General features: G+C 47.2%; 1 protein-coding gene and 2 long non-coding RNA genes across 5 annotated transcripts; 1 reads left to right on the top strand and 2 right to left on the bottom strand.

Moving 5' to 3' along the window:
* Positions 1 to 1,771: 1,771 nt before the first annotated feature.
* On the bottom strand, positions 1,772 to 9,584 carry LOC132344850 (uncharacterized). Of its 2 annotated transcripts, none has more exons than XR_009493879.1 (7): positions 9,452 to 9,584; positions 7,820 to 8,014; positions 7,180 to 7,333; positions 4,874 to 4,950; positions 4,105 to 4,179; positions 3,714 to 4,019; positions 1,772 to 2,004 (listed from the first exon to the last, which is right to left on the bottom strand). It is a non-coding gene; the product is annotated as an uncharacterized lncRNA (long non-coding RNA). The 2 variants fall into 2 exon arrangements; XR_009493878.1 differs by lacking the exon at positions 1,772 to 2,004 and adding an exon at positions 2,014 to 3,361.
* Positions 9,585 to 18,325: 8,741 nt separating this feature from the next.
* On the top strand, positions 18,326 to 19,418 carry LOC132344851 (uncharacterized). Its single transcript, XR_009493880.1, has 2 exons — positions 18,326 to 18,561; positions 18,942 to 19,418. It is a non-coding gene; the product is annotated as an uncharacterized lncRNA (long non-coding RNA).
* Positions 19,419 to 28,536: 9,118 nt separating this feature from the next.
* Positions 28,537 to 51,930, bottom strand: TENT5C (terminal nucleotidyltransferase 5C). 2 transcript variants are annotated; one of them, XM_024990005.2, is made up of 2 exons: positions 51,827 to 51,930; positions 28,537 to 34,078 (listed from the first exon to the last, which is right to left on the bottom strand). In XM_024990005.2, the coding sequence occupies exon 2, from the start codon at positions 34,050 to 34,052 to the stop codon at positions 32,877 to 32,879; it is 1,176 nt and encodes a 391-aa protein (XP_024845773.1). In that variant the 5' UTR covers positions 34,053 to 34,078; positions 51,827 to 51,930; the 3' UTR covers positions 28,537 to 32,876. The 2 variants fall into 2 exon arrangements, with proteins under 2 accessions (XP_024845773.1, XP_024845774.1); XM_024990006.2 differs by having other exon boundaries at positions 50,921 to 51,930.
* Between the last annotated feature and the right edge of the window lie 19,536 nt (positions 51,931 to 71,466).

Genomic DNA, 71,466 nt, shown 5'->3' on the forward strand with positions numbered 1-71,466 from the left:
AGAACAATCACACAGGGGAGAGACTGAGAGACGCGCAAGGCTACAGCTCTGCTGGTGGCCTGCCTGCCAAACACAAGCGCAGGGAGGAGAGCTCACTGCCTCCTTTTGTTTAGAGAATGAACCTCAGTTCCTTTTAAGGAGGACAAGGAAATCCAGCCTCCCTGCAAATGATCATTCACAAAGTCGAGTGCATGATAGGAAATCACTGGACGTGTGAAGAGACAGAAAAATGCAACACTGTGAACAAAAGGAAAAGTGGTGAATGGTTCCCAGTGGACATTTTCAAATGGGGGGAAAGGGCATCATTGTATATTTCAGAAGGACCACTCAGGTAGCACTGAGAAAGGACTAGCCCAGTGCATCCTGTGAGCAGAATGTCCTAATGGCTCTGAAGGATGATGATGAAGATACAGACGAGGCCCTGCCTATCTGTGAGTTTTGTGTTTGCATTACAATGACGAAATGTCAGAGCTGAAAACATCTTAGATGGCATTCTATCTACCCCTCACATTACATATAGGGGAAGCAGGACTCAGAGAGGTTAAGTGATTTCCCTAAGATCCCACAGCCTTTTCAAAGATGAACCTGGATTAGAACCCACACCCCATAATTTTCCCATATCACATGGCCTCCCTATGACTACCTTGTGCTAAAACAGGCTCTCCGAGATGAGTCATGTGTGTTCTCCAAGTGACAAGTCCCAGCCATAGACAGCACCAAGTGTCATTTCTTCTTTCTTCTCCCACACAGAATAGGCAGGTTTCCCTTAAGCTATCACATAGAGACCTAAAGTCACCATAAACCTAATATGGTGACACTAATGCCAGTTACTACTTTCAGTACATAGTTGAGATCTGAGGCTTCCGATACTAGAATTTCTAGAAATGGATGTGCTCAAAGTTCACATTAGAGGCAGGGACTGTGGCTTTGACTCACGATGGTGCCCTGTTCACGGAATCCAGGGGAAAGGAGCATACATTCCATGACCTCAGCTTGCGCTTGCAAATGACATTGTTGGAAACACGCAGCAGCAAGTGAAGGATGGCAGTGGATGGATCATGGCCCCTTCCTGATCCTGAGCACAGACACGAGGCATCCACGGCGGCACTACAGATCTTTGCCTTCCCAAGACAGCTGCCCGTCACCCAACTGCTCTAGTCCAATCTCTCAGGAAGTGCTTTCCAAGTGCTTAACAAGTCTGACAGTAAAATGGGCTCCCTCCTGCAGAAGTAAATGCCTTCCTTGTCCCTAGGGCTGGTCAAGCCTGGGCTACACAGTCCAACTGGGTCTTACCATCCTTCCCTGAGGGTTTGGACTGGGAACTTGGTGCTGGGACTTGGTGCTGGTGTGCTAAGAGAACCAGAGCAGCTCTGTTGGGAGTTGGTCATGACCTCTAAGGCTCCTTCCTACTCTACAATGGACAGAATTCTCCTACTGGTTACAGAAGGAAAGAGGCTATCTTTTACCAAGGACCCTCTGGGTCGTGTAGGTGGCATTGGTTTTATGCACATCTAATTTAGTCCTAAGGGCTTCCCTGGTGGGTCATCTGTAAAGAATTCACCCACCAATGCAGGAGACGTGGGTTTGATCCCCAGGTCAGGAAGATCCCCTGGAGGAGGGCATGGCAACCCTCTCCAGCATTGTTGCCTGGAAAAAAATCCCATGGAGAGAGGAACCTGACAGGCTACAGTCCACAGGGCTGCAAAAGAGTTGGACACCACTTAGTGACTAAACAACAACAAATTTAATTCTAAACACAATGCACAAAGAAGACATCCTCATACCCACTGTTTTCATTAGTCAGGAAACCTAGGCTCCAGAGATCTAGTCTTTGCCCAAGCTCATGCAGCTCATCACCCACATCCTGAAGGCGGTGTCCTGTCTGCCCCGTCACACTGCCTCCAAAACTACAACTCCAGACACACACCTGGGGAAGCTTTCGGGTTCCTGTGAGTCTGTAATTGAGTGTTCTCGTGACATGCACTCAATGTAATGGGAGGAGGTCTGGAAAAACAAAAATATGTTCATGAGATGTAGCGGCTGACACTTGGGTATTTCTGATCCACATGTTGTGGGGTATTCAAATCTTTACAAACCAACCTGAAAAAAAGTTGAGGGGGGTATGTGTGGTTGTGGTTGTGTGTGTGTCCACTCAGACATGGACCATCAGCACGTGTGTGAACAGTTTGGGAAGCATGTTTCCACAGGTGAACAGTTCATTTATTTCATTTCTCAAAGCACAGAAAATGAAACCAAACCAAAAAAGCACCTGCTTTTGTTTACAAGATGGTCTTCAAAGATCTATGTGATTTGCAATTTTAACTTTTTTTCCCTTTGGGGTTTTGAATCATTTATTAAATAGTTAAAAGTTACATGAAGTGGCATATTCTCAGTTCTTAGAAACCAGTCTCAAGAAAACACACATCACGACTTAGCCAAGGGAGTAGTAATTAAACTCTTGCTGGTCAGGTTCTCTGGAAATTCTTATCTAGGGTTTGCATGCATGTGTTGAGGCCAGGAAAATCAGACCAGCCCAGCAGGCTTAGTGAGGGCCTGGTAGAAGGGAGGGGAGGAGAGACAGGCTGGTAGATTTCAAGCCAGAAGACCTGCATTCTTTATCTGCTTTCTTCTGGAACTGCAAGAACCCAGCAGGACCCAGGGGCAAGCAGCTTATTTTTAGAAAGTGCTTCAAGTCCTCCGCCAGCATATGCAGGCATGAAGAGAAGAGCTTTCTGGCCCAATCAAGAGGCTGCCAGCATCCCCAGAGGGAAGAGAGTGGGAAGGGGCCCCCTGGTCAGGACTGGCAGCCTGGGGCCTCTGGCTGAGGATGCTCTCCTGCTACTGCTCGGCCAATGGTAAGCAGGCTTTGAACCTGGAGCAGAATTCCAACTCCCCCAGCAGGGAGGTGTCCTGGTGGAGAGGGCGCCTTAGTTCTGACCTCCCCCACCCATTCCAGGGCACACAGAACATCCTCAGCCTGCAGCACACTGCTCAGCCCATGGTGGACACCCAATAGGCAATCATTCCTTTTGACCTGCAGAGCCATCAGAGGAAGCGTGGATATCCTAGCCACTTAAGAGGAGAGAAGTTCTAAGTGGATTGCGTTTCGTTCAACCTTTAATGAAGACGCACAGCACATATGGGTCCAGGGAGCAGAGAGACACAACCGAGCTGTGGAGATGGTGAGGCGGTGATCCACCCATGACAGTCGTCAGTAACTCAGCACAGCCCTTTTCCTGCGGAACTAGAAGCAGCCTACGGGCCCTCTCAGCAAAGCCACTACATTGGATGAGGACTGGCTCTCAAGAGGGGACCTATCTGCTATCCTGATAGTGGTGTGTGCTCTGGCCCAGCTTCTGTGCTAAGTTTGGAAAACAAGGCATGAATGAAAGCTCCTGAACTCTAGAAACACATAACTGGGGGAAAAACAAACACCTGGGGGGCTGAGGGGCCCCTTCCTGCCTGCCTCCCTGACTTGGGCCACCTGCTGCCTGGTGTTGAAAATGAGATGCTTTTCAGCTCAGGAAACCAAGCATGCAGAACCATAGGAGACACTGGGGGTCTACCGCAGAGTCCCCCATCCCCCATGAGGCAAGCTCCCTTTCTCCTCATATCAGGACCCCAAGTCTCTCCTCTGGGGACCCTGTCACTCTGGGCTGCAGGCTGTGCCCCTTCCCCACCCCAGGCGGGCCCCCCTTTGCCTCAGTGCCCACCTTCTCCTGCCCTCATACTAGAAGCGACCAGGTTGCAGCGGACTTCCTGAAAGCCGCTGGATGTGAGAGTGCTTGGGAAACCCGCACCGAGCTGCTCCAGGGACTGCCTTTGAGCCATTCTTTGCGTTGGTAAAGCTCGGCTTCCCCGGAGGCTATGGTGTGCTGGAACGCTGTGCCCTCAGCAGTCTCTTCAGTTCCTCCAGTGTGCATTTCAGGGCCCAGGGGCCATGTGCACACAGCCAGCAGCCTGGGGAGACCCTTGTCCAGGGCATCCTCACAGGGGATCCTACATGAGCAGCAGGGAACCTGGAGCATGTGTACAAGGAGGAGACAGTGTTGTAATATCTTCATTTATGCTGTGCTCAGCACAGCCCCAGGCACTTTTTATTACCTTTGTCATCATCCTCAAACATGCAGGAAGCCCCTGCCTGGGGCACATGGCTTATGTTATGTGGCAGCTGCAGTCCTGTGGGAGAGGTTATTCACATAAAGTGACAAATGCCATCCAACAGCTTCTGTGCTCAGAGCTGGATCAATAGGACAGACACGCACAAGCCCACCCAAGTTCTGGTAAGCATATCAACAAAAATAAAGTCAGAATCTGAATCAAATTCAGGAGGAGAAGGGGGTGACAGAGAATGTGATGGTTGGATAGCATCATCAACTCCATGGATATGAGTTAGAGCAAACTCCAGGAGATAGTGAAGGACAGGGAAGCCTGGCGTGCTGCAGTCTACGGGGTCACAAAGAGTCAGACAGGACTGGGAGACTGAACAACTTAATCAAGTATCAGTTTAAGTATCAAATATATCATATCATACTTAATCAAGTATCATATATCGACAGTTGGTATTGCTTTCAGATTCCTTAAAAAGCTAAGTTGATTCCTTTGGACCCCAGGAGCAAAGAATTACTAGGCAAAGTTTTTCAACTTCTTTTTTTGTAAAAAGGCAGTAAATCATTTTATATTTTAAATAATGATTACTTTACAAATATCAAGTTTTTAAGCATTTGCCTTAAAAATAACATTCTATCTATCAGAGTCTGTGATCTGGACTTTTTTTTTTTTTTTAATAATGGGAGAGATTTAGCTCAGGGATTAAACTAAGAAACCGATGGAAATTTGGCATCTGGTTGTGTCCACATCTTTGTCAACTCACCGACTCACACAGAACATCAGCTGCATCCCCCTCTTTCTCCCAGTACAGAGACTGTGCCATTTGGATCATGGAATGGGCTGAAAAACAGTCAGGTCCATCTGCTTGTGGAAAACTCACATGTTCCTGCTGTCTAAAAGAATCATATCCCCGCAGAGGGTCAACTCAGCCACACACATATTCTCTACAAAGGGCCTCAGAAGCGTGTCCCTTGACATGTCTTTCCCTGTGTCGATTTCACCCTAAGTAACCCCTCCTCTCACTTGGGTAATTCCCAGCCATGCTTCAGGTCTCAGGTTAAATGTTGCTTCTTCCGGGAAGTCTTCCTTGGCTCTTGATTAAGTCGCATTTCTACTTTACACATCTGACCATCATTCCTTACATTGGGAGCCTCCAGTTCTATCAGCTATATGTCCTAGAAAGGCAGGGACTTATCCACCTGTCTTGCCCAGGTTCAGCTCTGCATGAATACCACACGGCAGTTATGTTCAAAAAATATTCCATGAGTGAGGAAATGAATGAATGAGTGAGTGAGCAACAGACATTGAGGCCTGGGTACTCTCATTACTTTTCAGGCATGAGGCTCTCCATAGCCAGATACTTGGGGGCTCTTTTCAGGCAAACATATTTTATCTCTATATCGAGCAGAAAGAAATGTGAATCTGCCACAACACCCAGCCCCAGCACTCTTGAGGGCAAACTCCAGCCTACAGAATAGACTTATATGATCTTTGTCCATCCATTCACATGCTGTCTGTAGCTCCTTCCACCCCATGTTGGCAGAGTCAAGTTGCTGCAACAGTGTAGGCAATGACCTGACTGTTCACTATCCAGACCTCTGCAGAAAGTGTGCCAAGCCTTGATCTAGGACCACAGAGCAGATGAGGATCAGAAGAGGACGCAGGGACAAGCAGAACTGGAGAAACGGGCAGCACAGGGGTGAAGGAAGGCCCGGGGACATAGAGACCTCCTCCAGAGAGAGGGTGAAGGTGCAGTGGGGGCAGTGAGGGTGGGAGACTGTCAGGTGAGATGGTCAGAGCCTAGGAGGAGCCTCCAAAACCCTACATGTGCTGCGAAGAGCATGAGCTTTGCTGTAAGACCACTGGGCTGGAACCTGACGTCATCGTGGTTTACTACTGACTGATCTTAAGCAGGTCACCTCACCATCTGGATCTTTGATTTCACCTTTCAAAGAGAAACTGCTTACATCACAAGGTTTTGGTTAGAATTCGATGAAATAAGACTGATCAAGTGATTCTGAGGGTTAATACAGTGCTGAGTTTTCCCAGACCCAGGTTGGAATACAACCCTGCCTCTTTCTAACTGTGGGTCCCTAGGGAACAGTCTGCCCCCGTGTGCCTGCTTCCGCATCCCTTAGAGGAGGAGGTCACAGGTCCCAGCAGGGCACTGCTGTCAGGACAGATCGCCAGCCCACACAGATGAGCGCCTAGCACCGAACCCAGCACCAGGGGCCGGCTTCACTCTTAGCACTGAACCGTCTGGTGCAGACCTCAGTCCCTGGTGGGTGCTCAGAACTGTGATCCCCTCGCAGCCTTCCTCCTGCTGGTTGGCAGGACCTGGTGCCAGGGATTCACGGCTCACCCTACTCAAAACTTTCTGTGTGACTATGGGCAGCCAAGGGGCCTCTCTGAATGGCTAGAACTTGTCTTATTCAATGAAGGTGTTGGTCCAGGTTCTTTCTAAAATCTCCTGGTGGTTAAAAAAAAAAAATCTCTTGCAAACCTTGGATGAAACATCCAGCTTCCCCAACTTCTCCCTCAGGGATTTTGATGCTGGTTGTCTGGCCTGGGACCCAAGTTGGAATCTGTCATTGAAACAAATCCTTCAGGTGATCCTTGACATCAAGGTGGTTTGGGAAACACTGGGATCAATAAGGTTTCCCTGCACACTCCAGTCCCACAGCCCATGCATGTGTGTGTAGGGTGGGGAGGGGGTGGCGAGGTATGTCCTTGGTTAATGAAACTGTTAACTGAGCATTACGTTTCAAAAAGACTTCAGATTTTGGGTTGTCAGCTTTTGAGAATTAGTCACCACAGGATCACTTTGATGCCCGGGTAGCCAGTATTGCAGAAGAGACCTGTTTGTTTCTGTTCTCTGACTCATGGCTGATTTCTTCCAAGGACCTCTGCCCTCTCCCAGAAGAGTGCTGAGCCGAGACCTGCAGCTGGAGTATCCTGTCAGCCATTGCAGGCTTCATTTCCTAGAGTTTCTAGAAAACTCACCATCTTTCCAGCCCCTCAGCACAGAAGGCCGCATTTAAGGGAGGCAACCCACTCCACTATTCTTACCTGAGAAATCCCAGGGACAGAGGAGCCTGGTGGGCTACAGTCCACGGGGTCGCCTACAGTTGGATATGACTGGGGGACTGAGCACGCAGGCACCCCATAGCCCGGAAGGGAAGCCCCCAGCGGCGAAAGCCCAGTATCAAAGGCAGGAGGCAGACTGGTGGGGGCGGCAGAGAGCAAGAATTTGTAATTAGGGCTTGTTGGGGGGAGGGGGGGAGGCTATCTGAACCCACACCTGCCCATCACAGCTGCAAGCCTGGGGGCAAGTCTCTTTGCATGTCTACAGCTTCGTCATCTATAAACACTCCTGCACAAAACTGCCATGGGGTTAAAGGGAGCCTGTTTAGAGCTCCTGGGTGAGCCCATTGAGGTGTCATGTGCCTGTACCATCTACACACGTCACCACTCTCGGGTCCTCTTGAAAGCTGCACCTGCATGCCACCAAGTTTCTAGTGGCTAGACCTGGTTTTTCTTAGCCCCTTAGACTGTGGAGATGCAAATAGCTGTGCACCTGGAGAGTCATTTAGGTTATGTGCCCCTCCTAGCCCTGTTTCTGACCTCAAAGCAAAGGCATTGAATGTACAACCTTGTCTTTTGAGGCAGGACAGTCCCAAAGGGTGAGGGTAGATAAGCCATCACTTACCTGAAGAGTGGATGGGGAGAGACAGCTGGGTGATGGGTGGGTGGGAGGAGAGTTCCAAGCAGGGAAGACTCCTCATAGACAGGCCCTGAGGTTTGAAGGAACTTTACATGTTCAAGGATGTGAGAAGTACTCATTGGGGATGGAGAGATAAAAAGAAGCTGCCCACACGAGTGATCTCCAGGGAGAGCATTGGAGCTGGGGAACAAGATATTTTTATTTTATTTGTTTTTATTTAAGAAATATTTATTTATTTCACTGCACTGAGTCTCAGCTGTGACACTTGAGATCTTTGGTTACAGCATGTAAACTCTTAGCTATGACATGTGGGATCTAGTTCCCTGACCAGGGATCAAACCTGGGTCCCCAGACTTCCCTGGTGATTCAGTAGGAATCTGCCTGCCAATGCAGTGGACCTGGGTTCGATCCACTGGTGTGGGAAGATCCCACATGCCAGCTAAGCCCACGTGCCGCAACTACTGAACCCATACTCTAGAGTCCAGGCTTTGCAACAAGGGAAGCCATCACAATGAGAAAATCGAGCGCTGCAATGAAGACCCCGCACAGCCAAAAAAACACCTGCCCCCATTGGGAGTGCACAGTGTTAGCCACAGGACCACCAGGGAAGTCCCACAAGATAAAGATGATCTGGGGGGAACAGACTGACAGGAGCAGGGAGCAGAAACAGAGAGTTAGGTTCTGAGCCCCTTCTCAACGTGCTGTTACTTGCAGCAGTTCATTTAAGTCTCGTGACATCCTTATGAGGTGGCTGCTATGACCCCTGTTACTCTGGGCCTGGGCAGCCATGAAGGAATGGGGCTCAGAGAGGCTGTGGCTTGCCAAGAGGCCACCCAGCTGGTGAGCTGTGGAGTCAGCTCTCTGAGCCCAGGCTCTTGCCTCCTCAAGCCTTACTGCCTTTTCTGTAAATAAAACATCTGCACTTAGTGGTCCTCACCTCCCATTTACTCCTTAGCCCCCTACAATAGTGCTTTGTGCCCCTTTGGTCTCTGCATCTGCCTCTGCAGTCACAGGGATGTGCCATGTCTATGCTCTAATCCATGCCAACCTCTGATGCCGCCAACCAGCACCCGCTACTCTCCTTGGCTCCTGGGACATCACACTCTCCTGGTTCTCCACCTGCCCCTCAACAGCCCTAAGTCCAGCTCCCTGCAGGGAACTGAATTCTACCAACGAGGTGAGCTTGAAGGTGGATTCTTCCCCAGTCAAGCCCCAGATGAGACCCCAGGCCTGGCCACCTTGACTGGACTGTAGCCTTGTTAGACACCCTGAAGCCGAGGACTCAACTAAACTGTGCTCAGATTACTGACCCTTAGAAACTGTGAGATAATAATGTATTTGTCTTAAGGTGCTAACTTTGCACTAATTTATCCAATGGCAATAGGAAATGAAGACATTTAGACTCTTCAACTCTTTAAACAAATGGAGGTGAGCTCTTTCTGCTGTAAGCAGGATATACCCCTAACAGAAGTGTCCCAGCCCCGTGGGACCAGCTCATCTCACTGGCTTCTCCCACACATCTTCCTGTATACCTACTTTTCTATCATTCCTTGAGCCTATGCTTTCTCTGCCTAGAATATCTGTCCCTTTTCTTGAGCTGTGCCCTCACATTTATACCTGGACTATCTGAAACGACACCTCTTCCATGAAACCCTCTGAGATTGACCCCTGCTGGGGGATTTCACCACTATCTATTCCCTCCACCCATGTCCTGTGACTGTCTGAGCTGAGATCTCACCCACCACTCAGTGTCCTCTGACTCTTCTTATTGTATACCCAGAGCCTATGATGTCATAGGGATGCAATAATGTGTGTTGAATGTATGCAGAATCCAGCCCAGCATACCTCCTCCACCACGAATACCACTGCCAGCAGGGGAGTCTGTAACCACCTTGAGTAGAAGACAAGGCCTGGCTTTCACCATAGCAGCCCACTCGAGGAGTGTTATCATATGATTTTTATGTAAGTGGGGAGAACTACCTTCACAGCAGAGCAGATCTGGGCGAATGAAGGGCCCTTTTGTTGTGCTTGGAGCCAGGATGGTTCAGGATGCGTAATCTGACTCCCAGTAGAGCAGAAGGTAGGGGCGGGGAGCAGTGGCAAGCACTGGAGCCCAAGGGGACCACAGAGGTGACGCAGACCACAGGAAACTCCAGTTGGGGAAAAGCCAAGGACAAAATATCTGATGTTCATTCTGCAGTTGTCAGCATTGCTCTTAGGGTAGCAAGATTTAGAAAAAAATATTTGGGGCATGTTTATCTGAAATAAAGATTTAACTGGATGTTTTGGATACTGTTTGGATATATACTTGCTGTGATATAAATACCCGTTCCTATAAATTTTCAGTCAAGTCTACAATAAATACTGTGCCTTGTATGATTACATGTTATTTGTGCATATAATTAAGTAAAAATCTTTCCCTGAAACTTTTGTTATGAATATATCTCACAGACATACTAGGTTGCAAGGTAAAACGTATTTCTGAGTTGTGATCCAATTAGCTTGAAGGTCACCAATTTATCAAATGAACACCACAGATCATAACATGGAACATGAAAACTGGAACAGTATTCTTTTTCTTATCATCACCCAGAATGTCAGGCCACAGACGCTCAGTAAATGCATACCGCTTGAAGGAATGAAGCTAGGGGGTAAGAGAGAGGAGGAAAATAACACATGTCAGAGCACTGATTTGGCGATACTGAGAGCATGTATGGCCTTATCTCTGAGATTTCTGGGCACTGGGGAAGCAGAAGTCAGGCTGCAGAAGTAAATGGAGATGAGACAATGCCGGCAGAGACTGAGAGGCACTTGTCTTGCTTTGCATTGAAAACACGAACATTCAATATGTGCCCAGAAGTGATGACACAACAGCTGCTGCTGCTGCTACTAAGTCACTTCAGTCGTGTCCGACTCTGTGCGACCCCATAGATGAGGGCCCACCAGGCTCCCCCGTCCCTGGGATTCTCCAGGCAAGAGCACTGGAGTGGGTTGCCATTTCCTTCTCCAATGCATGAAAGTGAAAAGTGAAAGTGAAGTCGCTCAGTCGTGTCCAACTCTTAGCAACCCCAGGGACTGCAGTCCACCAGGCTCCTCCATCCATGGGATTTTCCAGGCAAGAGTACTGGAGTGGGATACCATTGCCTTCTACTGCTACAAGAGAGGCACACTCTATTACTATGCTGTCCAATAGAAGAACAACTAGTCACATGTGGCTATTTAAATGAAAATTAATTTTAAAATGCAGCTCCTTAATCACGGCTGCTGGGCTTCCCAGGTAGCACTAGTGGTAAATGATCTGCCTGCCAATGCGTGAGATGCAGGTTTGATTCTCTGAGCTGGAAGATCTCGTGGAGTAGGAAATGGCAACCCACTCCAGTATCCTTGCCTGAAAAATTCCACAGAGGAGCCTGGTGGGCTACAGTCAGTCCATGGGGTCCCAAAGAGACATGACTAAGCGACTGAGCGCACGTGCGCGGGCACACACACGCACACAATCACAGCCGCTAGGTGGCTGCTGCACTGTGTCTAATGAAGTGTTAAATGGCTACCACATTGCACAGAGCAGGTAGAGAACATATCCATCATTGCATAAAGGTCTATTGGACAGTGCTGCTCTAGAAAAACATTTGAATTCCTCATGTCCACGCTGGCTTCAATAAAATAAGCCTAAGTTAAACCAGTGCACACTCCGAAAAAAACTCCTCCTACCTGAGACATTCTCCAGAACCTGCAGAAAAACTGTTGGGATTCCATTACAATTTATACACAGTGAAATCACATCAGGTCTCAGTGAGCGAGAGTTAACTCTGGGAGAGTTCAGTGGGGACCTCACAGATGCTGCTGGGCCTCAGATGCGGTCTGGGGGCAGTCTGGGCATTCCACGTCTTCGTGAAGTTCTCTCACCAAATCCAGAAAGGATCCGTGATGACTAGAAGCAGCTCACAATCTTCTGGACGAAATGAGCAGGGAAAAGGAAGGCTGGGTGTATTGATGGAAGGCATGAGCGTCTTGCTCGACAGAACAGGTTGGAGCATTCAGGCTGGGGTAGACAGAAAACGGTGAGTAAAAGGCAGTCATCACAGCCAAAGTCCAGTTCTACAAAATTCAAGTGACAGAGAACCAACAAATTCTGTCTGTGATTTCCATGTGTAAATTTCATGAATTTCATATGGCAAGTTAATAACAAAAAGAAATGTGATGGAAGACGAGATGTTATTATCCATCAGAGCTGTCCACTGAGGCTCTGTTATTAGGGATCCTCCTGACTTGCTGAAGTGAGAAAGTCACTTCTAAAAATTTTCAAAATAAAATTTCCAGTGATATGGGAAAATCTCTCTCTGTTTTTGAAATCACCGTGTTCCAAAAGATATTTTCCCTCCTCTGCTCAATGTATTGGAGAAGGAAATGGCAACCCACTCCAGTGTTCTTGCCTGGAAATCCCGGGGACGGGGGAGCCTGGTGGGCTGCCGTCTATGGGGTCGCACAGAGTCGAACACGACTGAAGCGACTTAGCAGCAGCAGCAGCTCAATGTAAAGGTGGCTTTTCATCATAAAAAATTGTTTACTTTTGTGATTTATGACACCCGGCATTATATTCATCTTATCTCTTCCGCAATAAGATAGGAATTTGGAGGTGGCTCTCAAACCATCTCTGAACCATAGTCTGTGATGAGGCTGATAAAAGGTAAGTAACTTGTCCAAAACATGAAAACGACATGTTCAAAATCCCCTGCAAAGAAAAACATTCTATTCAATAATATAGTTGGATCGTACAAACATTCTGTTGAATGAGAGAGCATGTTCTAAAAGAATGAAATTTTAAATTCATTTCTATCAAGTTCAAAAGCAGGCAAAACTAAACAATGGCACCCAGAGGTACATAAAGAGGTGATAAAACTATAAGGAAAAGGGGGAAAAAACTGTTACAAAGGTCAGGAGAGCAGCGCCCGTGAGGAGGAAGAATGATATAATTCCGGGTTCTTGTGGGACTTCTGAGGGACCAGCAAGGTTTTATTGGTTAAACTGGGTGGTAGTTATAACAAATAAGAAAAAGTGAAGTGCACATCTCCTCGTCTCATTGGTTAAAAAAATTACTTTTTAATAGTACAGATGAACCAATTTGCAATGCAGAAATAGAGACACAGACAGAGAACAAATGTACGGACACCAAGCGGGGGAAAGGGAGACGGATAAGCTGGGAGATTGGGATTGAAATATACACACTGCTGTTATAAAACATAACTAGTGAGAACCTGTAGTATAGCACCAGTGGGAAAAAAAGAAGGTGCAGTCTGTCTGTAGGATATATTAAGTTAAGCTTAAAAAAGCATTCCAACATATAGTAGATGCAGACAAATACTGTTTGACTCCACTTATTCGAGATTCCTAGACTAGTCAAACTCATAGAGTCAGAAAGTACACTGGTAGATGCCAGGGGCCATGGGAGTGGCAGGGTGGGGAGGGGGAATGGGGAGCTAGAGTTTGATGGGGACCGTTTCAGTTGAGGCAGATGGGAAAATTTGGGACATGGATGATGGTGAGAGTTGTACAACGAGGTGAAACGTACTTAGTGCCACTGAGCTGTACCATTAAATATGGTTAAAATAGGATGTTTTATATTATGTGACTTCTACCACCATTAAAAGAAAAAAATGCTAAAAAATTACTTTTTAAAAAGTTCATTCATTTGGATACACCTGTCCAGAATCAGTGGGAATTCCTGGGTGGAGCAGGCCATTTTTCTGAGAATTGAACCTTTCAAATATGGGGTGGGTGGCACGTGGGCTTTCATGGGGCTCTGCTTCTTCTGGCAGTGCCTCAGTTCCTCTTCCTCTACAGGGGTTTCGAAGTGCAGTCCTTGGGGAGCTCTGCAGGGGTGAGTCAGAGCTCCTGAAGGAGTAATCAGCACCCAAGTGAGGCTCCAAGTCCCAGACCAGCTGCAGCCTCGCTGCCTGCCTTCCAACTGCTTTACATATACTGGGAACTCACAAGGGACTTCAGTTTTAATATGACTTTTGATGCTAAAAGAAAAATGTAGGAGATCTCTGGGGTATCAGTTCTCCCTTCAGTAACAGACATACTATTAAGAAATACTAAAATTATTATTTTTTTAATTCTCTTTTCCAGATTATTCACGAAGAAAACTTCCTTCAGGCTTCCCTCTGGACCCTGGACCCTGAAGCCGCAGGCCCTGCTCCCTGACTCCCAACCTCCCCCACTTCCAACTGCACTCTTGCCGACTTCCGGGCTGAGGAAAGGGCTGCTTCCTTGGAGTTGTTCTTGTTCAGTTGTGAACTTGTGTCTGACTCTCTGAGATCCCATGGACTGTAGCACGCCAGACTCTTCCGTCCTTCAGTTATCTCCTGGAGCTTGCTCAGATTCATGTCCATTGAGCCGGTGATGCCATCCAACCATCTCATCCTCTGTTGCCCCCTTCCCCTTCTGCCTTCAATCTTTCCCAGCATCAGGGTCTTCTCCAGTGAGTCAGCTTCCTTGGGGACTGTGGGCCAATTTCAGCAATGCTGGCTCATCCAGTCTTCTTTAGGAAAGGTGGGGTCCTCAGAGGTGGAACTCCAGTCCACCCCAGTCCACATGAGGCAGGGTGCATAACTAGGCCACAGGAGAAAGGAACTGGGGACCAGTTGCAGCCACTACACTCTAGATTTTGCAGGGCTAAGCCATGTGCTGCTAGGCCTGAGGTCACTGCCTAGACTTGTCTTGTCGCTGGGGCTCTGGGACTTTCCAGGTGGTGCAAATGGTAAAGAATCCACCTGCCAATGCAGGAAGGGACTCTAGGAGCCTCTGGCATAAGACCTCTGGCCTCCCCTCTGACCTTCTGGCTTCTAGAGCTGCTGATATAGGAGTCCTTCACCATGCAAGCTGCCCAATCCCAGTTAGAGTGAGCTGAGCACAGTGAGAACCAGTCATATGACTGCCTGGGAAGCCAGAATGCAAGGGACTGTGCTCAGAAAGGCTGCCCAGTAGGATGGCAACTTAGGCTGGAAGCTTGCTGGGCAGCCGCACCAACCCAGCCACTTGCCATTCAGAGAACAAGCTCCCTCCAGAGCAACTCGCCCATTGTGGCTCTGAGACTACATTCAAAGTCATGAACGGGATGTGTTATGTAACCAAAGGCAACAGTTCATCTTGGCCTCACTCCAGAACTTCGTTATTAAAAAGAGCTAGGACAATTTACTGAGTTATTACTATATTTCAGTCATTCTATTAAGGGTTTTATGTACATTTCTGGGTCAATCCAAATCAGTCCTCTCTAAATGTTAAATATTTTCCCCCATTTTAATAATATGGAAACTAGTCCATGGAGAAGCTTGATAACTGTCAAGATTACCCAGGCAACCAGGTGAAGCCATGTCTGAATGGCCCCATCCAACCCACCCAAGTGTCAACAGCCATTACCCTGCTGCATGCAAAGGGCGAGCCCATGGTTGCCGCCATCCATAGGTTTCGATATCCCCACCACCACATCACTATGGTGACATGCTTCCTCTACCATGCTGTTTCCAGTTCCCCTCTCCTTCCAGTGCCCATTATAGCTGCCTGACCTTCACTTTCTGGGGACATTCCCATGTCTTGTTTCTCTACAGGGCCCCATGCAGAGCAAATGTGGCCAATGCAGGGTCCTCACTGAGCCCCCAAGGAGCCTAATTTGGGGGACCCCAGGTCAATTCTCAAACTTCTAGACCTGCCATATGTGTGTCTACATGCATGGCTACAGTCCAATATTATATTTTGGACTATAAAGAAAGCTGAGCATGGAAGGATTGATCCCTTTTAATTGTGTTGTTGGAGAAGACTCTTGAGAGTCCCTTGGATTGCAAGGAGATCAAACCTGTCAATCCTAATGGAAATCAGTCCTGAATATTTATTGGAAGGACTGATGCTAAAGCTGAATCTCCAACACTTTGGCCACCTCATGCAAAGAACTGACTGATTGGAAAAGACCCTGATGCTGGGAAAGATTGAAGGCAGGAAGAGAAGGGGACGACAGAGGATGAGATGGTTGGATGGCATCACCAACTTGATTGACATGAGTCTGAGCAAGCTCCGAGAGTTTGTGATGGACAGGGAGGCCTGGCGTGCTACAGTCCATGGAGTCACAAAGAGTCAGACATGACTGAGCGACTGAACTGAACTGACAATCCAATATTAGATGACTTGGTGGTATTGTTGAGTTACCAAGAAAGATAAAATTGCCCTTGGTGATTTGTGAGCCTCAGACAAATACTGGATCTCCTGTGTCTGTTCCCTTAAATGGTGGCAACACTTGTACAGACCTCACAGGGTTGTTGTGAGAATTATATTAATACAAGCAAAGTGCTTAAAACTGTGCCCAACTCATCATGTTAGGATTATTACTATCATTGGTATTGTCAACTTACTGCTCTTATTAAGGCAGAAAAGTACCTAGTGAATTTTAGAAATAATTCTATCAGGAAGGTAAAACTTTTGAAGGGCTGATACTCAACGGCTAATCTCTGGGTATGTGAGACCCCAGCTGGTCCCGCACTCCTATCGCCTAGGGGCAGGATAACTCAGAGGCGTGGCCCCATAAGGCCACTGGAGGTGAGAGATAAAGGACCAGGGAGTCCTGGGGTTAGTTTGATCTTTCTCAAATTGCCAAAGTAAGATTCCCTAAACAGCAATGCCCCTCCATCCAGTGTCTTAAAGAGATTGAATAGCAACCACTTAGAGGAAACTTTCTATTTATTTATCTTTAAATTTTTATTTATTTGTATTTATTTTATTTATTTGTATTTATTTTTAAATTTTGGCTGTGCTGGGTCTTCACTGCAGTGCAGAGGCTCAGTAGTTACAGTTCAAGGGTTTGTTTCTAGCTGCAGCACACAGGCTTAGATGCTCCATGGCACATGGGATCTCAGTCCCTGGACTGGGGATTGAACCCATGTCCCCTGCATCAGAAGGTGAATTCCTAACCACTGGACCACCAGGGAAGTCCCTAGAGTAAGCTCTTCGATCAGAAAAGCAGTATTGTTGTAATGATCTTGCTCTCTGATGGTTTCATTGCTTCCCACCCACATCCTTTTGCTACAGTTTCCAAAGACAGATACCAGACTTCTGGCCTTTGGGTGAAATCAAGCACAGCCTCAACTGCTGATTCTCTGGCTCCCACCATGGCAGGTCCCATTGGAAGAGGTGGGTGGATGACATGGGCTTCCTGGCTGGCTCCATCAAAACTGAATCCAACCTCAAGCTCAAGAGTTGTACTCAGTGAACATTATTTCTATCCTGACCACACTGTTATGGATTCTCTGCCTATGCTGAACATGGCAGGAATAAAGATTTGTTTTTTACTAATAGTTGGTCCAATTCAAAATGAATCTTCAGACCGCCACTTTCAGCTGTTCTTACCCTCTTGCCTGAAACCAGACAAAATATGTGAGAGACACTGGGTGTCAGGCAGTGAAGGGAAGTGATTCCAAAGAGATGAGAAACCAAGGAACTGAGCCTGAGAGGGTGTCATGGGCTTTTGGGGGGTATGTTGGGTAAGGGAGAGAAGACAGCTGATTTGGAGAGAATAGAGATGAATGAGAACATTCCAGGGAGTAAAATACAATGACTGATGAACATAAACAAGTATGCCACATGCCCATGGGTTTATAGAACAAATTCTATAAAGCTATTTTTGGTGATGCTCCCATTTGTAAAGGGCTCTGTGATTGTTCTGGGCCCACGTTCACGTCGACACCCACACCCACCACACCACTACAGAGCCTCGCTGGGGCTCTCCCCGCCTCCGATCTCACCTTTGCCCCTCCCTCCACTGCACAGTGACCACAGTGATCTTTGGCAAATCTGATGCTGTCCTTCACTGGCTCAAACGCTTTCAATGGTTTCCTGCAGCTTCCTTGGTCCCCAGAGCACACATAAACTCATTCCATAAGACCTAGCTCCGAGGTTGAGTTATTCCCAGTCATTCCTTCCAATGAACCCTACCACTGTACCCCTCCATTTTAGTATGATCCACAGTGTGACTCTTGTGTGCCTTTTTTTAATCATTAAAAAAAAGTTTTAATTTTTTTTGACATGGACCATTTAAAAAATCTTTATAATGTGTTACAGTATTGCTTCTGTGTTATATTTTGGTTTTTTGCCTGTGGGATCTTAGCTCCTCAACCAGGGATCTAACCCCATACCGTCTGGATTGGAAGGTGAAGTCTTAACCACTGGACAAGCAGGGAAGTCCCTCTTGTGTGTTTTATATAGTATTTCTCAGAAGCCCACCAGCTCCTTCCAGGCTGCTTCTCGTCTGCCCTTGGATCTCCAGGGCCCAGAACGGAGCCTGGCATGGAGTAAGCACTCCTAGAGCACCTACTGAAGAGAGTTGACCGTCATGAGAAGGCTGAGGTCCAAGAAAGGCCCCCAGGGCACTCCCATGTGTGACATGGCCAAGGGCCCTACCGTAGGTCAGGCCTCCTCTGAGCACCCAAGTCCTTCACAGCTGTTCTGAGTCACAAAGGTCACCATGACACCAGGCTCAGCTTAGACCTGTGGGCTAAGGCCTCTACAGATGGGCTGATCCAACACCTGCATTTTGCAGGTGAAGAAACTGTGGCCTAGCAAGGGCCGGTGCCTGGTCTGAAGCCACATGGCCTCACACGCCAGACTAGGATGCAGTCTCCTGGGCTCCAGGCCAGTGTCCTGCCAGTTTTTGCACCAGGTTTGATGGGACCAGTGGGAAACTGGTGAGTATTTTCCACATAAAGAGAGAGCTTCACCTCCCCCATCTTCCCTTATCTCCAGCAGTAGAAGGCTAAGGAGAGGAAAAATGGGAGGAGACTTGGAAGGTGGCAATGGTGGAGAAACTAGAGCTTTCTAGAGGTACCAAGGCATTAGTGTAGGCTCTTCAAACAGGCTGACTTAATTGGAACAGGGCTTCCCACTGAAGTAGTGGTCAGTCGTATCCGACTCTTTGTGACCCCATGAACTGTATAGCCCACCAGGCTCCTCTGTCCATGGAATTTTCCAGGTGAGAATACTAGAGCAGGTCGCCACTTCCTACTCCAGGGGATCTTCCCAACCTGGGGCATCAAACGACTGCCTTTTGAATCTCCTTCATTGGCAGGAGTGCCACCTGGGAGATGCACGCCACCAGGGACCGTGAGGTTGCTGTAGGTGATGGGTCCTGACACCAGAAAGCAGCAGACCATATCTCACATGCACATCAAGGTCTTTGCTGGAAACTCTCAGCTCAGTGGATGTAGAAATCAAAAGAGAAGATCCTGGGTAGAGAGCAGCAGGAAATCTGTCCCTGGATTCTATGGTCTGGACTCAGGAAGGGTCAAAGGGTCAAGGAGGTGACCCTGGAGTAGTGGTGACAATCACTGTGAGTCCTACCAGTGAAGGCCAAGCCCAGGAGCCAGCCCCTAGTTGCTGGAGCACAGGACTGGCCAGCCAGGGATGTGGGCTGGAGCCCCAAGGACTAGTTGACCTTGGGGAGCACCAGGAGCCAATGTTTGTCCTATAGTTATAATCCTTGCTCTTTCTATATTTACTTTCCTCTGTTCTTCTTTAAAATGTAGTAAAGTGTTGTTTTAAAACATCCAGATTATCTCAGCTGGCTCTGGGAAACCAAGGGTGTTGGTGGTGCCTATGCAGGGACGGGGGTGGGGTGTAGCTCCAGAGAGAAGGCTCTAGAGGGGCAGGAAGAGCTGCTGGCCACTTTCCAGGCCCACTGGAACATCCTCCTCACAGAGTTAGGCCTCAAGACTGGGGATTTTACCATGGGAAGTGAAAACCTTTTACCACCACCCTCTGAGCGGACTTCCAATTCTTAGACTCAGTTTTATCCTACAAATCACAAATCCTCTTGATGTGATTACCATTCAGTACACAGTTCCTCCCCAGGAAGAATTTCTTTAAAAAAAAAAAAAAATCTAAAGTTAAAACGCAATGTATTAACAATAGTCAACTAAAACCACAAAGACAAAACCATGTTTCTGCATCTGATCTGGAAGTCTAAGAAAATGACAGGCAGGTTGATCTCTCTTATTGAATATGGGTGGGCAACTGTTTAAAATTCAAACTAATTCTGAGTGTGTGTGGATGTCTAGCTTATTGGTTTGATGTTTCTGGTTACTCTTTCTCTTGCTGAGAACTGTGACATGTGATCCCATGAACGAGTGTTTTCTGTGCCCTGGAAGGTCATCGTAGGAGACTGGGACCCCATTTCCAGCTCTTAAGGACCCTCTGGCCATCCCTGTTCTTGTGGTACATCTCCTCCTCAACCCTGAGGGTGTGCGTGCATGTTAAGTCACTTCGTCATGTCCGACTCTCTGCGACCCTATGGACTGTAGCCTGCCAGACTCCTTTGTCCATGGGATTCTCCAGGTAAGAGAAATAGGTTGTCATGCCCTCCTCCAGGGGATCTTCGGACCCAGGGATTGAACCCACATCTCTTATGTCACTTGCATTGGCAGGTGGGTTCTTTACCACTAGTGCCACCTGGGAAGCCCAATCCTTAGAGCTGTGGTGTCCAAATGCCAAGTGATGAGAATTATCTGAGGTTGGTGTGACCCCAGACCCACTGAATCAGAATCTTGGGGTGGGATCTGGGGAGCCCAATTTTTAACTAGCACTCCAGGTGATTTTACCATGCAATCTGAGGACCAAAATGAAGGCTGAAGAATTGCCCTGTTTACTGAAGAATCACCCTGTTTAAACACACAGTAGATGTGCCTACATACACAAGCTATCACTTATTAACTATCTGTTTACTGCTAGGGTCTTTACTAACTTTAGCTCCTTTACACAAACCATAGCAGAGAAGCACCCCCCTTTCTACAGCCAAGGAAACCAAAAGGTTAAATAACTGACCAAAGGACATGAAGTTGGGAAACAGTGCAAAGTCCATCCAGCTCTTCGGCCCCCACCCACTTCTCATTCTCACTGCCTGTTCCCTCTTGAATGGGAAAGACAGGCACCCAGGAGGAACTGAGCGTGCGGGCTGCTGCACGTCGTCATCTGCTCCACTTTCTCCTTCCCCAGGTGGTGGAGCTTTGCCCACCACTTAGTGAAGCCCAGCGTCTTTCAGATATTCTCTTCATGTCTTTGAGCCCTCTTGGCTGATTCTTGACAGGGCTGAGCCTGTCTCTCATCATGGCCCCTCCATCACTCTGTCCCTTGAACACCTGAATGGCTGTAGTCACACTGATGTTATTAGTGCCCTCCCATCCCCTTCTGGACTCATCAGTTTTCCCGTTTGAAACCTCCATCCTTCTTGAGGGTTTGCTAGGTCAGGCCATCACTTCTCTGAACCTCTGACAACCCATGTGCCTGCTGCAGAAGTATGGGCTGAGCTTCTGGGGCAGGGCAGCCTGAGCCAGATGGGACAGACCCTGCCAGACACCCAACTGAGGTCACAGTTAGCTGCACTTTCAAACAACAGCCCCAGGGACCCCAGAGAGAAGTGGTCTCTGGAGTCTGAGAGTCAGCCCCAGGATGCCAGAATAAAGGGCTTGTTTTAGCCTCAGGGCAGCATTTTGGGATTCTGGGGGGGTTATGGGCAGGAAGGGTACATTTGACTCAACACTGAGGGGTACAACTTGAAAGTCTCAAGCACAGTGTCTCAAGTCCTCTGACAGAAATTATAAGGAGTAGAACCAGCCTATCTAATAGGAGTTTCAATATTTGAGGGCTCTATGCAGAACCCAGGCTTCCTTGGTGGATTAGCGGTAAAGAATTGGTCCGTCGTCGGCCAATGCAGGGGACGCAAGTTCGATCCCTGGGTCAGGAAGATCCCCTGGAGAAGGAAACGGCAACCCACTCCAGTATTCATGCCTGGGAAATCCCATGGACAGAGTGGCCTGGCAGGCAACAGTCCATGGGGACACAAAAGAGTCGGATACAACTTAGCGATGAAACAACAACAAAAGAACCACCAAGGGAGAGAGTCCAGCCTCTCGGGGAACACAGGAGAAGCTGTGATCCTCATGGGGAGTAGGAGGTATGGTGGAAGCTGGGCCAAGAAGTCCACCTGGGGTCAGAGGGCAGTGATGTCTATGTGGCTAGACCGCCCCCCCCCATTCAAGTTCAGAGTCATGGTGACAGCAACTGACGCTGGCAGGTGCCATGGGTCATCACAATGAGACCCTGAACAGGGAGCTCACAAGGAGGCTGTGACGTATGGGTGACAGGACTGGTGGTCTGCATTTCCATCTGGTTGAGGGACATGGTTGGAAGGGGGGCAAGAAAGAAGAGTTTTTCTCCTGTGCAGCAACCTGTCATCTAGAATAAGAGCTGCCAAACTATAGCCAGGGGCCACATCTGTCTTGCTATCTGTTTGCTTATAATAACTGGCAAATAAGAATGGATTTTTGCATTTTAAATGGTTGGGGTAAAAAAAAAAGTGGTATTTCACGACACATGAAAATTATACAAGTTCAAATTTCAGTGTTTGGAAATAAAGTTTTACGGGAACACTGTCATACCTGTTTATCTACAGGTTATCTCCAGCTGTTTTTGTGATTTAAAAAAAAAAATCAGAGAGGAATAATTGTGACCGAGACTGGCCCACATAAACCTAAATGATTGCTAACTGGTGCTTTACAGAAAATGATTGCTGACCCTTATGCTAGAAAAATCCTTGTAACATCCCCCAAAAGTTATTTATCCAATTGGTTTCCACGATGGTGGGATCAAAAACTCCCCCAAGCCAATCCCACGTGGCTGGGCAGAGTGTCCCCTCCACCTGGCTGCTGAGGCTGCTAGAAGCCACTGAATGCTCTCTGAGTCGAAGAGGCCCTTGTCTGGCAGAGAAAATGTAATAGTGTGTGAGGGAGAGGAAATCTCCGGCCGCGAAAGCCCTGGCTCCCTCCAGCTCCATTTGTGCCACTTTCCTGGGCTGCTAGGTCCCTGGGGGAGCAGCCCTGATGGGGGATGAGGGGGCTGGCTCTGGGGCTCAGGCAGGAGGAACATCTGAAACAGCAGCTTTGGAGAGAGGAAACGCCCCTGCCATGCAAAGTCCTCTTTGTTCATCATCACCATTATTAGAAATGTGCACATCCCAGCAAAACCAGTGGGTCACACAGTTACAAAAGAGCCTGCCACACTGGAGCAGGAGGGTTCTGGGCTTTTTCAGCATATAGGTTCTAATTCCCGGTACAGGGAAGTTGTTCAGTGAAAGAACAGAATGACTTCATTATACAGTGAGTTCACCGTGGTTGTCCAGAACAGTATCTTTCATTCTCTGCTGACCCTCTGCCCAAGGGCGGGGGAAGGAGGTCTGAAGTTCCAGGGAACTGTGTGAGTTGGCAACCCCTTGGAAATGGGGCTCATTGGTTGTACAGCAGGAATTATGATGATATTGCAACCCATGGGCCAATGGGCAACAATGGGGCGGTCTGCCAGGACACAGCACTGGCTGGCACCCCAGCTTCAGCCTAGCAGCTGGGCACGGTCCACATCATCTTGGCTCCAGGTGTGAAACTGTTCAGCCCAGGTTGAGCAACCCCTAAGCAGTGATGTGGGCTGCGACACATCACTTAACATCTCTGAGCCTTGGTTCCTCATCAGCTAAGTGGGAGGTGGGAGGAAGAGGCATAGACTACCCTCACTTACCTGGCAGAGCTATCATAGCATTATCGATAGTACAGGTGACACCCTTAACTGACCTTGTAGATTTCAATAAATTGTAGCTAGTGTTACCATTAACTTCCTGATGTCCAGCAGAACCAGGGAATCTGCAGCACACGTGTTAATGCCTTCACACAGTCTCTCTCAGTGCCCCAAGCAGACTGTAAGCTCCTGGAAGGCAGAGGATATCAAGGAATAGATATCATCTAGGAACATCTGGTATTGGGCTTGGGGTTTTAAATCAGATGCTTGCTTTTCTAATTCTCAGCAACCCCAAAGCGTGTACCACCATCATCGACATCATCCTGAGGAAAGCTGGGCTGGGAGCCATGTATGAGAGTGCACAAGGAGCCGGGGAGGCATACTGAGTTTGGAACTCTGGCCTTTCTCCTCACCTGGGGTCCCTTGCACCCTGCTAGGTATGGGGCTGGCACTCCGGCAAGAGGCTGGTAGCACAGAGCACACAGCCTCTGATTTGACATTTCCTGAAATAGAGGCTGTGGCCAAGCAGGAGCCAAACTTCTAAAGTCAAAGGCAAGGGAAGAATCCTTTTCCTTTGAGTAGTATCCGCAGTAGGATGGAAAATGAGCCCACTGGAGAGCTGCCTGTAGGACTGAGCTGTAGAGACGGGGGCTTCTCTCCCACCCCACGCTGATCATGTAAAGGCCAAAGAAACTGATCCCTCACCTTGGGGGAGAGATAAAAGGCACAAGGACAATCAGGTACATGGAGTCAGCCTAACAGAAGGGAAGAAGGGAACCTGAAATAGCAGGGGTAGCAGAGGAGTAAGAGTCTGCCAGGAGGCTGCTTCCCCCAGCCTCCAGCTGACCCAAGCCAATGTCAAGATTCTTTCTGAAAAAATCTTTGCCTAGCTGGTGTTTATTCAAGGATAAGATGACCCAACTACCACTATATTTAGTGCATGAAAATCCACAGGTGTGTGACTCCAGGAACTGCTTCAGGTTTTGCTATTAGTTTTCTGAGTCCCCTCCCCTGTGGGTTTCTTGTGCCGTAGCTGTGGGTGAGCTGATTTCCTGACTCCTGTACACTCTGCCTGCACTCCCTCACCCCCTTCTTTGGCTTGGGGGTAGTTTAAATACTCCTCTATCGCGTAACTTCTTCTTTAAGGGAAAAAGGATGCTGTTTCCATTTTAATTGTGATATTAAACTGTATGCCAACCCCAATCCAGTAGAGGCACCTTATTTCAGCTTAGTCAGTTGGCTTTATTTTTGTTTTAAACTGATCAGTTTAGTCAGTCTCTTCGGCCTCCATTTAATAACATTTACTAACCACAGACTCAGGAGGTGTGCTCTTTGCTTTCCAAATGCTCCTGTTGGAAGTTGGGGTATTTGTTTTCCTCACCTCCTCCACATGCTACCCTGTAAAATACAGGTTGAAGGCCAAACAGCATATCATAGAAGAGCTAAAAGCTTGAGTCCCGAAGTTATTCACCCTATAGCCCTGTCCTGGCTCTTTCAGCTGTACCATGGTCTGGTTTCCTCTGTGAACAGAATCGTCCCCTCTGAGTTGTCGTGAGAGTCAGTGCAAACACTTAGCACAGGACACAGAGCTCAGTGACATTCCTGGAACATGGTAGCAAGCCTGCAGTAGGTCCCCCCACTGTCTGTCACCTGATTCACAAAGGGATGGTTGTCTGAGAAAAGCTGCTGGCCTGTCCAAGGAATACCTTTCCTGTACAAGTGGAAGCAGATCTATTACCAGGCAACTCAACACCTCCTTGGCCCTTAAGAGGGGCTGGCATAACAACTAATATTGTTAGGTGATCTGTGGTTTACAGAGTGCCTTTGGGGGCTTAAGAGGGGGAAGAACAGGGCCTTGGAGTCAGGCTATTGTGTAAAGGCTCTGCCTTGGGAGTGCTGGGAACTTCTGGTCCTTGTCTGAAATGTGGGAATACTGTTCCCTGTCACCAGGTCGCTGAGGTCCACAAGCTGACATGCATGTAATATAATATGGTAAACACTAAAGCCTTGGTCAAATGTGAGCAACAGTCATTCCATTTTTTCATGGCTTTAGCTTCCAACAGACCCCTTGAGCAAAAACTCAAGACACTACGCATATCAAACAGATGCAAATTGTTTAGGAGACTCACTGTTCTGTTGTCTGTCTCCATCTCTGCCTGTCTCTCACACACACACACACACACACACACACACACACACACAGTACAGCTTCAGAGCCCTCCTTCCCAGGTAAGGCGTCTGAAAGAAGGCAGGTGACACTTGCTTCTCATGCTTTCCCCTGGGACCCCTTGGAAGACACTTCCTACAGGAAAAGGCAGCCTGAGTGGTGACTCTGATGAAACAGACCTGTGACGCAGCCGTGGCCAGAATAGGTGAGCCAGCTTGCTCCTAGCCAGGTGCGGAATCACCTTCCCAGGCATGAAACCTAGCCTCCCACCATGGCCCAGCTTCTGTGGCTTTCTGGTGGCCCTCACAGCCATCTGCTCAAGAGAGGGATGCCGATCAAGCAGCTAAGAGACATGTGGTTCATCTGCCCGGCCAGCACATTCTTCCAGACAGCATTCACCCTCGGGAGGGGGACACAGCCCTGGGAGGCAGGAAGCCAGCACTGTGGGCCCAGCTCTGGCGCTGTCACTCAGGGCAGGAAGTCACTTGACCAATTCCCCCTTAGCTTTTGGGAGGTGGGGGACCACTCACCTTGGTGCTTTCCACCTCTTTACTAAGTCCCACCTTGACTTGCTTCTCGGCATCCTGTGCACAAGGAGGGGCAGGCCTTTTGAGAGGATGAAGGTTTAATAGAGGGCGTGTCACAGTTGCCTGTGCTTCTCCCTGAGGCACAGGATAAACCCTCTCAGGTGTTGTTAATGCTCTTAGCATCTTCCAGCAAATGCTAATCCTCAATTTCAAGTAAGTGACTCTTCCAGCCAAGTCACTCCTTGGAAGGAGTGAAGGAGGAAAACTGCCCACTAATTTCAAGTGTGCTCCTGGAGATCCTGGGTGGCCATGGGAGCAGTCTTCCAATGCTGAGGAATTACCCTCAGAGGTGATTCAGGAGTTCTACTAAAACACCATAGGGGAAAAAGTCTGTGGGGGATATTAGGTGGGTGGGGAGTTAGGAAGAAAATAGCAGAGTGTGAAGTTTGCAGCCGGTAAGTATTGACCTTGTTTAGGTCGAGAGCTTGTGGTCAACGGAGTTATAGCATTCAGGAGATAACTACTCATTCCAGAGAACTGAGCACCACCACTGTCCACATCAGTTGCTGTGTGTGTAAATATTGGTCTGGACGATGCCTGGACTCAAATGTCTCCTGGCATGAGAATGAGGCATGATAACACATCCATGTTGGTATCCAGGATTCAGCCTCCTGGTTGCTAGTGGCCCAAGTTCAACTCCTCTAGGGGCAAAAAAAAAAAAAAAGCGAAGTTCAACATTTGCACAGGTTCAATCTCTGCCAGTTGTGTGGGAGGAAGGCCGGAGGAAACGAAACAAGCAGGTGTTCACAATTCAGGTGAAGAACTAATGTAACCCAGTAAGTAAGCGAGTAGAAACAGAAGCGGGGGAAGGTGGCCTGGGAAGCCAGGAAGGTTCGAAAGCTCAGCTGAATTCAGGGGCTCTGGGACCAGAGGGAGGCCTGCTCAGCAGAGGAGGTACTGATACAAGGCTGAAGCTGGCTTGTATACAAGGTGAGGGACTCTCCCATCCTGGCACAGCAGAACCTTAAGCAGGTTTTAATGTCTGGGAGGAGCAAAGGCAAGTCTGTTTTAGAAACAGCCCTCGGATGAGTCAAGAAAAATGGAGGGGAGACCAATGACCTGACTCATGAAATAAACCAGGCGAGAGGTGGAGGCAGTGCCAAACATTTCAGAAGGAACACTCAGTGCAAACGAGGAGGAAAAGGATCCTGGTGCTGGCTGGTAAGCAAACAGAAGAGTGTAAAATTGCTCTTTGACGGATCCTGATGCCTGTGGCCAAGGAGGGAGCAGAGGGAAAGTCACTCTAAGCCTCACGAGCAGTTCGAGGCCCAGACCAAGTCCAGCCAGGGTGCATTGGTAGCTAGAATGGAGGTAGTCTTCAGTTCAGTTCAGTTCAATCGCTCAGTCGTGTCCGACTCTTTGCGACCCCATGAATAGCAGCACGCCAGGCCTCCCTGTCCATCACCAACTCCTGGAGTTCACTCAGACTCAAGTCCATCGAGTCAGTGATACCATCCAGCCATCTCATCCTCTGTCGTCCCCTTCTCCTCCTGCCCCCAATCCCTCCCAGCATCAGAGTCTTTTCCAATGAGTCAACTCTTCGCATGAGGTGGCCAAAGTACTGGAGTTTCAGCTTTAGTCCTTCCAAAGAATTCCCAGGGCTTATCTCCTTCAGAATGGACTTGTTGGATCTCCTTGCAGTCCAAGGGACTCTCAAGAGTCTTCTCCAACTAAGACGCCACTGATTCAGTGTTGACAGCGCCGAGATGAAGGGGAGGGTGAGGAGGCAACAGGGATGGTGCAGCTGGGAGTCAGGGCTTCCGAGAAAGGGTCATTAGATAAACAAGCCAAAGCAGTGATCTGGGAGGACCACACATAATGGACTCCAGAGAATTCTCATCCTCCGACTGGAAGGTTTAAGAAGGAGCAGCAAGAGGCAGGTTGAAGAGAAGGGGATGAAGGATTTTACACAAAGACAACCACTCATGTTATCACTCCATCACTTCTACACTTTTCAAATGTGAAGAAACCATGATAGCACTGGTATCTAGTACAGCTGAGGTTGATTTGGTTCTTACTGAAACAGGTCTGGGGCCAAAGTCAAACTCCAGACAACCGAGCCTTTAGCACTGAATCAAACAAGATGCCATTGAAGGTGGATTTCACCACCTGTTAGCTGTAATAGAGATGCTGTGATCGATAACAAAGCTTAGTTGAAATCCAAATATTGAAGGAGCTACAGCCCCCAAACGTAACCACACATCCCTTCCCCTAGAGAAAGCATCATCTTTCAGACAAGTATCCAAGGCTGATCATGTTGATAAGCACTCACCACCATGCTACATACTTCCTGAAACGTAAAATAAGTTCACCATCCAGGAGACACAAAGAAATGAGCAGAGCTGACATGGTCTTTTTAAATAAATCTTTATTTCTCAAACTCAAAGCTTTATTTCATCAAGTTCTAACACATTTTGCGTTGACAAGTGATTTCACCTGCATCCCATGAGAAGGTCAGTGGCCATTACACCAAAGAGGAAACCTCACACAACCTCGGAAATTAATATTGGAAAGGCTATGCAAGTACAGAATAACAAAAAGCTTTCAATTTAGTCTAATTTGTATCTTTTCATCTATAGTAATTTGGAAATTAATGGATAAAGACTTAATTTTCCTAAAGCAGCAATTTTTTTAAATTCACTAAAAAAAAAAAAAAAGACCAGATGGCTTGAGTTTTAAAACGCCCAGAGATCCATATTATTTAACGACTTCCTCTTTAGTGGATGGTCTTCTCACCTTCGTATGCAAACACACTTGACGATTTACACCAACTCCCACTAGCCCAGGCAAAACTCTAAGCAATTTCTTTTGCTTCCACTTAAAACTATTTTTTAAGTGATAGTAAACAAGATTTAGAACTTGACCTCACAAAAAAGCATTTTCTTTCCTGATCCTCACCTTGGAAGTCTCCACAAATAATCCTGAAAGGTTGCCTGGTCTTTTAAAATATATCCCCTGCTATACACCCCTCCCTCGGTGCTCTGAATGGAACTGGCCGAACCAGAGTATGTTCCAAAGTCAGCTGTGACATTCTGGTCTCTGCCAGATGAAAAATTCAAATCCAGCCTTGGCAACTAGAAGCTCTTTCACCTCACAGAGTCCACACCAATGGTTCTTCCCCAGTGTGGAGCCCAAGTCACATACCCAGGAAGCAACTTCCCTGGGGAGCATCAGGGTCTCTGCTCACAACTACATTTGTTCTCTGGAAGAGGAAGTTTGAGCTCAGAATCCAGCTGCATCCTAAAACAAGGCACCGGGACCAGAAAGTTAACTAAAAAGGAGGTGTTCCTCAAGTTAGGAAGTCGCTTTTGAGTGGCACTATTTCCCAAAGTTCACAAGGCAGTACTAGTTCTAATCTACTGTGAAGGCAATGGGCCAGTGCCAGCAGAGAGGGTGAAGGACAAGAAGATCTGGGCTTTTAGCAATTTGATTACTAATGCATCACCACAAAACACAGGTTAACACACAGCTCTCCTGTGACTCTAATCCCCAGGGGGTAAAAAAAAGTCAAACTGGGGGAAAGAAACAAAAACAAACCTTGAATGCCAAACCACATCTGTTACCACATATTAGGAACCTAGCATCTTACCTACCCACCTCTCTCCATCTGCCAGGTCCCAGCTGTGAGCCATGCCACCTCCCACATGCAGTCAGCAGGAACCCTGATCTGAAGGTGTCAGTGATGTAGTTTGGTTTCAGAGCTGAAATTATGGAGTGAGGAATAGCGTCTCACTGCCAAGGGAAGATTTAAAGGTGAGATGAAGCTCAAGGCCAGGAATTTGATGTGTCCTGTTCTGCCAACACAAGGGGGGATAGGTACTGCTTTAATCCTGCGGCTGCTCAACCTGACTCCAAGAAGCAGGCTGGGCTAACAAGCTGCATGCCTGCAGAAAGCATCAGAAAACTGCTCGGAGCCCTGAAGCAAACGTGAGGCTGCTTGTGTTTATATTAGAACTTGCTCTTGAACTCTGGTGCCCTTGGCCACTGCCAAGTTTCACGTTACTCAGTACACAAAGAAGAGGAACCACTGGACTCAGTACAGGTTCTGAGTACCTGGTGCTTGTGTGAGCAGCACAAAAGGCAGGTTCCAGCTAGAATTTCCAGACACTTGAAATTCAAGGTTACCTGGTTTATCCTGAGGCAGGCCAGAGGCTCCTAGAGCAGGTAGAGACACCGCTAACCCAGGAGGTGTTTGTGAGTGCAGCTTCGGAGAGTGCATTTTTTTACCCTGGTGGTTCTAGAACACAGGTCTACTCTCCAACTTCAAAATGGCTGGGCTGACCAAGAACTTCAGGTGAAGGGCCATCCTGCAGCAGTGGTAAAGAACTCAGGGGCTTGAGATTTCTAGCAACTTCTGTGCCTCCCTTCATCCTAAAAGGATTAGTACCAGACAGGGAAAAAAAAAAAAAAGGAAGTAGAAAGAACTCCAAGGTCAAACTGGAAATTTAATTACTTGATGCAGTTCTGACCCCGTCTTCATCTGGACCCTGGTTACCCTGATCCATGAGCCTTCTTCCAGTAGAAGCAATACTGACTTCTGTGAGCAAGTGCTTATGTTGGCGGCTTCATCATATTTCAAAGCTTTGGTTAAACAGATCTGTTATCTTTGTGTAAACATGTTGCCATCTGACCACAATGGCAGCCTTTTAAGGTTGTGGATGATCACATAGTTTTTAAAGCTGGGGTTCACTCTTCACTGCCCTTTTTAATACTGAAGCACCCCAGGGCCCCCTCCATGCAGAACCAGTCTTGACTCAAAGCCAGCAGAGTCAACTGTAACTATCAGCTCACAGGTAACAGGAGCTAGTTACACTAAGAAGTGGCTTCTATTCGCCTTGTCCACAACAGGGATACCAACTAAGCCCTGGGTTTCAGTCACACTTGATCTGCTTTCTAGAGGACCAAGACATCACATTCCAGAACAACAAGAACAAAAAAACCCTGAAAATATAATCTTTAGAAAAAGGTAAACCACTCCTTTTCTACTAAACATTATTGTAACTTCATTGCTTCAAGCAAGGAGAAAACAATCACTCAGGGCTTGGGATTCTTATGGCCACAGGAAAACATCAAAATCAGGAGTATGGATTTGATTAAATCACTTAAGAAACCAAGCTGGCTGGCACTATGGCGTTTCTCTGCCCTTGATACCCTAAAGTGATGCTTTCTAAGAGATCCCACAAAAAGTCTCAAAACACAAAGTCCCTTATCTAAACCTACTGGGAAAGCAACAGTGGCCTAGAACTCTCCCATTTACTAAGCTTGCTTCAGACTAGAGAATAACACTGTTTTCCTTCTAAAGTGCGAGTATAAACAAGTACAGTCAATCTACCAGCGTAAGGAAGATTCTTTTTCATTCTCTCAATTCTTCCCAAATACACCAGAAATAATCCTCTCGAGGTGCCTTGGGGGCTCGCACGCACACAAGGCCCCACCAGTGGAAGGAGTGTCCACCTCCCATGCAGCACAGGGACAGCAGGTGCGAATCTAAAGCAATTTCAAACCAGGTTCTGAGTACCTGGTGCTTGTGTGAGCAGCACAGTCCACACACGTGCGGAACGCTCCACAGGTCACTCGGATCTACTGACGTTCCTGTGTTCACCTGCTGTCCAAAAAGCCTGGAGAAGGAAACCACTATTTTTTGAAAAGAAAACAAAAACAAAAATCAGCCAGAGTACTCCAGAAAAAAACAGCCAGTCATACTTGGAATGTGACCAGAATGGGTTTCCAATTAAAACATGGGAAGCCCCTCATGTCAGTTACTGCAATGACTCTAGACTCGGCACCATCCTTCGTCTTGGGAAGAGCAAAACAAAAGTGATGAGCTGATAAGCAGGGGCAAGTGTCATTCAACAAGAATTCCTTACTTAAGAAAAGAAAGATTGAACATTCACGTTTCCTATTTACAATCACCCCCCCCACCACCACCACCACAATTCTACTTAACGTTATGTTGCATATTTTATTTTGTTTTTCAAGTTACATTTCAAGAAAAGGTCATTTTTTTTTTCTCTCAGCAATACCTCACAATTCCTTGAGATAGCATAGCATCTAAACCATAAACCATATCCAACCAGATCATAAATTCTCCAGCTATCGGCTTTGGTTTATTGAGACAAATCCTCAGCTCTGCTGACAGAGAATAAACATAAGCAATTTAGCCCCTTGAACAAAAAATTAAGCCACAAGAGCACCCTCATGTTTATCAGTTTTTCTGCCTGACTAAAACAGATACAAGAAAATAAGACCATCTGCACGACTTTCATGTTAAGTGCTGAGAATTCCGAGTGAGGGCTGACATCTCCTCCCCTAGGCTCCAGTGAGGAACCCAGCAACTGAGGCTCCTCCTGCACTGCCCACGTGCTTCCCAATCTCAACAACTGCCCGGAGCTCAGACGTTCAGGATGTGGCGTGTTAGTGTCTGTTTTGGAAAGATGTGGAGAGGTCATACTTCCTTTAGCATTTTCCAAAGTGGCACTGGAATAGCAGGTCCCTTGGCTCATGATACACTGGAGACCCATTCCAATGGGCACACAAAGAAGAAAAAAAAAAAAAAAAAGCCGAATCAGAGCTGAGTTCTGCTTTAAAAGCCAAACACCTACATCTAGAAGGAGGCTCCCCTACCTGAGCCTTGCCCTGCCCGGGGTGGGGGTGGGGGGTTCCCCCCTGTGGAAACCCTCAGGTCTCAAGGTTAGTTACAGGGCAGCCAGGTGGGGTAGGGCTGGCTGTAGGTGAGTGGGGGGTGGGCCGCGTAGTAGTTGCTGAAGTTGCCGTCGCTGACGTAGGGAGCAGGCTGGTAGTAGCACGTGACGGTGCTGGCGTTGGGGATGATGTTCTGCTCGGCCAGCACGCGCAGGGCCAGCAGGGAGATGAGGTTCAAGGTCTGCCTGCGCTCATGGCCCATGAGGCACACGGTGCTCTCGTTGACCACCCTGCGCAGGGTCATGAGGTAGTCGTACTTGCTCCTCTCCTCCTCGGCGAAGTGGTTCTGCAGGTAGGTCTCCAGCTTCCTCTGCTGCTCAAGGATGTCGGGGAAATCGATGAAGAACCGGGAGCACATGTAGCGCTCCAGAGTCTTGATCTCATCCTGGTCGGTGGGCCGGAAGTCCCGCACCAGGAGGTTGCTGTACTTGAGCAGCCCCCCGCCCCGGATCTCCTCGGGGTTTTTGGTGGCGATGAGTCTGTTCTGCAGGTGGTCCAGGGCTTCCTCGAAGTCCCCATACACGCTCTCCCCAATGACCGTGGGGTGCAGATGCTCGGACAGGGGATGGCCAGAGCAGTCGTAGAAGAAAAGCAGGGAGTCCAGAATGATCTGGAACGAGTCCACGCTGAACTCAAACTGGCGCCGGATGGAGTCAACGAACTTGAGCTCCACGTTGCGCCCGTTCTTGTTGGAGAGGGAGATGAGGCTCCAGCGGTCAGCGTCTGTGCACACCTTCACCAGCTTCTGGACGTACGCCTCCTTCAGGGTCGTGGGGCTGATCTTGAGCTTATTCACGCCCTCCGGCAGGAAGTTCAGGAGAGAGCACAGCACCACATCCCTGACCAGCTGAAACTCGGCCTCTGTGGGAAGAGCCACGTGAAAGATGAGGTCCAGGTCTTTGCAACCCAACCCATTGTCTTTGACCAGGACGTGGCCGGCCGCAGAGCCGTTCAGCCGGATATCCTGCACTTTGATGCCTGCCTCCTCCAGCCGGCCACGGACAGTCTGCACGATGTCCTTGAGTGTGATCTCCAAGGTGGGGAAGTTGCCTCGGCCATGGATGGGCACCACCTCAGTCAGGACCTCGTGCAGACGGCTCACCTGGTCCCAGGTGAGCACACTGAAGGACACGCAGTCCCTGGTACTGCTGCTCTCCTCGGCCATCTTGGGGGATGTTGTTGCCAGGGAAACTGAAAGGGAGGGGGGAGAAACAGAGTTAGGGTTCACTTCTCTGTGTCAAAGCAGCTCTGGGGACTCAGAAACGAGGCTGGTCTCTCTCTGAACATCCTCCTTACTGCCAAGTGGTACCTGCTGTCGGGTGCTATGGTGAGGATTAAATGAGTTAAACACGTCTAGAACAGTGTCCGCGTGGAGTGAGGTCAAAATACACATCAGCTTACCCTGTACCAATCCGACAACTTGAGCATTTTGTTTTCTATGCGGTGTGTTTGTTTTGCCCATTTTGTCTTCATGAAGGTAGGGTGGGGGTAGAATTTGTGTGTGAGGGCAAGCAGACAAACTTACTAAACCAAATAACCAAAACACAGCATCATTCAACAGAGGGTCTATAGGTTTTGCTAATTTTGCCTCTCCTGTTTTTGGCTCCCTATCTACATCCTGAGCTGGCTGACACACAGGCCACAATGCCAACACAGAACACAGGAGCCACAAAAGAAGATTTCTTCCTTCCATGAATAGATGGATTCTCAACTTTAGGCTTAGTCCTGCTAGAATCAAGTATGCTGGTACCCTCTTCACCTTCAGGACCCGTCAGCCCTGTAACAAACACTCCTGTCATCCAGGGCTGGGCCAAGAAATTGTCTGAAAGACAAGATTCCTGAGTAAGAAAGGGTTAGGTCACCTAAGTACTGGAACTGCTGACCCAGCAAGGAGGCCCCACCCAGGATGTGGGAAACCTCCTCAGGGAAGTGTGATTTTTCAACTCTATTTTGAAAAAGAATCCCTTCAACCTACCCAAGGAAAACAAAGTTAGCACTCAGTACTAGGAGAAAAAGGTTTCCCAGGTGGCTCAGTGGTAAAGAATCCATCCACCGGCCAATGCAGGAGCCACAGGAGACGCAGGTTCAATTCCTGGGTGGGGAAGATCCCCTGGAGAAAGAAATGGCAACACACTCCAGTATTCTTGCCTAGGCAATCGCATGGACAGAAGAGCCTGGAAGGCTTCAGTCCATGGGGTTGCAGAGTTGGACACAGCAGAGCAAGTATGCACTAGGAGAAAAGCATGCTTCTCCAACATCGCCTGCTAGAGCCACAAAGTTACCCTGGCAACTTGCAACTAAGTTATACTGTTCAGAAAGCAAAACAACAGATCCCTGGAAATTCTGATGTGGAATGACAAAAACAGATATATTAGAAAGTCCAGGTGCCGTGGCTCCACATGGGTCACGCATTAGCTAGATGGATGGAAGAGACTGAGGTGCTGTCCTCAGACTTCGCAGCAAACAGAGAGGTCTGCCACCCGCTTCACTTCTCTGACTTGCTACATACACAAAATCCATCCCAAGGACCTGCAGCTTCACTCACTGGAAGCTGCTGCCTTTGCAAGCACACCCAGGACGCGTAGTCCTGGGCTTCCAACTTGGGTTTTCGGTCCTGTGCTGGTGGTGCCCGGGGCCCTTGCCTTATCTGCAGAGCTCAGACTGATGGCACGGCTGTCGGTCTGTGTTGGGGGCACTAATGGACATACCAAGACAAGCAGCTTTCCAGGAGCTGGCCAGCAAGAAGGAGAGTGAGAACATGACATCTCAGTATGAGAAAGAAAATGTAATATGAAGGCAGAAGAAAGAAGTGTCAGTTGACTGGGGCAAACAGGAAAGTCACAGGAAAGCTCATTTATGGGGCAGGGATATGAGCCAGCAGAAAGGCCACAAGAGAGCTCCACTGCAGTAGAAGGCAGCAGGCAGTCAAGAACCTGGTGAGTTGTCCAATCTGGCCATCATGCGCCTCTCTCCTCAAGTCAGATCACAGGCTCCCTTTCGTAGGGAGGTTAGGGGACTGAACTTCCTGGTTGGCAGTGGGAAGGTGGATGATCATGTGATCAGAGTAGAGTCCAGGAAGACCGGTGGAGGATGGGTGCCCTTCTGCTTATTGCTGAAGCATACTTGTCAAGGGGAAGATGAAACTTTCCCTGCAAACCTGTTTGGACACTGTTAGAAAGCCCTGGGCTATCTAGATTATGCTATCAATACCAACTGAAATTTGTGATGAAATATTTGACATTTACTGTGGCTGGCCTTTGGCTTCAAGTCAAATTTGGGACAGTAGAGATCTCTCTTTAACATGCTCTTATGTACACTTGGTTCTTTGTGGCCCCTTTAATGATGATGGGCAGAGCATGAAGTACACTTGTGCCAACTGTGCAGGACACCACACAATTAAGTCCAAATGACTATAGAAAATCATGGCTCCAGCTCTGCTTCGACACCCTGCTAAATTATGATTTGGTGACACAGATTTCTGCCAGGTACGCTGACTTACCTATAAACACACAACTTGCTTTACACTGTGTATCAGATCTTAGTGTGTTTCCAAGGTTCGTATTTCTGATATGGGCATGAGAAGTCACAGCAACACAGGAGCTGAGATTCAATCAGTACTTGGAAAAGGAGGAACAATTAATTTTAAGAAAACCTCCAGGAAGAAACTCAATAATGCTGTAGAGGTGAATAGGTGTAGGAATCACTTTTGTCCTCACTTTTAAGGACTTGTTTAAAAAAAAAAAAAAGTCATCTAGAGTTAAAGTCAGGACTGTTCCACCTCCAGAACAGTGACTCTTAACATTAGAACTAGGACATCTTAGACCTGGGAGAATATGAGGAAAGCTATCACTTGTTCTTGGTTGGCGGGGCGGGGGGCAGGGGGTGGGGAGCAGTGGGAAGGTGCGGGAGTACATATGCATGAAAATGTTCATATATTTTTAAATCTCTGAACTTGCCATAGATTCAAAGTTAGAATCTATTTTAGACTGAAATTTTGTAAGGTTCTAATGGGAGGAGGGGCAGAACAGTCAAAAAAGTTATGAAAAAATGGAAAGAGGTCTACTAGCCTGGTAGGAGATATGAAGCCACAAAAATTGAAACAGCATAGTACTGCCACACAAAGATGGACAAATTTATAAAACAGAATTTTTAAAAATCAGAAGGAAAATCTAGTACATAAGGGGATTTACCGTATAATAAAGAAGGCATTCAAAATAGAAAAGGGAAAATTGAGACATTTGGATAGTTATTTAGATTTAAAAAATAAGATGCCTCTTTGCTTGTGTCAATCTAAGATCCAGAAGATGAATCAAAGACTTCATCTTCTAGTGTAAAAAAGATGAAGCCCTAAGAGTACTAGAAAAAACATGAAATTTATGTAAATTTACACAGAATAGGTATTCCTTTCTAAATCACACAGCAGTCACAAAAATTGATGCATTTGCCTATATAAAAATTAAAATATCTATAGGTGAAAACACTATAAAGAAGTGAGAAGACAAAAGTAGGAAAATACTCATAATATTAGACAAAGTACTCACTTCCTTAACAAATAAGGAGCTCTCATGCATCAGAAATACTAGAACCTCAAGATAAAAGAAAGGGCAGAGGATATAACAGTGGCTCAGACACCTATAACATATTCAACCTTACCTTAAGGGATGGGCAAATTTAGACTTCATGTATCAGTTTTATCTATCAGACTAGCAAAGACCAATAAGCAGACACTTTTGGTACACTGCCCATGGGTTCCCTCTGAGGAAAAATGTGGGACTCTCAATTTTAAGTGGACCTGTTCTTTGGCATGCAATTCTACTTCTGGGAAGTCTACCCTGGATTTTATTCTATGAGTATACTTGCAAGTATGCACAAGGATATTCACTGAAGCATTATTTATAAAGCTACAAATACTCATCAGTAAAGAAGGTTAAATGACTTGATGCATCTATACAACAGGATACAAATGCATGCAGTTGTCCCTAAGAATGGTGGTAGCTCTATCTGTATGAATATGAAATGCTTATGAAGATTAATAAAAAATCAAGTCTGAAACTGTGTGTGTAAAGGCACAAGTCTATGCTTATACAATCAAAAATCCCTGAAAGGATACATAAGCTCAGCTTACATCAAATACCACTTCCAGGCTAGGGTACAAAGAAAACTTGTTTTATTTCTTTTGAATTTGGAACTTACATATATATTAATTGAAAAAAGTTAAAATCTTATGAGCCATGTTCCAAAATCTCTCCCCTATGAAACTTCTAATCTGCTACCTTGTTTATTCTCTTTAATTCCTTTCCTTGAAGCCCATCCCACTATCCCCATACCCATGTATCAACACCAAATGCACTTAGAAGCTTCCCCCACTTTCAGCCTAAAAACTGATCTCTAGACAGGCAGGATGAGGAGGAGGGACAGTTCTGATCTGGAAGGGCTATTATGCAATTTTCTACTTATGTGTTGTCTAAAAGAAGACGTCCATTGTGGGTCTTTTACAAAAAAAAAAAAAACTCGTCTAGTGTCATTCTATTTAACATACAAAAATGTCTTCTGTAGTTTCACAAGAATTACTATTTCCCATTTCAGATGTACTATAGCTATGTCTATACACATAGCTATAGTGAGAGAGCTGTATGTCTATAGCTATATGTGAGTTGGACCATAAAGAAGGCTGAGTGTTAAAGAATTGATGCTTTCAAATTGTGGTGCTGGAGAAGACTCAAGAATCTTTTGGAATGCAAGGAGATCAATCCAGTCAGTCTTAAAGGAAATCAACCTTAAATGCTGAAGCTGAAGCTCCAACACTTTGGCCACATGGTGCAAAGAGCCGACTCTGGAAAAGACTCTGACGTTGGGAAAGATTGAGAGAAAGAGGAGAAGAGGGCAACAGAGGATGAGATCATTAGATAGCATCAACTGACTCAGTGGACATGAATTTGAGCAAACTCCAGGAGAGAGTGAAGGACAGGGAAGCCTGGCGTGCTGCAGTCCATAGAGTCAAAGAGTTGGACACAACTGAGCGATGGAACAACAACAGCAGCTATCCTCATGGTGCTGCTGATTATTGCTTGCAGTTGCAAGAACCTTAATAAATGCAATAAACACTTTTTCAGGAACCCAAGATGCCTATGGTTGGCATCTTCCATGTCAACAACTTCTGACACATATATGAATAATGGAGTTAATTCTCAGAAAAAAAAACAGTCTATATAAAAGCACAGTGTGGGACATATGCTAAGTCCATGGTATAGTTGGTGTTTTGTTTTGTTTTTTTTTTGCTAGCCTTGAATTGGTCTATACACATTTGTCCATTTAGTTACTCTTTAGATTCAGTCGTGAAGCCTGAGGTTTTCTCTGTTTGTTGCAGATAGAAACATCATTTTAAAAATAGCTTTTATTTATTTAATTATTTGGCCATGCTGCTTGTTATGCAGGATCTTAGTTCCCCCACCAGGAACTGAACCCATGCCCCCTGCAGTGGAAACAGAGTCTTAACTACTAGAACGCTAGGAAAGTCCCCATGGTATAGTTTTTAATTCTCTCGATTTACCATGACTTAGATCTGGAGAAGCTCTTGAAGCTATTGAAAGCTCAAATTTAGGTTGTGTTTGTATTTGTGGTTTAGCTTATGAGAAGTGTCCCAAATAAGTTAACGATGACTATTAGAAATAAATCCTTCGTTTTCCCTCATCCCGCCAAACAATTTCAAATACCAAAGCACATTTACAAGTTACTTAGACAAACGTGGGATTACTAGAATAAATCTAAGTCATAGGCCCCAGTGCTTAGATTACACACCAGAACTTTGTGTCACAGTAGTTTTTAACTACTAGAGATCAACACTGATATAATCCCCATATAAGAGAATTACTTGAAACAGTCTCAACTCATGAAAGGCCCTGGTTAAAGGCAAATTCTAATTAGCAGAATTAACAAAATAGTAAACAGAACACAAAATAATTTGAAGCCTGGTAAATTCAAACTAAAGTACTTTTTACTGTCTTCTTACTGTCTTTACTGTCTTTTTACTGCCCTTTTACTGCCTGAGAAGCAGATTCATTGAATTTGCTCAATAGAAATTGGGAAAGCTGGCAACCATGATATCTCATTGATTTTAAGGCACCTTTTCAGGCACAAATGAGGATGAGCAGTGGCCTGCTCAGTTTAAGCTACTTAATCTTCTAAAGTTTGTCTCATGATGAACAACTATCTTAGGTACCCTTAAATTCCCTTTTCTTTTAGCATCTGGCTGAAGCAGCAGGATAAAATACACACATGAGTGGAAAACAGCTTTACAGAGACGGCAGCACAAGGTAAGAGGAAAAGATGAACTAAAGCCCGAAGATGAGACCAAGCTCCCTGAGGACAAGAGGATGTCTAACTTATCTTTGTTTCCCACTGCCTGGCACACTCAAGGCAGTTGGATCTGAAAACCACTCTGAGCCTTCACTGAAAAGAAAAAAAAAAAAAAGCTATTTCCAGTCCCGGTGGTTCAGAGGATAAAGCATTTGCCTGCAATGTGGGAAACCCGGGTTCGATCCCTGGGTCGGGAAGATCCCCTGGAGAAGGAAATGGCAACCCACTCCAGTACTCTTGCCTGGAGAATCCAATGGACGGAGGAGCCTGGTGGGCTATAGTCCATGGAGTCGCCAAGAGTTGGACACGACTGAGCAACTTCACTTTCACTTTCAGTCCTGCTCCCTAGTTTATCTAGACCCCAGAAACAGGAGTGACAGAGACTATGAAAGCATGATGGGACTTAGGGCAAGCAGAAGGACAGGCAAGTGGTCAGGTTGGAGACAAATGCTAAGAGCACTCGTAATACTTTCAAGCCTTATGGTCGAGGGCTAGTGTCAAATCAGCACTGATTCCTCTGTGCGCCCGGCATTACAGGAAGAAGTACCCAGAGTCCTAGCACATGTGGAGAGGTCCATCTGTGAAGTTAAAGAATGGTGTGTATTTAAGTCTAGGTCCCGACATTTGTCATGGACGTCCCAGAAGGTTCTGTGGAAAAACTGCAGTGTGAATCAGGGTGCTCTCGGCTGTGGCAGCCTCTCCATCCAGCCCACAGGCAACTGAGCGGCGCCTCTGCCCTGGACCCCGCTGTGGGCTCAGAACACAAAGACACTCAAACACTGTTCAGCATTCCTTTGACGACAACATGCCCTCATACTGTTAACCAGGTGTTAACTCAATGGTCTGGATCTTCCTCATGACCCTTTCCAGCTCAGGGTCAGAGACTCAGCCGTGGACAGTGGACCAAGCCTGCTGTCAAAGTCCAGGGGAGGTGTGTGTATATGGAACAAAGACCCTCACCACCCCTGGTTCCTGGCCCTGGGGGGAACCTTGTGCCCGTGGCTGCCATGTTCCACATGAACTCTTCTCCTCTGTGGACAACCGAGGGCACTTTAAGCAAAAAGGAACTATTTCCTTGCTTATAAAATCCTAGAGAATTTAAATAGAAGTGAAAGTAGATAGCAACACACATCATAACATCCCATCCCACCTCTTCCCTCATCTAGCTGAGTGAATGGAAACCACAGCTCTGGGCCTATTTCTTTTTTCCTATAAAATGAAGGTGTACAGGTGTGCGGACAAGCAGACAGAAGAGCACTTAGTACAAGCCACTCCATGTCCAAGGCCATCAATCCGTACAAGCACTCTACATGAAAGTAAAAGTCATTCAGTCGTGTCTGACTCTGCATGGACCCCATGGACTGTAGCCCACCAGGCTCCTCTGTCCGGGGAATTCTCCAGACAAAAATACAGGAGTGGATTGTCATTTCTTCTTCCAGGGGATCTTCCTGACACAGGGATCCAACACCAGTCTCCTGCATTGCAGGCAGGCAGATTCTTTACCGTCTGAGCCACCGGGGAAGCCCACACAAAGGATAAGGATCAGGAAAGATCAAGTGAATTGACCCCAGGTCCTCAACTCTGGAGCTAATGTTCTGACTCTCAGAACTGGTGGCAAATTCCAGGCAGGTTGAGTTCTGCCAGTAGTGAGTGGCAGGTGGGGAGAGGGCAGTAAGCTCATGCTACACACCCACATGTACACTGGGATGACCAGTTCTTGCTGCTACCAAAGTGATCTTTTCTGAAACATAAATTTTATTGGTCTTATCCAAATAAGGGAGAAAGCTGCCTTCTGCTAACTATTTAACCATGACACCTTGTCTTCCCATCACTCCTCATCACCACCATTTACACTAAAGACAGCAAAGCTTCAGTCAACCAGCCTTCACTGCCAGGTTGAGCGCAGACTCCAGCTGAGCAAAAGATGTGAATCAGGATTCGGTGGCTTAGAGGTGCCCCTCAGAGAGGCACCAGTGAACTGAAGCCCTTGCCAGGGTGCAGGAAATCCCAGTTCTCACGGCGGGGGTGCCTGCACATCAGCTGTTTCATAACAGAAACATTTAACTAATTCTCAACCACATCCTTTCCTCACTGGCTTAATTTTACCATATGCTTAGATGCTCTGGCCAGTACTAAGAGGTGCAGAGCCTCAGGGGCTCTTCCTATAGAGACGGCCCCAGGTCGGTGCCCTATGAGCCACTAAACCAAATATCTGGCAATGTCCCAAACAGACGGCATCATCTACTCAATGGACATGAGTTCAAACAAACTCCGCTAGACAGTGAAGGATAGGGAAGCCTGGCAAGCTGCAGCCCACAGGGTCACAAACAGTTGGACACAACTGAGCGACTGAACAACAACAACAAACAGGCAGCAAAACAGTGCTGGAAGTTCATCTGGGTCAACCTGTTTGATTCCTTAAACAATCCTGCAAGGGAGATACTATTTCCTTACTTTTAAAGGTGGGGAAGCTAGGGAACAGAGAGACTACACAGTGTTAACTGTCCAAGGACACACCACTCAGAAGAGACAGAAATGGGACTTAGGAGGCTTCCTGGGAGGCAGGTAGCTTTGGCGTACATGCTGGGGTCAGAGCACGGATTTGAAGGTAAGCTGGTTGCTCAGGAAGCTGTAGGAAGAAGATGGCAATAAGAAGAAAAGAGAGAAGAAAGGTATGAAGCTTTGTAATAAGATGGTGGGAAAGAAGTTGGCCAGAAGTGCTAAGGCCCCCTAGGTGGAGTAATACCATACAGCAACTGGCAAAGCAAGGTCTTTAGAACCAAAGTATCTAACAATTGTCAGCACAGAACTCTCGCCCTCAAAAGCATCACGGATGTGAGGGTGTATCCAGCCTGGTGGGAGCCACCAGAATTGAACGTAACTAAGTACAGACATGCTAAATAGTCATGAGAATGAGTGTTGTAAAGGAACAATGGCTGAGAGGTGAAGGCCTTGGATACTCCCTTCTGAGGAAGCTCCAGGATGCTGGCCAGGTCAGGAGTGGTGGTGATTTCAGAGAAAGCAAGTGAGGAAGGGACAGGGAAGCCAAGAATGGAAGGAGCTGGGGCAGTCAGCTTGCTGAGCATTAAGAGGAAACAATAATAGCGCAGGAGGGAGCTTTTAAGAATGAGCTGATCCAGGTCTGGATCTGCAGCTAAGGTGCATGCTCTGCTCACAGAATAAAGGAGCAGCCTTTGGGAGTTGCTCTGGTGACTGGAAGATCAGGACTGTGAATCTGCTGACGAAGCAACAGAACAGGATACTTCCTGCAGACAAGAGAGCAATTTGATGGGATCTGAGAACAGATAACCCCACTGGAGCTGCAGAGAGGAGGTAGACAAATTGGCAAGAAGTGACCAGGACTCCAAGGGCTGATGCAGGAAGGAGAGCTGGAACACACCTGAAAACAGAAACTCCTGGAATAGACTGACAAACGCCTGCACATTGAACCTAAGGCTGGACACCTGCCTCTTTTCCCATCAGCATGTAGTCTGACCCCTGGCAACCTTTTATCCTCGAAAGAGAGTCATGCGCTTGGAATGACCATGGACTTCATATATGCTGCAGCAGATAAGTGGGCAGAAAGCAGAAAAACCAGGGTCAACAGGGATTCAGTCTTCTGCAGTGAAATCCTCCTTCACTCCTTGAATTCCTAGGGTGGTGAAGGCCAAAGTTATCTAGGACCAGGGAGCAGCCTGAGGAAGCCTTCTGTCTGCCAGCCCCTTGGCAGGCCTCCGGGTGAGCCCAGCACCTGCAAGGCAGCTACATTCTGAAAACTCTCCCACCACCCCAAAACACACTACAAAGTCACAGATAACCAAGACGCACACCTGTGGTTTATGTACATGGAATAAGAGTTTACGTTAGCAGACAGCCCAGAGCAACAGAACCAGATACAATAATGCCCTGTTTATTAAAAGTATAAGAAAATACATTCTTTGTTGACTTTTTCCAAGAAATTATGTTTGCAGCTGAAGTTGTGATGTTGAAGCTGAAGCTCCAATACTTTGGCCACCTGATGTGAAGAGCCGACTCATTGGAAAAGACCCTGATGCTGGGAAAGAATGAGGGCAGGAGGAAAAGGGGAAGACAGAGGACAAGATGGCTGGATGGCATCATTGACTCAATGGACATGAGTTTGAACAAAGTCCAGAAGATGGTGTAGGACAGGGAAGCCTGGGTGCTGCAGTCCATGGCGTCACAAAGAGTTGGACACAACTGAGCAACTGAACAACAACAACGTTTACAGTTGCTTACTCAACCACCCGCAGACACACTCCACCTCAGTCAGAATAAAAAGTGCCCCTTGCCTCAAAGCCATGCCCAGTTCTCAGGTCAGTGATACAACAACTCAGCAGGTGGTCTTTTCTCATTCAGCCCCGGCACACTCAGCCAGAAGCCTCAATCTGTTTTCTCAGTTATCAGCCTCCTCCTGGCCATTTAGCTCTGATGTTTACTAGAGTCAAAAATTTTGGTTCAGTTCCCACTGTGACTGTGATGCTGCCTGAGCCAAAGGCAAAGAGTGTCCCAGGTGGAAGCGGAAGCAGGCACAGAGGCAAGTGTCCCCTCGCTCTGCCCAGGTTTTCCCGGAGAGAGGCACCTACCAGCCGCCCCTCCCCACTGATGCCAACATATAGTTTTCCTAGCTATCAATGCCTGGGCCCCACCCACAGACACCCACCCTAAGATGACTCCGAACAGAAAGCTCGCTCCTGTCTTTCAACATAGGATGCTTAAGCAAGTGTGGCTGGAGAGATAACGCTGGAAGAAGTCATGCTGTGGCAGCAAAACAGCATGAGACAGAATCAAAACACTGGCCCAGATGTTATAACAGGAACACCACAGAAGTTCAAGTGCTTAAAGGAATACCCTGAATCGTGGCAAATGCAAATATTAACAAGATCAGAACATAGATATCTTTGGAAGGGAGAGAGGCATAGAAGCCTTGATGTTTCCAAGGTGTCAGCATGATTATACTACATACACAACTGGAACTGGAAATAATCCTTGTTGCTACTGGGTACCTCCCTCCCTCCTACCAAATGCCTCTTTCTAAAGCAGAGATGTTACTGGTCTGAACTCATTTAAAGAGATCCCCAGAGCCGGTCCCACAGTTTCAGACATTGACTAGGCTGAGAAAATAGGACGATTCCAAGGAGACCTTACAGTAAAGATGAACAAGTTTACATACAATCCATAGGGTTTAAGGGCTGAGAGCTTCCAGGTTTTATCAATGGTTATGTCCACAAGCTACTTTACCATCTAACTTTCTGGTTCAGAGCTTTGAACAGTTGTCAGTTGTCTAAAAGGACAACTCAGTCAGCTAAAAGCCCCATCTCATCACAAACAGCATACTTGGGCCTTATCAGCAAAGGGACAATCAACTCTCAATTGCTCAAATGCACCACAGCACTTCTCTGACTCTGAATACATACACCCCCTTCGCTGATACCTAGCAGGAGCTGCCTTCATTTCCATGAGTTACATATACAGTTCCATGCCAGTTTTAGTTTTGCACAGATCCTTCCCTGCAGAGTTAACTCGCATAGCAGGTATCTGACCTCCAGGTACTGAGCATGGTGGCAGCCAGAGCAAAGACCACCAGGCTCAGTGGCCCCTCTGATACTGCTAAGAACAGAAATTTATTAGGTGGGAGGATGAGGAGGCAGGGAGGGACTGAAGGGATAGGATTTAAGTGAAGCAATGAGACCATGGAGTGATGTCTATTTCTGCACCAATGGCCAAACCACCCCCTTGTCTTTGGTGTCCCCCATTGTGTGAGCCCGACCATGCATTATGGCTCACTGGGATGCTTGTCATCAAATGAGCATTTACCAAGTAGCATCAAACAGCATCATGTGTTGCTGTTATCAGGCATCTTGTAGACACCTTTTACATAACAGCTATTTCTTCTCCCATTTTCAAGTTTTAATTGTTGACTAATTAAATTTTGGATTCCCGATCCCCAGCCAGTCTCAGAAGATTTTTACCTGCAATTCTTTGAAATTCTATAACATTATGATTATTCCCTAGGAAACTATAGAAAAACAAGAGAACGAGTGCAGGACTGGGACTCAAACATCCTGTATTTCAGTGTCAGGTTTGACACACACAGTGAATGATTAGATAGGCCACAATGACTGAGCTTCCTTTCATTCTTTCGGATATCAGAGTGCCTACAGCATTCCGAGCACTGCTCTAGGAGTGTACAATCCGTGAGGAAGCAAGAGACCAAGATATCTGCCCTCACAGAGCTTAGATTCTAGCTCACACTCCTTCTCTAAAACCTCTTGTTATTAACTCTTGACTCCCACACACAGAGAATCAGGATTTGAGAATGAAACATTTCTTGCAGATGGCCTGGATCTGTGCCACCCGATAATGCACCACAAGTCGTCGGGCACCTGAAATGGGACAAGTCCAAACTGAGATGTGCTGTCTACATAAAATATACACTGGATTTCAAGCACTGCGTACAAGGGGGAAAAGTAAAATAACCCATTCATATTTTTATACTGATTACACATTGAAAAGATAGTATTTGACATGACGGGTTAAACAATTTTTTTTCACCTGTTTATTGTAATGTGACTACTAGGAATGTAATCGTGATTCATATCTCTATTGTCCTTCTTACAATGAAGAAACTAAAGAGGTCAAATCTGAAGAGATAGTGGTGCTTCCAGGGCCAGAACCCAGGTGTCCTCACAACTAAGGTGGCTTCAGAGGCGGGGGAGGGGGTGGGGGGAGTGGAGGAGGATGAAGATAACAAAGGGGTTGGGCATGGGAGACAGCAGAAGTGCCCATGCCTCATCCAACACCCTCAGGCCAGCACCTGGTCACACAGCAGGTGCCCAGGCAGCACCCAGTTCATCTCTGTGTCTGGATCAGCACCCTTCCCAGGGCTGGCCAAGCCCACGCACAGTCAGTTGGCTGCGGTGGTACTGACACCCTCAACCATCACAAGCATGGGTCAGGGATAAACAGGGCATGTCTGGGGGAATGGGGTGGCATTCCAGGCAAGGATCACCCCTGCTCCCATTCTAGTAAGGACTACGCAGGGCGAGAAACGCTTACGATGCTGATACGAGATGGTGGGAGCAGTTAGTTCAAGGTTCATGGATAATTTTCTTCTCAAAATGCGTTTACAGGGAGTGAATATAGAGACAGATGTGGAATTTTCTGTGCTCATCCAACGTTAAGATCAGGTTTGGGAAAAAAAAAAAAAAAACAGAAAATAAGGTACAAGGTAGAACTGAAAAGAAGTACTGATGAGGAGGGGATGGGATACGGGCATCACCAGGTGGGGTAAGAACATAAGTTTCTGAGAAGGGTCCAGAACTAGGTCAAAACAGAATATGGGGAAGGAGGAGGAGCATTAGCTTGTTCAAATATTTGTGTGTTCCATGAGGTAAGGGAGGGCAGTTAGGAAGGGGGGTCAGGAACGAATGGAAGGTGGAAAGGTACAGGTCCCAGAAGAAGCCAGTCTTCTAGAGGGAGGCGTAGTTCCTATGAGGTTTGTGAAGGTGCTGGAGGTGGTGGGTGGAGAGCTGGCCGGAGGGAGAGAGAGGCTCTGGGCTGCCGCTCTCATGAAGCAGCGGTCTGCAGACCGAAACCAGGTCAGCGATGGCAGCGGGAAACAAAAAGTTCAAAAAGAGAAAGACTCAGCAGATCAAGCAGCCGAGTGAACATGGAGAGAAAGGCTGAGTGAGCACTGTGAGGCTGTGCTGGGTGGATGGGCAGAGAGGAAGAGCTTGAAGGGAGTGGGTTCTGGAGCTAGGCCTGAGGACTTCCAGCTGTCAGCCAATTAGTCGTCACTGCCCATGGGCTCCAAACCTACACCCTGGAGGCCTCTGTTTTTAAGAGGCCCCGAAGCCACCCAGCATTTTGGGCCTGCAGCTTTCGATCCAAAAATGTGTTCCAGCACCTTGGCCCACCAGGACACCATCCCCTGAAAGGTGCTTCCCTCTCTGGAGGAGTGGCAGTGGACCTAGTTAACAGGCACGCAGGCCTGGCACCCGGCATTCAGCAATGAGCACAGACTCCTGCCTTCCTGGGGCTCACATGCGAGTGGCTGCAACAAATCAGCAGAATCCAAGTGCCCGAGGACATTCTGAGGCTGGCCCAGCTCCATTTGCATCCAGAGCATTTCCACGGGCCTTTTCACATACCATTCCCTTGGCCTCCTTGGCACCTGGCACAAATGCCTGCCTCGGAAGCACTTAACCACTTACAGACTCGGTCACTGTTATCCAAGAAATAAACACTTTATACAGTTGGGTGACCAAGACTCCCAAAGGCTCCGAGACTAAAAAACATCCTACGTGGAGAGTTGCTTAACGTCAGCAATTATTTCTTCACATTTGTTTTCCCCTATTGTTCCAAGAGGTTCTGCAAACAGTTCTAGAACAGGCTACAGGGCCCAGCTGCACAAAATCTATGAATTCTAAACAATTCATAAGGCTTCTTTACACAGTTGGGCTATACAAAGATGCCATTCCCATTTAGAATTCCTCTAAACAATTTAAACTCCAAAATTGACTTCCTCATTAATCATGTAGTGAAAGGATAAAAAAGTTCGAGACCAGCAGCTCCGGAAGCATCACAGATCAGCACTACTGCTGTACCCAAATGGCTTTAAACACATAAGCGTTTCTTGAAACACAGAGGTGTTGGCTTCATCACAATATTGCTTATGCCAATTTATTTAACATGTTACAGTCAAAACACCAAGATGGCAGAAAGCATTTTTCTATGTTGTCTTGTTTACCTCAGTGACAACACACAAAAGCAATTGCCCTTATCTAACCCGAGTAATGTTTTATCGCAAGAAACACCTCAGATTCTGCGTTGCTTCCCTTTAAGTCCCGCCCCCATCCCATAACAACAAGATGCAGCCTAGAGTCTGGGAAACCCAAACACAGAGACTGAGAAACCCAAACACATCATCACAGGTTTAACTTAACTCATGAAACTAGTCCTGGGTATCTACAAGATGTTTTCTTGGTAACACTGAAAGGGTTTACCACATCCGTTCACTGTTCTTGGCTTGTCATTCTTTAGGGACTGACACCATACACATAACATATCAAAGATGAAAATCCAGACAAGGGTACTACATAATTGAGCAGCTGAAAAAATCATGACATTTTCTAATTTTGTATCGAATGTGCCAAGTTTCTGGCACTGGGAGAACAAGGACGCTATAGTCCACAGGAAGTTATCTTTACTGCCAGGCAGTTCCTCAGACTGTCATAAGTGTGAAGACTTCTGTGTTCTGATGGGCAGTGCTCAATGTGTACAAGCCGGCCTGGCTTTGAACAGGACGACGCAGACTCAGTGGGGCACTGCTGGGGGTGGGGGTGGGGCCGGGGATTGGCTGCAACTCAGGATGTGATTCGGATGGCTACTTGCACTCCCAGGAGAGCTGAGGATGCTAAGTAGGCAGAGCCGGGCGCTCGACTAAATCATGGCCATTCTGACAAACAGGCCAAGTGCCAGCCAATCCTTTCCTTCAATTGCCCCAGCTTAATCTCTGGATACAACATAGGTATCGTGGAAGAAACTCAGAGTGCTGCTGCTTATTCCCTGCACACACAGTAACTTAGGAAATTTGGGACTGTTGTTTGGGTAACAATTTAGAGGCAGAAAAAAAAGTTGTTGTTTTTTTTACTTTGATGTTAAAGTTATCCACAGCTACCTGAACAATTATATACAATATACCCAAATCTGCTTTCCAAAAACTTCTTATTGAGAATAAGTGGACTCTAAAGGTGTGGGTATACCTTAAGACACAAGCTTTGAGTTATCTCAAGTAAAAGCTTGACTCCAGAGATACTAAATTTTCTATCTTCACAAACAAGAATGTCAAAGGGCAGAACTCCTGCTGGCTCACCTCCAAGCTTCCCTGAAAGGGAGAGAGTCAGCGTTTTCCAGTGCCCACCCCCACCCCCTTGGATAGCAGGGTCTCAGGGTCTCCACTTCAGGACTCAGTCCCTCCATAACACCTCTGCGGATTTAAGAAGGCGCAATTCCTGGTAAGCACTCCTACCCCCTTGACAGCTCTGGCTCACTAGCCAGCTGGCTTCCCTGCCAAGTTACTCACGCTGAAAGGTTAGTGTAGCCAACAATGGCCACTCACATCCCACCCCCACCATCACCACCCGCTGCAGGCAGCTGGGCCAGGCCAGGAGCCTACTTCAGGAGGATTTAATAATCTTCACTTTACTTCCTGGGGAGCTTCAGGTTCCCATCCCACCTACCAAATCTCCTGAATACCAACTGTCACAATACAAATGATTACACGGTCTTTACAAAGGCTTCCTGTAATAAGTGCCCTGCAACACTCCACGGTGTGCATGTTATAACTCCATTACAAACAAATGGACATTTCAATGACAGCAGGTCCCTACCTAAGACAAAGATTTAGTCAACCCTTCAGAAGCCTCCCTTCGGAACAAAAAGAAAAAAAAAAAGAAGGGGTGGGGGGCAAGGCAACTGAGCGGATCCCTCCCGCGGGGTCCAGCCCTAACAGTCGGTTCCAGTGAGCCCGGGTCATCTCACATTCTCCAGAGAAACTCGCCAGTCATTTCCCTGGAAATCCTCCCTTTCCTTCGAGGTAGCTCCGTTCTGTTTTCTCCGGCAAGTGTTCGGCCTTTAGGTGTGCAGGTTACCAACCTGTATCTCTTCAGGTTCGTCCCCCTCGTCCGACTCCCTCCCACCGCCGCGATCTGGACTGCGACACCTCCCGGGCACCGTGCCTCTAAGCCGCCCGCGGCTCCGCTAGCTAAATTGACTGACGGCCGTGGCTTTCAGTAGACAGGCTAAGCAAGTTTCACTCCTACAAAGGGAGGAACCAGATCACCGACGCACTATTCCCGAGGAGTTTCCGAGAGAGGAGCAGCGCACCAGTCACTCGACTGGATCTCTTTGCGGCTCTCAGGGTCCCCAGTCTAGTGAAAACCCAGGAAAAGTTAGGGATCTCCGCCCTCTCCTTCAAAACCAGGCTCGGGCTCCCAGGCCAGATACAGTCACCGACCGCTGCGTCCCTAACTGCGCCTTCCGAAACCGCCGCATTTGAATTCTCTCTTGACCGGTTGGCCGAGGTATGCACGCCCGCGGGAGCGCCGGGGCGAGCCCGAATGACCGCAAGGGAGGCAGGGGTGGCGCGGGCGCCATCGGACCGGGGAAGGAGCCGAAGGCCCCCATCACATACTCTTCGGCCGTCAGGCCCGCGCCCGGCCACTGCGCAGTCAGCGGGACGCGCGCAGCAGGAACTCGCTGAAGTTTGCCAGCCCCAGCCGAAGTCTCTGGAAAGTTGTAGCTCCCTCTCGGAGCGTCTCGCCTGGCCCACGGGGTTGGTCCGTCTAGGGGGCGGGGGTGACGTCGCGGGAGCGGGAGGGAAAGGGAGCATAGGGGCCCGGCACCTGTCCGCACCTCCCCCTCCGGCCCCGCGCCCCCACCAGGCTCGGCGAAGACTAGAGCTTTGCTGGGCCGGGGTAGACCCCCCCACCGAAGGCAGAGCGCGCGGCTCTCCGGGACTGTGCATCCTCGCACCTTTAGAGGAGGGGGCCGTGGACTCACCTGGGCGGCGGCGGAGACCACAGAGGCAGGTCCTTGGCGTGGGCAGCCCCCCAGTAGGAGCGGCGCGGTCACTACAGCCCCCGGGCAGCGGCACTGAGTGAGCCGTCTTGCCGCCGCCCCCTCCGTTCTTATACGGCCTAACCACGCCCCCGCCCTCCGCCACCGCCCCCACCCCCGCCCCTTAGCCTGCCCTCCCGGGGGAGCAAGGGGCGGGGCGGGGCGGGGCGGGGCGGGGCGGGGCGGAGCCGGCGCCCACAGGATCCTTCCGCCTGGGCGCTGACGGCCCGGGCAGGGCGAAAGGTGCCCTCTGATTGGCTCCTCGAGTGAATGGTTGCTGAGAGACGAGTAAATCTTCTGCGGCGGGAAGCTGCCGGGGTGCCCAAGGAGGTAGCACTGCGCAGGCGCAATAGACAGGGGCTGCGTCGACAACCCCATAACTTTGGTGTTGATAGGACTCCTTTCTTTCTACTTTCCGCTACCCTCTTTTCCTCCATTCCTATCATAACTTCTCACCCAAGTTTTTTCCATCTCTATTCCGCTCCCTCGCAGGCCTGTTTTTCTTTTGCTTCTCTGTGGATTTTTGCTTTAGGTCTCTCTCCAGGAATGGAGAATGAAACCCCCAAACCTACCTCCGACGTGTGTTTTGAAGTCGGAAAAAACTTCTGATGCTGAGCAAGGAGAGCCTTCCTGATTCCCCACGCAAATTGCCTGGAGGTCGTTGGGGAAAGGACCGGCACAGTTGGTTCTCTGGCGCAGTTACCACCTGTGTGCAGTTAGAGGGACTCAGGGCCTGGAGGAATCCATCGCCAAGGTTGGCAACTGCGACAGCGTCAGCCCAACTCGGAATGTCACAGGGCTCAGCCGTGTATGTTATACAACATGCAGGCGGGGCTTGGACGCCGTCCAGGCACTCCATAGCAAGTGGTTTCGAGTCCAGATTCTAAATTCAGATTAACTGAATCTCCAGTCACCACCTAACTATCTGTAAGGCCCTGGGCAAGTAACTTAACCAACCCTCCATAAATCTCCGTTTCTTCACCTGTACGGTGGAATTAAAAATCAAACAGCTTTGTAGGGTTATATAAGTATTAAATAAGAAAATGGAAAGCTAGCAGTGCAGTGCCTGATATAAAGTGTTTGGTAAATGTTATTTATATCAAGTAGTAGCTTTTGTTATTTATCAATAAACATTTTTGGAGCTTGTACTAATCTGCTGGGTTGTGGGGAAAAGATTACTTCCTACACGCAGTATTTCTCTACCTTGCCCCTTCCGTCCCTGCCTGATACAAGTGTGGTTCTCACTGTCTACCAGGATGGAGCTCTCAAATATATGCCTTCCCTGGGGAGGGCAAGGTCCCCTGGAACGCTAAGGAAATAGGATATCAGTATGAATGCTTGTAGAGAAAACCACAGTGACTATTATTGTACATGAAATCAGGATGGATGGTCTAATTCTTTTTTTCTTTTACTTTTTGTTTTTGAGGGTATCAATTTGGTTAAGTGCTTCTGTGTACTGACAATTTCTACGCATGTGTCAGTTCAGTTCCCTTCGATTCAGTCGCTCAGTCGTGTCCGACTCTTTGAGACCCCATGAATCGCAGCACGCCAGGCCTCCCTGTCCATCACCAACTCCCGAAGTTCACTCAGACTCATGTCCATTGAGTCAGTGATGCCATCCAGCCATCTCATCCTCTGTCGTCCCCTTCTGCTCCTGCCCCCAATCCCTCCCAGCATCAGTCTTTTCCAATGAGTCAACTCTGCATGAGGTGGCCAAAGTACTGGAGTTTCAGCTTTAGCATCATTCCTTCCAAAGAAATCCCAGGGCTGATCTCCTTCAGAATGGACTGGTTGGATCTCCTTGCAGTCCAAGGGACTCTCAAGAGTCTTCTCCAACACCACAGTTCAAAAGCATCAATTCTTTGGCACTCAGCCTTCTTCACAGTCCAACTCTCACATCCATACATGACCACAGGAGAAAACCACAGCCTTGACTAGACGGACCTTTGTTGGCAAAGTAATGTCTCTGCTTTCGAATATGCTATCTAGGTTGGTCATAACTTTCCTTCCAAGGAGTAAGCATCTTTTAATTTCATGGCTGTAGTCACCATCTGCAGTGATTTTGGAGCCTAGAAAAATAAAGTCTGACACTGTTTCCACTGTTTCCCTATCTATTTCCCATGAAGTGATGGGACTGGATGCCATGATCTTAGTTTTCTGAATGTTGAGCTTTAAGCCAACTTTTTCACTCTCCACTTTCACTTTCATCAAGAGGCTTTTGAGTTCCTTTTCACTTTCTGCCATAAAGGTGGTGTCATCTGCATATCTGAGGTTATTGAGATTTCTCCCGGCAATCTTGATTCCAGCTTGTGTTTCTTCCAGCCCAGCATTTCTCATGATGTACTCTGCATAGAAGTTAAATAAGCAGGGTGACAGTATACAGCCTTGACGTACTCTTTTTCCTATTTGAAACCAGTCTGTTGTTCCATGTCCAGTTCTAACTGTTGCTTCCTGACCTGCATACAAATTTCTCAAGAGGCAGGTCATGTGGTCTGGTATTCCCATCTCTTGAAGAATTTTCCACAGTTTGTTGTGATCCACACAGTCAAAGGCTTTGGCATAGTCAATAAAGCAGAAATAGATGTTTTTCTGAAACTCTCTTGCTTTTTTGATGATCAGAGGATGTTGGCAATTTGATCTCTGGTTCCTCTGCCTTTTCTAAAACCAGCTTGAACATCAGAAAGTTCACGGTTCACATATTGCTGAAGCCTGGCTTGGAGAATTTTGAGCATTACTTTACTAGCATGTGAGATGAGTGCAATTGTGCGGTAGTTTGAGCATTCTTTGGCATTGCCTTTCTTTGGGATTGGAATGAAAACTGACCTTTTCCAGTCCTGTGGCCACTGCTGAGTTTTCCAAATTTGCTGGCATATTGAGTGCAGCACTTTCACAGCATCATCTTTCAGGATTTGGAATAGCTCAACTGGAATTCCATCACCTCCACTACCTTTGTTCGTAATGATGCTTTCTAAGGCCCACTTGACTTTACATTTCAGGATGTCTGGCTCTAGGTCAGTGATCACACCATCGTGATTATCTGGGTTGTGAAGATCTTTTTTGTACAGTTTTTCTATGTATTCTTGCCACCTCTTCTTAATATCTTCTGCTTCTGTTAGGTCCATACCATTTCTGTCCTTTATCAAGCCCATCTTTGTATGAAATGTTCCCTTGGTATCTCTAATTTTCTTGAAGAGATCTCTAGTCTTTCCCATTCTGTTGTTTTTCTCTATTTCTTTGCATTGTACCCCCTAATAATTGCCACCCAGATCAAGATACAGAACATCTCCAGCTTCCTCATGCCCTTTCCCATTCAGTGTCCCACAAAGGTAACCATGCTCTGATCTCTGTCACCAACATCTGAATTTGATTTGGATGAATTACATCGGATGTGCACTTTTGTGTCTGGCTTCTTTCACTCAACAGTGTCTGTGAAACTCATCTATGTTGTTGCACATAACAGTGGTTCATTCTTTCCCATTCCTGTGTATTATTTTATTATGTAAATGTTCAATAGTTTATGTACATATTCCACTGGTCGATGTTTGAGTTCCATCAAAGTTTTTACCTATCATGAATGAAGCTGCTGCAAACCTTTTTTTTTTCCAGCTTAAATGAGGTATACAAAAATTGTATATTTTTAAAGTATACTACATGTGGTTTTGATATACATATACATTGTGAAGCTAGTTAGCCAAACTAATTAACTTATCCATCATTTCACATAGTTACTTTGTGTGTGTGTGTGTGTGTGTGTGTGTGTGTGTGTGTTTAAGCATAGGGAGAGGTGAGAATGATTAAGATCAAATTTCAAGTCTATAGTACAGGATTATTAACTATAGTCGCCATGGTGTTCATTAGTTCCCCAAAACTTGTTTTGAACCTCTTTAACCTGTCACTTACAAACATTCTTATATATGTCTTTTAGTGGACATAACATCCATTTATGTTGGGTTTACACTCAATGGTTGGAACTGCAGGATCATATGAGGCTTTAAGTATATTGCCAAACATTTTTCCAAAATGACTTAACAATCTCTAGTCACATTTAGACCTATGATTCATCTTGAATGAATGTTTTATGTAGTCTGGAGTCAAGGTTTATTTTTCCCATATGGATATCCAATTAGTCCAGCACTGCTGTCCAGTAGCTTTGTTGAATGGTTGAATGAATGGATAGTTATTGAATGAAAAATTCAATTAAAAAAACAAAGTGACCAGTTACTTAAAGTTTAGAATGCCCAGAAAAGTCCAGGATGCATGATCATAATAAGGTGAATGCCAATTGTTATATTACATTGGCCCTAGAACGATTTCTACTTTTTGGATACGTCATGCATACCATTAGCACAAGTAACCTCAGAAATTCTAACCTAGAATTTGATCTAGCCTGATTTGCTTATACCTTTGCTTAGATCAAATTTTGTTCAACTCCCGGACCCTTAGTCAGTTTTGTGGTAGGAAGGAGGGAAGAGCCAGAAGAGAAATTCCTTATTTGTATGTGTGTATGTATTTTTCTTTGAGGCCCCTTTTTTTCCTGGGGCGTTACTTGACTTTTATAGAATTTTATTTCCATTTTTAAAATTTGTTTGTTTTGTTTTTGAAAATATATACTATTCTTTCTACCCCATGTGGCATCCTGGAGCTTAAGAAGTCACCACGTACCACCCGTTGGACACAGAACCAGATATTGAAACTGTCGTTCCAAGACTCCTCCTTGCCAAATCAAAATGGTTTAAACACCCTTGCTTTCTGAGCAGCTCACTGATCTGTACCTAGAAAAGTTGAGAAGAGGAAAGGAAAAGGAGGAAATAGACTTTAAAATGCAGGCGTGACTCAACTTTGGCCATGACATTGGAAAAGTTGCATGTCTCAATAGGATTTAATTTAAATACTTAAGGAAACAAAGAGATTCCGTCATTAATCCTGTTTTTTAAGGCAAGAAAAACCTTTTGTATAGTGCCCAGCTATCCTCACTTAGCAGTTTTCTGAATTCTTGTGTATTTGTATTACCTTATCCCAAGATGGATCACCTCAATAAGCATTTATTAAAACGCCCTTGTCTAAATATCTTATCTTAAAAGGATTCTTAAGTAAAGTTTTTATTGACATAAAGAGAAGCACATAGAGAAGCACACAGATCGTAAGAGCACAGCTCAATGAGTTTTCACAAGCTGGACAAGCCTATCACTAGCAACTCAGGAGCACCACAGCACTAACAGACCTGTTTTAAAACCTCTACAATGGCATTGTCTACATCCTTGCAAGTCTCTGGTGGAGCCAAGGGATACCTTAACTTTCCACTTCCCACCTGGAACTCTCACCAGTAAACCCCTGTTTCTTCTCAGGTTTCTTTAGGTCAATATTTTTCTTGGGTATTGCAGAATGAGTGCTAGGTTAGATTAGAAGGTGTGAGTTTTATTGAGAGCAAAGCACAGGAGGAAAGGACCTAGAATGTCAGATCTCATGGGGCAGGGAGGAGAGGATGGCTGCATCTTTGGGCATGGCTATGACAGCAGCCTAAAGTACAGCATGGCAGGGGAAACGCCGGGGCACGGAGGCAGCATGAACCAAGAGAGGGGACCAGAAAGGGGAATGGAGTGATGGTGGCACTGCCAAAGAAATGAGCGTGCCCAATATGAGCAGAGCTGACCTCATCTCTCTGAGCTAGTGTCTCTAGACACCCTTCCCGCTCAACACCCTAAAGGGATCACTGGAGAAAGGATGTAAGATGTATCCAGAGGGCTAGTATCTCTTTCAAATGGCTTAACCCCTCTGAGTCTCAGCTCCCTAATCCAAAAATGGGAAAGATAACAAACTTCCCAGCTTCATGGAGGTCTCTGTGTGTGCTGATCAAGTGAGGTAGTGAATGCATGTGACAGCAGTTGCCGTGTTCACAAAATCCATCTCTTTGCCAACCTTGGACTCTTTTCTCCCTTTATTTAGAAGAGCTTGCCAAGCAAGTTGGATGAGAGCAGAGGAGGGTAAATTCTCAATGCCTTCCTGTGACTGCCTTTACCTCTAGGGCTCCAGATCTCTTATCTAAGGATTAATGTTTTCAAATGTCCCTTCAAGGAAAAGGGATTCCATCAAAGTGTAAATTGTTAACTGACCATTTCATATCTGTTCTGAACCTGCCTTACATTTAGGCCCCAGATGTCTGTCTTGCCAGCTGCCATAATGCCTAAACCTCCCCAGGCAGGAGTCTGTGTCTCTTGAGAAAGAGGCTCTTGCCATTCTGGTGTAGCTTGCCAGAGGAAGATGATGCCCACCTGCTAGTAATGTCTACCTCACCTCCCAGGGGATGGCAAACATTGTCCTCCAGCCTACATATTAGTCTAGATTTTTAGTTGCAAGCAATCACAAGTGACTCTGGATGATTTAAGAAAAATCAAATTTATTTTAAAGATTTGGGGGAGCCCACAGAATCAGCAGAATGGCTAGAGAACTTGGCTGATTGGCTGTGCTACTGGGAACAAGGCTTAAAAATCATACTGTAGGGAAGTAAAAATCATACTGTATGTCCAGGGAAGATGCCATGATGTCATCATAGATGTAGTCAATGCATGTTGCTGCTGCTGCCTCTGGAAATGATGTAACTGTCACCCTGAACACTACTGCCACCCGCTGATAGATGGAATCTTTGTGTCCCATAGCTAGTTTCTGATTCCAAATCTGGGTGAGGGCAGCTGATCAGCAAAGCCAAGGTCATGTGCCCAAGCCCTAGTCACAAAGAAGGCTCAAAACCTTCTGATTACTTGATGTTTTCACCTTTAGCTCTGAGAAGTGGGCTCTCCCTCTTCAGGTAGGAAATTCTCCAGACAGAGCAAGGAGGTCCAGATGCTGGATGGCCAGAACATGTACCTCTTCCTCCCAGCCTTTACATCCATCTCTTGTGAGCATGTCTTGAATGAGTAAGCATCCTCTGATCCATCTAGCTCTGGGACACAGATCCAGACAAATTTGTGAAGTTCATAAGTTGGAGGACCAGGAAATGGATTATTGGAAAGTTTTTGGGATGGAGGTCATCCAGCTGGCCCCACCTTGCTGATACTCTCTGCTCTTGGTCCAGTGATACTTTTCCTCTTCAAACTCCTTAAAATAGATCCTGAGTGGATGATGTTCACTAAAAGAAAGACAGAAAGAAAGAAGGGAAGGGAGGAAAGAGAAAGAAGGAAAGAAAGAAAATAGGGAGGGAGGAAAGGAAGGAAGGAAGGAGCCTTGAACACATCACCCACCCTTCCCCAAGTCTCAGATTTCATCCCTAGCTCTGCACTGCTTTAACCACTGCTCTGGGCCTCAGTTTCCCCATATGTTAACAACAACAACAAAAAGGAACCCAGTTTGGCTCACGCTCAGCACCTCCAGCTCCAGCCTCATCATGAAGGAGGTGAAGAGTGTGTGGCACGGCTGCCCAGCACACCATGGGGCTGGCTGTGTGTGATGACTGTCCCAGAGTCGGAGCTTGTGTAACAGGCGGATTTACCGAGAGGGTACGACTGTTTGCTCAGCAGCTGAGAAGTCTATAATTAGACTGTCACAACATCAGCAAAAGTACAGGATCAATGTAATCAGAGAAGAAATGGAAAAGAACACAGCATCAGTCAAAGTCTCCAGTGGGTCCCCGTGGTTTCCGGAGCACTAATCGCCCAGGCGGTTCAATGTCCCACTTGTGGGTTTCCTTCTGGTGATGACCAGATTGGTTTGGGCATGACTGCCTCTCACCACCACAGAGCTCTCCTCTTCTTCCCCTTCTCCCTTCCTCTGCTCACTGAGTCTTAGGATGAGAGTTTGAAGGAGGCAGAAACTGTGCCCCAAACTCAGTGGCTGGGGCACCTTTATTCCTTGTGATGTGTATGTGTGTGGGGGTGGAGGACAGCCAACTATAGAATGCAGATGCCTCAGCCCCATCTTGCCTCTATTGGGTAAGTGCCTTAGAATCTGCATTTGGCACATCCTCAGATGCTTCTATGGGCTTCCCTGGTGGCTCAGATGGTAAAAAATCTGCCTGCAATGCAGGAGACTCTAGTTCAATCCCTGGATCAGGAAAATCCCCTGGAGAAGGGAATGGCTACCCACTCTAGTGTACTTGCCTGGAGAATTCCATGTACAGAGGAGCCTGAAGTGCTACAGTCCATGAGGTCGCAAAGAGTCAGACATGACTGAGCACACACGCACACATACACACACACACACACACACACACAGATAGTTCTGTGTGTGCTGAATCTTGAAGGCTACCAGGCTGAGCCATCCCCCCTGCCCCATGACAGCCCTGCCCTCTTGCTTCTACTCTGCACCTGGCTTGGTTATAACACCATCAGGATGGCAGCAAGATTCAGGGCAGCCAAGATTGAAGGGCCCTTCCAAAGCCAAAGAATGATAATGGGACTCTTATTTTCTTTTTAATCACATTAAGAATTCCAAGCTGCAGACATGTTTATCTCATTAATCCTCATGACATCTGATCTACGGGGCAATGGCCAGTGTCTTTAGTTTCTTTCCATCAGAGTGGATCAGGGCTCAGCTCTGTCCCCAAAGGATCTGGACCTGATGGTTTCTGGTCTCCCCTGACTGAGCCCAGTCCTCCTAGATAGAAACCATTGGATCTCATAAATCTGTGAATCTTCATTTTTCACACAATTTTTTAAAATATAAATAATGCACGTTGCCTTGTATAAAAATCAGAAAGTGCAGAGAAACAAAAGAAAGAAAGAAATCATGGCTAGTCCCACAGCAGCAATTCTGTGAATACTCTTGTGTTTGTCTTTTCACACTATTATGTGTGACACACTCTCACACATGTATGCTATCTCTGCTTTAGTCAGGTTCCCAGAGAAAATAGATGGCACACTTGATCATGGTTCTTGAGGAGAGCTTGATGAAGGGACCATTTACCTGGTCTTGGGCGAGGTCCAGGGAAATCTTAACAAGGGGTGGGGGGCCCTGAAGGACTAGCAATGAGCCATTTCCACACTACACCTGAAGGGACGAGAAGAGGGAGGGAACCAGAACCTGGGACAGCTAGTAGACAGACACCTAACAGGAGCTGTACCCGCTGGTTGAACAGCAGTCTGCTCCCAGCAGGGAGGGAGCCAGAGGAAAACCGCCTGACTGCTCGTTACTCATGCCCGCCACCCTCCTGCCTGAGCCTCCCTGTGCCCCGACTCAACCAGAAGGCAGCATCCCCTCCACCCCGGGATGCAGAGTGGAGAGTTCTTGATAGAAGAGTGGCTGGAGAGTCTGGATGGGCAGATGGACACTGTCCAACACACTTTCGTTAAGTGCACTTATGAGGGTGACGATTGGTTTTGAATTTCTACAATGCCAGATCTAGGAAATGCAGTGTTCTGAGTTAATTCTCTCTTTGACCACAGCCGAAGAGTGAACTGTTGGGGCTTTCCTGATGGTCCAGTGGTTAGGACTCCACGCTTTCATTGCAGTGGGCACAGGTTTGATCCCTGGTCAGGGAACTAACATCCCACATGCCATACAGCCAAAAAAAAAAAAAAGAGAGAGAGAGAGAGAGGGAGAATTTCTTAAACAGAATAAAAAAACAGTATATCAACTTAAAATTATATGGGAAAAGTGACAAATTAAAAAAAAAAGCGAACTGTTGCTTTGTGGTATTGCTCTCAATACAGTGAGTTAGGAGCCTGGCAGCTGGCTCTGACTCCTCTATTTCTCATTTGAAGCAGAGCCAGTTGTTGACTTCTGCAGCCAGTGTGGCCTCCTCCATGATGTAAGATCCAGTACTGGAGACTAAGGTGGACTTTGAGCAGACTGGCCCCCATGAACCCACGTGCTCACAGGGAGCTTAGGGTCCCAACAGCAGTATCATAAGCCAGGCAGAGGGACAAGTCCCGTGGGGACAGCACAACCATCTATACTAACAATAGCGAGATGGTGATAAAAGCTAATGTTTTCAGCCAATAGCAACTAATATTTATCAATAATAGATAATGTTTACTATATACTAGTCTGTTCTAAAATGCTTTATAGGTATTTGTTTTATTTAATTTTCCCAGCAGCCCAAAAAGGCAGGTCACATTACTAGCCCAATTAGTAATTAGTAATTAGCCCAAATAGTAATTTCCATTAGTATGGAAAGGTTAATGAACTTACAGAGAAATTGAGGCATGGTTTTTAAGCTCAATTAAGAAATTGAGCTTAAAGGGTGAAGCCAGAGGGTGAACCCATGCTATCCAATTCAAAAAACCCGCTCTCTCAAAATCGGTGTTCTATTTCAGTGAGTCTGGCACCAAAATGATGTTGATGATGATACTAAGTCATCATTTGCCTTTTGAACTCCCATCTTCTCATGAATGCCTAGGGAAGCTTCCAGAAGCTGCATGATGTGATGACATTGGGATCATTGGGATGCTATTGGGATGTTCTTTGTTTTAAAACTTTCTCCGTTTGAGTTTCTGACACAGTCGATACCCACAGACAGAACTCACATAACTAAGCTCCTCCATGTCTTCAGCTGGGTCCTGCAGGGTCCTTTCACGGAGTCTTGAGACCAAAAAGCTTGAGAACTACTGCAGTACTGTTTACCTGTGGGGTTCAGAGGAGGGCATCCTGTTGCATTATGAGATCAAATTTATTATCACTTGTTTCCTTGCCTAGCTCACAGGACAGTATAAGATAGATTCTACCCTAGAAAATGATAGAACCTGAAAGTCCCCAGAGAGGTCAACAGTCCATTTTCTTGGTTTGAGAAGATGGCTCCAGCTGGGCTGTGAGTTTCTCTGCCCCTGGTTGCAATGGGGGCTTGCTGATAACAGAGAGTGCCTTGCTGGTATTAACCAGGACCCCTGGGCCAAGTCCAGATCATGTCAGGGTTTGAAATTCTCCAGGGGAATTGAGAGCATCTGGTTTTAAGACCACACAAGTAGTATTTGTGATCTCATTTGTGAACAAAAGTGGAAGCTTAAGGCTTTGTAATTTTTCAGTTCAGTCGCTCAGTCACGTCCAGCTCTTTGTAACCCCATGGACTGCAGCACACCAGGCTTCCCTGTCCATCACCCACTCCCAGAGCTTGCTCAAACTCTTGTCCTGTGAGTCAGTGATGCCATCCAACCATCTCATCCTCAGTCGTCCCCTTCTTCTCCTGCCTTCAATCTTTCCCAGCATCAAGGCCTTTTCCAATGAGTCTTCAGTAGAAGAGTATAATTCTAATTATCTCTCAAGATTTATAAAACATGACTGCAAGGTACCTTATTTTTTTTCAGTCTATGAAATGGGGAGTACATAATAATAATAATTGCTTTTTAATTAGTTGTTTTTGTTGTTTAGTCACTAAGTTGTGTCCGACTCTTCTGTAACCCCACCAGGTTTCTCTGTCAATGGGATTTCCCAGGCAAGGATATTGGAGAGGGTTGTCATTTCCCTCTCCAGTGGATCTTCCCCACCCAGGGATTGAACCTGCGTTTCCTGCATTTACAGGCGGGTTCTTTACCAATGAGCCACCAAGGAAGCCTTTTTAATTAGTAGATAATAGAAATTATAGCAAATGAATTTTAACCGATCATGGGGAAAGACTAGAATCTAACACTCGGGATGGCATAAAGTAATTGATGTTCCTTATTTAAAAGTGAAGAGATGATAGAAAAATGTGTATAGTAGGAATTCTACACTGGTGCCAAGCATCCAGTTTTCCTTTCCCAGCTGGGAAGCTGCTGTGTTGTTTGGGTTGAACTGATGTGGACATCCCAATGTCCTAATGATGGACCTATGGCCATCAGCGTAATCCTACCCCTTGCCCTTGATGAGTCAGGGATGAGAAGTTATTTCAAGTTCATGTTCACCAAGCCACAAATTCTCATCTCTTTTTGGACAGGATGGTATGCAGATGAGTCCTGGAATCTTGTTGCCATTTAGCTGCCATGAGAGAAGCCAATGTGTGAAGAAGTTTATATGCCAGAAAAAGCAGAGCCAAAGAAAGACCCAAGGACTCGCAGCCAGAAGGCCACACCACCACTGAGCTCTTCTCTTCCGGAAGCCCATGATTCCCTGTGTTTTACCCAACTTAATTATTTTCTGATACTCAGCAAACAAAGCATCTGATAATAATTAAATACCTTTTTTTCCAACTTAAATACTGTCGGATAGAAAAAGTAGGACTATCATGTTGACCAGTGCCAGATCTGACAATTTAAGGACAATCAATCCTGATTTTTCTATCACCTTCACTCAAGCCCACCTTCTAAACCTTCCACTGTCCCAAAGTGCCCTAGCCCCATCTTCCACATAAGCATTTTGTATTTCAGTCTTTCTTTGCAAATAAAACACTCCTTCCCTCTTTTATTGTGTAGTGACCAAGTATCAGATACTTAAGTCTCAACATTCAAAGCTGATCAAGTGCAATGGAACACGGGGGTCTAGAAGGACAGCACACATGTGTCATGAGCATCATTTGAGATGAATTCTCTGCAACAGGATGAATGTGGCAGGGTAGGGGGCAGATTCATCGGACAGTTGAAAGCAGGGGGGTGGGGGTGGGGGGCGATTCCTGGATCAGACCTGCTGGCTTCAAGCTCTGCCTTCTGTCCCTCTGGGAGAATATTTGACCTTGCTAAGTAGTCTCAGCTTCCTTATCTCAAGATAACAAAGATGGTGATAATAAGAGGACCTCTCGCCTCTAGATGTATCATGGATTAAATGAGATAATGGATGTCCTGTGCCTTTGTGTGGCAACCAGGAATTTTCCCCAAAATGTCAGTTGGACACAATCCAAGAGACTTCCCCTCCCTGGGACTCAGGCTCCTCTCCTAGCGAAGGAGGAGGGATGTCCAGGGTCCCCTCCAGCTCAACGTGCTGCCCTTGGCAGAGACAGGAGCCAAGGGTTTTCTGGTTGGGCAGCAAGGGGCCCAAAGCAGATGGCTCCCCTGCAGGGAAGGACCCCCTTTGCCCTCAGAAATGACGCATGGGCCATCCATCAGGTGACCTTCTGGGCCTCTGGAAAGACACCAATGTTTGTTTGGTTTTGGTTTTAAGTGTAGAGGCTGCAGCAGAAAAAACAGGGCAGTCCATGCTGATCCTCATGTCCACAGCACATCAACAGCAGGAGCAAGCATGCAGAGAGCATGGGTTCAAAGGTCTAAAATACTGTGCTGTTCATTCTAAAATACTCTCACGTCGTTCACCCACGTATAAGGACACCCTTTCTGTTGCTCAGAGGCACTGTGTTCATTACAGAAGATAAGCCACGCGATGTGGGAAAAAGCCTGTCACACTTTGGTGCTTTGGTGTCAGCGCTCTCCCTCCCTCTTTCTGGAGCCCAAGGCCACTAGCTGCCACTTCAGAGGGGAAGAGAGCTGGAAAGTGCCACCACTGGGGGTTCTGCTGAATAAGCCCTCTAAGCTTCAGGTGGAGAGTTGCTGGGATCCTGTGGAGGCAGGCATCTCACTGAGACCCCCACCAGGGAAGAGCTGAGTCTGGGTCCTCACGGCACCCAGGATCCAGTGTGGGATCATACATGAAGGGGACATCTGGGACTCATATTCCTCATTGCCCTCTCAGCAGTAGATTAATGATTCTGCTAGCTCCTGAGACTGGCGACTTTCTTTTGGCTCAGCTGGTAAAGAATCCACCTGCAACACAAGAGACTTGGGTTCAATCCCTGCGTTGGGACGATCCCCTGGAGAAGGGAAAGGCAACCCACTCTAGTATTCTGGCCTAGAGAATTCCATGGACTGTATATGGTCCACAGAGTCGCAAAGAGTTAGGCACGACTGAGCGACTTTCACTCTCCCTCCATAAATCCCCAACTCCTATGCTATTTAAAATTCAAACTCCCATAGATGGACATGGACACACTGCCATATCTAAAACAGATAACCAACAAGGACCTGCTCTATAGCACAGGGAACTCTGCTCAATGTTATGTGGCGGCCTAGATGGGAGGGGAGTTTGGGGGAGAATTAAGTACATGTGTATGTATGCCTGCAGATGGTGATTGCAGCCATGAAATTAAAAGACACTTACTCCTTGGAAGGAAAGTTATGACCAACCTAGATAGCATATTGAAAAGCAGAGACATTACTTTGCCAACAAAGGTCTGTCTAGTCAAGGCTATGGTTTTTCCAGTGGTCATGTATGGATGTGAGAGTTGGACTGTGAAGAAAGCTGAGTGCCAAAGAATTGATGCTTTTGAACTGTGGTGTTGGAGAAGACTCTTGAGAGTCCCTTGGACTGCAAGGAGATCCAACCAGTCCATTCTGAAGGAGATCAGCCCTGGGATTTCTTTGGAGGGAATGATGCTAAAGCTGAAATTCCAGTACTTTGGCCACCTCATGCGAAGAGTTGACTCATTGGAAAAGACTCTGATGCTGGGAGGGATTAGGGGCAGGAGGAGAAGGGGACGACAGAGGATGAGATGGCTGGATGGCATTACTGACTCAATGGACGTGAGTCTGAGTGAACTCCGGGAGTTGGTGATGGACAGGGAGGCCTGGCGTGCTGGGATTCATGGGGTCACAAAGAGTCGGACACGACTGAGCCACTGAACTGAACTGAACTGATATGTATGACTGAGTCCCTTTGCTGTTCACCTGAAACTATCACAACATTGTTGATCAGCTATACCCCAATACAAGATAAAAAGTTTTAAAAAAATAAAATTCAAACTCCCAGAGGGACAATCTGAGGGGGAGGTTGGCATCAGCCGTCACCATGTGAGCACCTTCCCTCTGGTGGCCTCCCTGGACCAGGTGCTCTCAGTCGAGGTTGCAGGGATGGGATCACAGGCACAGGTGATCAAGGGACAGCAGAGGGGGGCCAAGAGCCTGAGGCTACACAGCTGAATGGGGCTGCAGGGATGGCAGAGTGACACAGCTGTCACCAGCGTGGGTGCCTTCCCAGGGCTGCTTCCTCCCTCCTTCCTCCTTGTCTTGTTCTGGGACAACTTCACTCCCAGCCAAACAGCCTCTCCTGTCAAGGTGGTGCCATCCCCAGAGCTAAAGGGATCGTGCTGCGAGAGCCTGGAAGCCATCATAGCCTGTCTCCCAAAGGGCTTGTTTCTGTATGAGTAATCACAGACCTGCTGCTTGCAGACTATGATGGTGAGGATTTAGTCGCTAAGTTGTGTCTGACTCTTCCCGACCTTATGGGCTGTAGCTCACCAGGCTCCTCTGTCCATGGAATTCTCCAGGCAAGAATACTGGAGTGGGTTGCCATTCCCTTCTCCAGGGGATCTTCCCAACTCAGGGATCGAACCTGGGTCTCCTGCATTGCAGGCAGAGTCTTTATCGACTGAGTCACCAGGGAAATCCATTTGCAAACTATACCAATCTGTTGGCCCTGATCTGTACACAGTGGTAAACCAGAAGATGAGATGCTGCTGTGACCTGGCCTGTGGGGTGCAGGTTTCCTGCTCCAGTGTTTAGAAGTCTGTTTCTGAGCTGTTCACAATCATGCACACAGGGTGAGCTGACCCCTCTCCCTTGTTCTTGCAGGTGGGACTGCGGCAGCCTAGATAACTGAGCAACACAGCACTAAGGGATGGCCCCCTATAACCATGTGGCAGAAAATGCTGTGGTCATTGTGCTGAGCCAGCATGCAGAACATACGACTGGGGACAAGCCTGCGCCTGTGAGGAGAGGGTGGCCACATAGCAGGGTGGGATAGGGAAGAGCTGTGTGTCTCAGGCTGGAAAGAGCTGAGCTTCAGGGAGAGAGCCCATCCCTGGCATCTGGACCTCAGTGCCTAGAGAGGGCATCCCATCTGTGGGCATCAACTTTGCTCCTTCAATTAGGAAACTGTTCATCAAACTTTGAGACCTACTGTTAGAACCCCTCAGGGTATTGTTAAAAAGGCACATTCCCGTGTTCCAATCCCAAGGCTCCTATGCTATAGCTCTGAAATGGGACCCAGAGGTCTTCAGACTTGACAAACACCCCTAGGAGGTCAGATCCAGATGACCATGGACCACAACTAAAGAAACCTGGTCTAGGCACTTTCCTGGTGATCCAGTGGTTAAAAAAAATCTGCTTCCAATGCAGGGGACATGTGTTCAGCCCCTGGTCAGGGAACTAAGATCCCACACGCTGCAGGGCAGCTAAGTCTACAAACCACAACTACTGAGCCCACTCGCTTTGTGAGCTGTGATGAAGAGCCCATGCACAATCGGAAATAAATATATAAAAAGAAAGAAAGAAAGCTGGTCTAAGAGAAAGGTTTGGGTGTCAGGTGGGCTTGGATTCATAGTTTGGCTCTGCCGCTTGCTTGCTGTGTGGCCTTTGGTGAGCTCTTTAATCTCTGTGCCTCACTTTCCTCTTCTGAGGAATGGGAACAATCATGTCAACCTCACTGAGGCAGTGGGGAGAATAAATAAAGGGAGGTGCTGCTCTCAAATTCTGGGGAGGGTGGGCAAGGATGATAGAGCCTGACTGCAAGATCACTTGCAGAGCTGTACTTGTCAAGGGACACGTTGCAGGAATGAGTGGTAATTCGAATGTCCTGAAGAAATGCCAGCCCTGAAATGACGGTCTTCATTGATAAACAAGGCAATCCTAACACATGTCACCCCAGGCACGGTCACAGCCTCCTCTTTTCTCTCTCAGTCAGCCAAGCCCTCCATCTAGAAGCCCAGCGCTCCACTGCCTAGTCCATGGTCTACCCTGCAGCCCCCAAACAGACCACCTGTCAGCAGGGGGCCTGTCTTCTGTGCTGACCTCCCAACTGTACAGCCACCTTGAGTACTCAAGTCTTGGACTTCTTGTTTTTCAGATAGTATTCCAAGAATGGGTGGGTATCCAGCTTTTGGAGAAATAGGATATTCTCTGTGGTCAAATACCTGGGCACCTTGAGAGATGGTACAGTCAGTTTTTTTGGATGATTTTATAGACATTAATATGTGAGAATAGTTACTTTATACAGACTTTGCTGACAAAGGTCCATATGGTCAAAGCTATAGTGCTTCCAGTAGTTATGTACACGTGAGAGCTGGACCATAAAGAAGGCTGAGCATGGAAGAATTGATGCTTTCGAACTGTGGTGCTGGAGAAGACGCTTGAGAGTCCCTTGGACTGCAAGGAGATCAAACCAGTTAAATTTAAAGGAAATCAGCCTTGAATATTCACTGGAAGGATAGTTGCTGAAGTTTAAGTTCCAATATTTTGGCCACTTGATGCAAACAGCCGACTCACTGGAAAAGACCCTAATGCTGGGAAAGATTGAAGGCAGGAGGAGCGAGCGGTGACAGAGGGTGAGATGTTTAGATAGCATCACCGACTCAATGGACATGAATTTGAGCAAACTCTGGGAGATAGTGGAGGACAGAGGAGCCTGGTGTGCTGCAGTCCATGGGGTCACAAAGAATCGGACATGACTTAGTGACTAAAGAACAACAAAAACAACTATATAGAGAGTATCTGGAAACTCCCAAACTCCTCTAAACAAATTGAATGTTCAAGTTAGAAAGTTAGATTAGAAAGTTAGAAAGTGAAAAAAAAAAAAAAAGAAAAGAAAGTTAGAAAGTTACATTAAAATCTTCCAAAGTTCTGTTGTTCTTATTAGGAATAATGATTATTATTGTATCGGAGAATCCCGAAATGCCATTTCTAATCATTAGAATTCAGGGAAAGCCAGCTTCTACCTCATTAAGACTAAAGCCCTGGCAGACATCCAAGAATTATATCAACCCCAGACAAACCAGCTGAGGACCCGGGTGGGGAGGTTTCAGAGACCTGGGTCCCCATTCTTGGCTCTCACCTTGCTGTGTGACCTTGGGCAAGTGTCTCTGAGCTTTGGGGGCACCCATCCACACACCGAGGGGGTTATCCCTCAGTCTCATACCTTCTAACCTAGGGTCTGTGTGTCTGGGTGAGCTGACCTTTGTGTTACTGTAGAATGACGCTTGGTCTTGGTTCTAGTTTAACAGGCCAGAGGGCAGTTAGACTCCATCCTTGCTGCCAATGATCCAATACAAAATACATTTCTATTTGTTTTGCACTGAACCAGTTCCCCAGGGCGGCCATCCAGGCGGAGCGGAGTTGGTGGTAATGGAGAAAGACCAAGATGAGGACGCAGTTTCCAGCACTAAGGCCAGGAGCCAAGTCTTCTTGACGCCAGGACGGTGAGAGGAAGAGTGGACCGCTCCTCCAGGCACCCACTCTTTGAGCCTGACTTGTGCCTTTGGCCACTGTGCCGACTGAGTACTGTGTCTCTGGCATTGTGTAGAGGGGACACAGCTCTGAGGGGGCGGCTGAGCAACCACGGGTCCGTGCCACCCACCACGCTCCTGTCCTGCGGTGCATGTCCAGGAGAGCAAGGTCAGCTTCTTAATGACCATCATTTCCAAGATGGTGCTTGGCAATGTCAGTTAGAGGGTGAGGGCTCAGTCCGGCCTGTCCCTTCATCTGGCCAGTGTTCCATGGGCCCTTGGTCACACGGATGACAGGGGAGGCCCTGTAGACTGCAGGGAGGAAGCAAGGCAGATTACAGAGCTTTGGAGCAAAGCTGGCCCACCCCTTCTGCTGAATTTGCTTCTTCTCCACACTCATCCTTGCGCCGGTTTATTCCTGGCTGGGTCTGGTCGTGAGCTGTAAAGCAGTAGCAGCTGAGAAGGAGGAGAGGCTGCTGGGGTTGGTGGTAGCGATAATCTGAACAGTAGCTCACAATTATTTAGCGCACCGGGAGCCGTACCAAGGGCTGTTTCCTAGAGGTAGGATCTTTTGTTTCACATGGAAAAACTGATGTGGGAGAGTAAATGACATGTCAAACCCACAGGGCTAGTCAGCTGGGAAAAAAGATTTGAATTTAGGCATCCAGTTCCAGCTCTGGCATCTACTGAAGAGCAGCACCTTTCTCGAATTTTCGAGGGTGGGACGGCCTCCAGACACCTCCTGGGCAGCTCTGGGCACACTGTCCTTCAGTCCCTTTTCTTGGAGCTTAATGCCATGGACAAGGGGAAAGCAGACCTCTCCTTGAGAAGTTCTCACCATTTGCTCCATTGTTCCCCTGTCAGAAGCTGCCAGCAGGGGGCACAACCTCTGCCGTCCTAGTCCCAGCTTTATAAATGCTCCCCAGGCCACCATCTGGGGGGACTGTTAGAGAAATCAACACCTCACACCCACCTCACAGCTCTGAACCTTAAGCAGGCAGAGCGCCTCTTTGGGGAACAGTGCACCAGCTTCAAGGTGGAAAGACCTGGGCTTATGCTCAGCCGGCTCCAAAACCCTCTGAACCTGTTTCCTCTGAAAATGTGGATAGTGATGACTGCAGCATGCCTACTGCAGCTTTATTTCAAGGGTGAAATCTGATGTGACAGCTTCTTCATGAACTTTGATAACCAGCTCACCTTGACTGAACTTTCAAACTAAGGACTCGACCATGAGTGCTGTGTTCATTTCGTTTAGATGTGCAGAAGGAAAGAGAGAGATGTTCAGGGATGGCCGGGAACCTGAAGCTTAGAAGCCGTAGGCCCAGGCTTGCTCTTGGCTCTGAGTCAGAGCTGTCGCCTCCCTCCCCCAGCTCCAGTGTCCCACAGATGCAACGTAATGGTGATTCGGGACCCACTGGGAAGTGAGCCCAGTGCTCCAGAAAACAGGGTGGAGTGGAGACGCTGTGGAGAAGTGTGAGAG

Source organism: Bos taurus, chromosome 3, assembly GCF_002263795.3.
Source record: "Bos taurus isolate L1 Dominette 01449 registration number 42190680 breed Hereford chromosome 3, ARS-UCD2.0, whole genome shotgun sequence".
In the NCBI taxonomy this organism is placed as follows: domain Eukaryota; kingdom Metazoa; phylum Chordata; class Mammalia; order Artiodactyla; family Bovidae; genus Bos; species Bos taurus.

Coding starts and splice junctions, on each gene's coding strand:
- TENT5C (XM_024990005.2), bottom strand. CDS start 34,052: ATGGCCGAGGAGAGCAGCAGTACCAGGGACTGCGTGTCCTTCAGTGTG.